This window comes from Anarhichas minor, unplaced genomic scaffold (assembly GCF_050575085.1).
Source record: "Anarhichas minor isolate MPS153535 unplaced genomic scaffold, ASM5057508v1 ptg000006l, whole genome shotgun sequence".
Lineage (NCBI taxonomy): Eukaryota > Metazoa > Chordata > Actinopteri > Perciformes > Anarhichadidae > Anarhichas > Anarhichas minor.
This window is the reverse complement of record NW_027466452.1, coordinates 1,933,661-2,005,749: the sequence shown is the minus strand read 5'-3', so window position 1 is coordinate 2,005,749 and position 72,089 is coordinate 1,933,661. Positions and strand designations below refer to the sequence as shown.

Below are 72,089 nucleotides of genomic sequence, written 5' to 3'. Positions count from 1 at the left end.
TGGGTGGTGGGAAGGGAATCATCCCATTCCTGTTACCCTGCATGACAACCTGTGAGGGAATGTGGAACAGAAGTTAGCCTTATGTAATTAACTCTAATACCGAGCACTCCGTCAATGTGTGTGTGAATTTTTACTAAGGGTCAAATGTTCTCTGAACCAGATTAAAGCATCAGGTCCCAAATTGTGATTCTTATTTAGCTTCATTGCATTACATAACATCTACATACTGCATGTACAATGTGTGCGGCAGCAGAACAACAAAGGTGTTCATTAGTGACTACATCCATATTAAACCTTTCACTGTGTGTGTTACAGACCGGGACGTTAAACGCACTACTATTCAGGCTGTTTAACAAAGATGCTAGTGCTGCTGCTGCATCGTGAAATGATCCACTATAAGGCCGGAAGTAAGGTGACTTTGCCTTTAAAATAAAAGCCCACTGACAAAATTCGCATTATTATTTCGTAAATATTTACTCACCCTATAAGTGCATTCTTTATTACCAATTATGTTTTGCTTTGTATTGATTTTCTGTGTTTTATATTTCCTCCTCCTGCCTCCAAAACTGCTAACGGTTTTAGTGTGAATGTCCTGAACGGAAGTCACATTTCGTTTAGGCTCACTGTGACGACAGGCAGATCCCACAACCAACTCTAAAAAAACGGTACCTATTATTTCACAAGCGTCGTCTTTTTTCTTCTCTAGATGGCACTATGTCACACCGGGGTTCAAACTACGAAGACTGGGAATGGCTTGTACTCACCACAGATGAAATATCGGTAAATTTGTCCTCGATTTCTTTGACGGTGCCGCTTGCAGTTGCCAGCCTGGACGCTGTTTGATGAGGGGCTCGTTTCCGTGACAACCGTAGTGTCTGTGTCACGTGATAATTGGACCTCTATGGCATGTGGTTAAATGTGGGGGCCATTACGGGGGCCCGAAGATTGCCATCAAAGCACATTTTAGTTTGTTTTCACTGTACGTCCATACTATTCAAAGTAACCCATTTGCTACAAGGCAATAATTACGTGATAACATGTAATGCACAAAATATGATTACTGAGCCATATCTGGTACAGCTGTAAACATGCCAACCTGTGTTAGTAATAATTACAACATAACTATACTACTGGATACACAAGCACGGTATTGGGTCCTAAAGCATCATTTTTTGGCATCCTGAAGAAGATTTCAAGCATATTTATTCATGTGTGGATCAAATCCTGTGCAGGGACACACACACACACATGCACACACTATGGATAGAACAGCCCGTTTTGGCGATTTTGTAAGAAATACAAACTAAATGCATTAAACAACACCTCTTATTACTGCATCAAATGTTAAATCCGTGTAATTATTACCGCTTACACCGCTAATGCATCAACGTAGCATCTAACTGTTGAATTCGACAACATGGAGGTGATTTATCTCATTTTTATACTGTTGGGACATTTTAATCTGCAAATAACCTAAAGATGTTTCTGAAGCTTTATAAAGCAACTTAGTGCAGTGTTTTTAATTGAATCTGCTTCTTTAAAGAATGTTGTAGAAATGTTCTGAAAAAAACCGATAAGGAAGATCACTTTAGAATTACTAAAAAGGTGACATGATTTAAAACGTAACAAATATACATAAAACAAGTTGATCAATTGTACAATATTTCCATCTGAAATGTATTGTAGTGGAATAATAAAGTAGCATTAAATGGAAATACTTAGTAACCTATACTCCAGAATTGTACTTAAGTACAGGGCTTGAGTAAATGTAGTTGCATTGCACCACAACTTGTGGTTACCACATTTACTCTCTCAAAGTCCTTACCAGTTAACTTTATTCCCAATAATTTTGCACGTGGAGAAAAAAGTCGTTAGCTCCTCTGCTCCAAAGTTTAACACAGTCATATTTGAAAATAGAGGTAGACTAATTGCACCACCTTGTGGTGTAACAGTCAAAAAATACTCCATTCAATTTACATTTCTTTCTTCTCTTTAATTTAACAATTTGTCAAAAAACATAACCACTACTATTATGTATTTATGTGTGCATTCCAAATTTCAAATCATTTCCAAATATCTTATAATCACTTTTACAACTAAGTAATACTTATTTTCTCTTTATAATATGAAGACTAACGATTTGCATTAATGCCAGTGAGTGAGATGTCAGTACTATCATTCTAAAAATGTTAGTATTGTATAATGTGTGAAATTAACATATCTGGTCAGTAACAAAGTGGCTGGGTTGTATCCATACCAGAAGGCCCTCAGTTTTGTAAAAAAAACGGATTAATAATTTAATAATACTGTTAGTAATGTACACTAATTTAAATTGCAAAAATGTCACATCAACAGTACCTGAACGCACCAGGTCATGTGTCGAAGTTGATGCTGTTGGGGCATGCTGGAAACTGGCGAGCAGCGCACTGACAGAGCACGAGGTCGAGATTAACCAAATCTTACACTTGTTCAACTGTCTTCAGACTGTGTTGTTTTATTAATATTTCACAGTAAGCAGTGTTAAATACCCTTTACGCCAGTTCATTTGGGTTTGAGACGACTGCCGAACTTGGGAAAGAAGAGAACACAGGTTATGCTAATGCTAATGTTTCATTACCTTTCGCTTGCTGGGCTAACATCAGTGATCACGATCTATGCTTTATTTGGACCTGTTAAAAGAAGCATTTGTGGACTTTGATTTGAACAAGAACCAGTGGCAGTATCATGGCTGTAATGGAAATAGAGCATCGTTTCTCTGAGAGCATGCTGTCATTTCATAATTCATATGATAACGTCTATTCGTTGAGATTTTTTAAGAGGTGGGTGTTGTTGCTGTTTTCTGCAACATAGAACAGCTTGCACTGAAAAAATATCTCCAATCTAAGCAGTATGTGATATTCTGTTCTCACGCGTGCACAGTCCATTTATGAAAATTTCTCATGAAAAATGTGAGTTGTACTTGTGATTGATAGTCACTGTATGAAACTGGACACTAGCGTACCCTGGCTGAACCTAGAGAGGGTTGGACGTTGTGGTGGAAATTAAAGCATTTCCTTGAGAGAAATCAAAAATATCTTTAAGCTTTCTGTCTTTTAAGTATTTATTACAAGATAAAGATATAGAAAAATTATAAAAAGCATACAAACAAATAAACAAAATCAAACAGATCTAACGAGCCCAAACAGCTCAAATGTGCACTAACAGAATAAACAGAATAAAACAGAGTAAAACAGAGTAAAACAAAGTCATAGGTTGCTAATCAGCTGATAGCATTGAGAGCGTCTCCTTCACCCTGGAGGATCAAGGGAGACTCTGACTTCTCCACAAAGAAGCGAGCCTTAAGAACACGACTGAGTGCCGCCTTTTCCACATCAGCAGGAAGCTGCATGTCAATCAAACTTCAGTCAGTCAGTCAGTCTCCTGTTGTCTGAGGGATGTTTACACAAAATCAAGTAATCATCTGTCTCCTATAAGGCTCCCCACTTGGGAAGAAACTCTTACTTTGGTTCTCAGAAGACACAGGAAACCCCTGCTCTGTTGCCCATAGGTCACGCTGTAACTTATAATGACGGGATGAGGGTGGTGGACGAAACCGTCACGGTATGTAGGTTGTTTAAAGAGAAAGACATACGACAACAACAGTACATCGGGCATGTCCACAAATATGAAGCGCCACCAGTGGTGGGCTGTCAGGGCCAGCTAAGACTTCTCTGCTGGCCTAAACAGAATCACAAAGTTATAGCTATTTTATAATTTAATACTTTTTCACAAATACACTACATTATATATTATCATTTTTTCCCCCCATTAGCTTATTTTCTCATTGCACAGCTCCTGTGTTCCTCTGTTGCTCTGCTTCCAGCACAACTTGTTTTAAGGAGAGCTTTCATCCAATCAGATTCAGCCCCTATGTCTCTATGTAAGGAGAGAGGCCCGATGCCCACTAGAGAGCCTTTGCAGTTTAAGTAAATGGGGACGTTATTGTTGATTGTCATAGTCTTCAACCAATCAGATTTTTAGTTTGACATGTTGGGCGTATTCTTTGACGTGCCAGTGCTACCGAGGTAGCCTCCTAAGTACGTCAGCATTAACGTGCGCCGTGATTGGTCAGTGGGCCAGCATGACTTTTGTCAAACAGAAAGCTAGCTAGCAGATGTTAGTATTTAGTAAGAGTTCAGGTTGAAACATATGTAAGAGAAGTTATGACATTTTTAGCGTTTTGCTTGGTGTAGATTCTTTTTTTTTACCTAGCTTTGCTTTTTTAACACTCAATGGCTGAAGGAGGAGAAATGGATTTGGGAGTTACTGACTTTGTTAACAAAGAAAGGATGGACTTTGTCTTTAAGTGAAGGCAGCTTTTGGTAAGTCAACTGCTTTTGTTTTTTTACATCTGCAGTAGCGTTTCCTCTGTGTTCATTTGTCTGTCGTGTCGTTTTTATGAATAATATGAATGGCTCGTGCTCTAGCGCTGCAGTGTTGCTGGGTTGATTTGTCATGCTTGACATTTTATGTTGTCATATAAATATATGTGACTGGTTCTTGTGAGTTTGTTCTTGTCATTGTGTTAATTACATTGATTCTGACTTGTCCATTAATGACGAAGCATCCCGTCATCGCGGGGTTAGGTTTGAACATTTGATTCTCTGTTTGAATCAGTAGGGAACAGCTAACTGCTGTTGTTTCCCCTAAGCCTTTACTTGAAGAGTTGATCAACTTTTATTGTGTAAACAGTGTCACAGCTCTTTTGTCAATCAGTTGTATTTTTAATATCGTGGACTAAGCTAGTTTAGCTTAGCCTCCCTGAAGACACGTGGGGTGCCTCAGCTGTTTTTTGTTATTGTTCCGGGTTCAAAAGGTCACACAGCCCGTTGACTCCTACGTGAGTGCAGTCCACCGAAAACATTATATTTCCCACAATTTAAGCTTCTGCATTTTCCAAATGCACTAGTATTATTCAAACATATTGTTCGGTTCGTAAGCCTCGTACCGAACGGTTTAATACGAATACGTGTATTATTACACCAATAGAAACAAATAACCGTAGCTCAGTAGGACAGCACAGAAGGCCCAGGTATAAAATGCACGGCCCGCCACTGAGCGCCACCATCCCGGTCTGTCAGAGACGGGGGACACTCCGGTGTGGAAAACAAAAGGATTTCAAAATCTGGTTAAAGTGCTTGAGCCATGCTCAAGCACCCACTTCAGTATGAAGATCCTTCCTCTATGAAGAGCAAAAGACTGACTGCTCACTTCATCACGGAGGAGCTGCAGACACGCCCCCTCAGTGAGAGTCACACAGACAGGAGCTGTAGACACGCCCCCTCTGGGAGAGTCACACAGACACACCTGGTGCAGGTGCTGACAGAAGCAGTAGAGTGGAAGCTAGACACGCCCAATAGTAATATCCCAGTCACCACAGAAAGGTCTACCCTCTCCCCAGACAATGGAGATATTCTCATCTTTTTAAAAACCATGTAAAGTTGTAGACCATTTCACAGTAATGTAAACATTATTGCAGTGTATTTGAATGACTTAACCTGACAGGAAGTAAACATAGACCCAAGCCCAAGTTGTTGCCGAGCAGTTCAGTTCAGTTGAAACAGTGGAAGCTAGCTCACTGGCTGTTTCTTTCTTTCAATATTGATCAAAGGACGAGGGTATCAACATACCTCATGTTGCACTTAAACTTAACAGAATTGAGTATTCTTTTTTTTTTTTCAGTTGCTGTTACACTGAACAAAAATCACAACAAAACATCCTTAATGACAAAAATAAAAATTAACATAAAAGTAAAAGGGGGTCACCATTCACTCTTTACAACCTTTGATCTGTTCTTTTCAGACCAGCTGAGAACACGACCCATCTTTCCTCTTGTATACAGTCCATTTTCCCCAGCGTTGATCATGGATCCCTGCTTTAATCCTTAGATAATGAGTCAATTTTTCCATGGAGTATATTTCCTCTTCAATGTCCAGCCACTGTCCCGGACTTGGAGGGTCACTTTTCAACCAGCTCCTTGTAATGGCCTTTTTACATGCGAGTGTCAGGATTTTGAAGAGATATATGTCCTTTTGAATTATGTCGCCAGGTATCAATCCCAGGTACACAAACCGGGGGTCTCTGGGAATCTTGTAGCTTAGAATCTCCTCCAGAGTCTGAATAACTCTGTCCCAGAATGTTTGTATTTTTATACATGTCCAAAAAATATGTGAGTGATTGGCATTCATCTGCCCACACTGTCTCCAGCATTGCTGCTCTTTACCCAATTGTTTATGTTTTATGTGCGGTGTAATAAAAAAGCGGATTAACTTCTTCCAACCGAAGTCCCTCCATCTTTTAGAGCTAGTGGAAGTTTGTTGCGTTCTACACATGGAATGCCAATCACTCTTCGACAGTTTAATGTTCAGTTCTACTTCCCATTTCAATTTTACGTATAGTGAATTTCTTCTGTTTAGTTTTTGTAAACTACTGTACAGTTTGGAAACCAACTTTGAGGGGGTTTGTTTGTATGCACCTGTCAACACTTCAATCACTTCATTACCTTCTGCTGAAATTACTTTTTTTAATTTCTGTATCATAGAAATGTCTTAGCTGTAAATATCTGAACAGGTCCCCATTTTCTAAATTAAATTCTCCTTTGAGTTTTTCAAAAGTTTTTTAAGTTTTTCCCTCTATGAGTGTACATACAGCTGTTATTCATTTTTCTCTCCACCATACAATTGTATTATCTATCTGTCCAGGTCTAAACCTGGGGGTCTGAGAAGGCCAAATCAGAAGTTTACTGTCTCCTTCCAATTTGTATTTTTTGACTATCTCATTCCAATTTTTCAGTGATTCTTCTAAAATGGAATTTAGATATATACAGCTAGCAGCCCTGACCCAGCCAGGAAAAGGATTTGTGCGAACAGTATTCCTGGCTGACAGCGTCGGAGAAGCGTTGCAAATTGTATGGCTAAGAATGCGTTTTATTTGCAACTGAGTGTCTTGGTGTTTGGAGCTACGCTACGCTAACCTGAGTTGCCTGACCAAAGCAGCAACAAGACACCAAAGCACGACAGGACACTTACAAGCTACGGTGCTTTTGAAACATTTTGGAGAGACTCGAGTGGATCTACAACTCAACTCACAGGTTCGCAGGAGGACCTCTGACTGGAACTGAACCGCACCGATGCTCTGTACAACCGCGGTATTAAACTCTTTGTAATCAAAGAAAGGAGGATGGACTTTGTCTTTAAGTGAACAGCAGCTTTGGTAAGTGAACTGCTTTTGTTTTTTTACATCTACAGTAGCGTTACTACTGTGTTAATTTTTCTATCGTGTCGTTTTTATGATATGGTTAATATCGTTCCCTCTGATGTAAATAATATTTGAATGGTGCTCTTTAGTGTGCGGCGGAATGCGTGTGTTAGTGCTGCAGTTTTGCTGGAATGTGCAGAGGCCTGTTGAATCGTGTTATTTGGGTTTTATGTTATTCTACATCAGGGGTCACCAACCTTTTTCAAACTGAGAGCTACTTCAAGGGTACTGAGTAGTACGAAGGGCTACTTGTTTGATACAAACTTCCTGAATAACAAAGTTGCACAGATCACCTTCTAATAATAATGAATATATGTGAAGAGACTGATCACATGTCAGTTAATTATTCCTCACACTAATTATTAACAATGATTGTGTACTTTGTTCAAAATCGCACTTGTTATATTTTTGTAAAAATGATCACTTCTAAAAAATTTTAGGAAATCATTCTGTCATATCTTCACATCATGACTCATTTGTACTAACCACTACCTTCGTAACATGTTTGAACAAATCATGAACTCTGTCCCATGTTTATACAAATGATCAGTTATGTAAGATAAAAAAATCAACTCTTTCACATGTTTAAATGAATCCTATTACATTAGTACTAATCACCACATTTTGGGAAATCTGGGTCAACTTTGCATTGCGCAATGAAGCCTGCATGCCGGCCTGTAGTCTGTAGTCACCAGCTTTTTTTTGGGTACCTTTTTCTCCACGAAGAAACTAGTAAAAAGTCTCGTCTATAGCCGAGGGGGGGATCCAACCCTCCTAGGCAGGCGAGCGTCTTTGGGCGCCTGCGTTCAAGCCTCTAGTCTGGGCCTTTTCGATCGTACTGCGTTGCCTCGCCTCTACCCCCGCCACCCACGAGTTGTTGCCCCGCGGCCTGTTCCGAGGACTGACGGACCTGACGACGGTGTGCGATCGCGGCGGCGGCGGCGCATCCAGTGCCACACCATTCGGAACCTGAAAACCTAGTGCGGTGCGGCAGCCTCTTCCTTTTAAAATCTACATGAATGCAAGCGTTTTTGATTAAAAAAAGAACAGAAACTACAATTTTTAGACGGAGCTCCATGGGGACTAGTGCTATTTTTAGAACATGCCTTGCGGGCGACTCACATGGTCTCTGCGGGCGACCAGGTGCCCGCGGGCACCGTGTTGGCTACCTCTGTTCTACATGCTTTGTTGTCATATCAATATATGTGACTGGTTCTTGTGAGTTTGTTCTTGTCATTGTGTTAATTACTTTGATTTTGACTATATGCATTGTCCGTTAATGACGAAGCATCAGACATGGGCAGTATTTTATTACTTGTATTTGCAATACATATTTCAAATACTTTTGAGTATTTTGTAATTTGTATTTGATAGGGCCTATAAAAAATCTAACGTAATTTGTAACAAAATACTTTAGAATGGAGTAATTTTGTATTTAAAATACTCAAAATACTTTCTCCACGGATCAAAAAACAGTTCACGAGTTCAGTCTTCAGATCTTCAAGTTCAACGGATTGTCTGTCAAATATTTTATCTGAGTGTGACAGATGTCAACTAGCTTGATGTATAATTTATGTCTGGGTCTGGCTACATAGCCTATTGTATATACATGGTGATGGTTATAATATCAAGCTAGCGATCGATGCTAACATGCTAATGACGCTAGCATGCTGTCTAGGCTAGTGCATAGCCAGTGTTTAGCAAGTTAACCTATCAGTCGAGTAGCTAGCTATATAGGAAGAGGGAGATTGGAGCTTGTATGTTCATGATAACCTTATCAAGAGACGTGTGACCATCTAATCTTGCACTGTATTACAAGTTATGCTGTATCTTCTCAATGTGAATGTCATAATGCCATATCAATTAGGCTACTGGCAGATAATAATAGTTCACAGTTAGCCAGGCTATGACAGTAGATGTCCATTTGTTCAAAAAAAAAACATTAAATATCCAATATATTTTATATATTTTATTTAAAAGGTATATTATGAAAGTATTCTTAGTTTCATTATTTCATACATTCTACAGTTGGCCAGGTGGACATGTCTCAGCAAGATGATGTTCAAGAAGGACCATCAACAAGCACAGATGTGCTTAGTTACACTGACATTCTGTGACTGTGACCTTTTTGTGGGCTTCACCAGAGCTTTGTGTACATTATATAGCCCAAACCTGAATGCTCTGCTATACCAAATTGTGAGAAAACGGAAAATCCAGAAAAAAGTATTTCCTATATTTTAAATACAAAATACATGTCACAAAGCAATGTCACCTGAAACTGGCTTTACTCAACACCCGCTCACTCTACAATAAAAGCCTCATTCTGAATGAATTGATAACGAACAGTAACCTTGATTTCCTCTGCCTCACTGAAACATGGCATAAACCACTGGACTATTTCTCAGTAAACCTCGTCCTGAGGGGCGGGGAGGTGGTGTTGCTGCTGTTTACAGGAAGTACATTAAAACAACCACCATTCCCATTCCTGCCATTCATTCTTTTGAACATCTTGCCTTCAAACTCTCTGGTCCCACTCCTTTGGTTACTGCTGTAATCTACCGTCCCCACAAGCCAATCCCCTCCTTTCTCTCTGACTTTTCTGATTTTCTGACCCAGCTATGGACCATCTCACCTTCCGTTCTCCTCCTAGGTGAGTTTAACATCCATATTGACAACACTGACTATAAATCTGCCACATAATTCCTGGAACTGCTACAATGCTTCAACTTCACACAACACATCAACTTCCCCACTCAGAGCCGAGGTCACATCCTGGATTTGGTCTGCTCCACTGGTCTCACAATACCTCAACTCTCCACCCCCAACCTCAACATCTCTGGCTATTACCATGGACATCATTCACACACTCAGCTCCCTGGTACACTCCTGAACTCCACCATATGAAATCCCGTAAGCGCCAGCTTGAAAGACTCGTCAGGAAAACAGGTTTAACAGTCCATCTCCAAGCCCACTCTGACTACCTTCAACAATACAAAGACGCTCTCATCTCACCTACTACTCACACCTCATAGACTATGGCTCCTCTAACACAAAGGCTCTCTTCTCTACAATAAACAAGCTTCTCAAACCCACGGACAACACATCCTTCACATTGAACAAATATAACTCTTTCCTTTTATTTTTCCAAACAAAAATTGACACCATTTACAGCAACCTGAACACCTCCCCCACCCTTTCCAACTGTTCTCTCCTGGCTTAAATCATATCTTACAAACAGACAACAGTTCATCAGTATCAACAACTGCACCTCCTCCACTGCCCCTCTGTCTCAAGGCGTCCCCCAGGGTTCGGTGCTTGGTCCTCTTCTGTTCATCCTCTACTTGCTCCCTCTTGGTAACATCATACGTCAACATGGTTAATAACCACTTAATAAACTTTGATCCACACCTTCATCACCTCCAGAATTGACTACTGCAAGAGTATTCTCTATGGCACATCATCCAAAATCCTAAATAAACTCCAGTATATCCAGAACTCTGCTGCTCGCCTGCTCACCAGCACCCGCTCCTGGGATCACATCACCCCTGTTCTCCAAAATCTCCACTGGCTCCCCATCCAACAACGAATCCAATACAAAGTCCTTCTCCTCACTCATAAAGCCCTCCACAATCAGGCACCCTCCTACCTCACCGACCTGCTCCACCACCACACTCCATCCCGTTGGCTCCGCTCCTCTGATGCCAACCTCCTGTCCCTTCCACTCAGGACCAAGCACCGGACATGGGGCGACAGAGCCTTCTCCATAGCTGCCCCCTCCCTCTGGAACTCCCTCCCCAAACACATCCGAGACTGCACTGAGCTTTCCATATTCATATCACAAATCAAAACCCACCTAATCAGAACTGTTTTTAATGTGTGACCGATATTATGTTTTAAAATTTTTAGTGTATAGCTTTCTTTTATATGATGATTTTAATGTAAAGTGTCTTTGAGAATTATGAAAAGCGCTCAATAAATAAAATGTATTATTATTATTATTATTATTATTATGTATTTAATAAAATATCCATTGTGTGTCACCATAGCGTGTGTTAGAAACGTACTCATGTTACCAGGACCTAGTTGTTGACATGTGTGGTCAGATAGGTTTGTTTTTGGATTACTATATTTGTAAGGCTTATTGGTTTGTATTTGTTCAGGCATTGGCTGAGTCTAGTACACACACCTTTTTGCTCACCAGTAAGAAATATTTTATCGAAGAAAAATATTACCTAATGTATATTTTTATCTTTCATTCTTAATAGGTTTTAATGATGCTTCTTTGAGTCATATTTATTTTTCTACCAACATTTAAATATTAAACATGTGTTTCCCCTTGGCATTATTTGAAATGACTGCTGACAACAACATTGAAAATGTGTTTCTTTTTTTCATTCGTGACAGAATCTGCAATTTCAGGTGCAACCAAGATCCAAGAAACAAAGATCAATTGCTGAGACTATAACAGTACAAGGTCCAGGATATTCCCATCGCTCTCAACCGATTGGCCCGAGGCAGGACACCGACACAAGTGATCATGATGCTGATAAAGTCTGACTCCTACTTTCAAATGACTGATCTGACCAGTGCACTTCCTAATGACTCCCCACAAACACAGACTCAGCACATATGTTAGGAAACGATTCCTGATGTTCCAGAAGTAGACAAGCAAGATATAGTTGTTTACTTTGTTAAAAGAGACATGTTGGCATCCACAACAATAACATTTGTATATTATGTATATTATTATAAAAATGTATATAAAACCATAATATTCAAGTTGTGCACAACTTGTATCAAAACAGATGTGTAGTTTTGAAAGGTGCAGTGGAAGTCAACAAAGTCCTTTTGACTTGATTCCTGGGATTGTGCAGCAGTTTTTATAAACTTTTTTTGAAACTTTGCAATAGCTTTACTTGAAATGAGCGTGTCAGATGCTTTCATTGCGTTCGGGCCCTCCAGGAATACCTGGAGGAGGACGTGACTGGGAAGACAGGATTTTAGCGCACATTTCGTAGCCCGTCCCGACCTCCACCCAGACCTAGAGAAGTGAGTGGTAAGAAAGTGGATGGACGGAAGCGACACCAACTGCCACTGTTCAATTTTAAATGTGTAGCTATCCACGTAATCATCATGTATACAAATTTGAGGAAGGTCACTGTGGAAATGGCTAATAGGATACCAAAATGTAAAACTGGCAACTGGATAGTTATATCCCCAGTACATAATCTCTTACTTGTGTCTACTCTGCCGTCATTAGTCCATAACACTGAGCCTGGTATCACACCTAATCATATTAGACAACATTATATTACAGTGACGATGGAGATGACTGTGAAGATAAAGCTTATTCCCTCATCTCTCTCTCCACCCTTTTCTAAACTTGTGTTCCCCTTCCTCCTGTCCATCTATATGTGGACACGCTACTCAGTGAAAGCCTCGATTGACAGAAGAAAACAAATAGAAACAACTGGCAAAGGTTGAATAAAAGAACAAGCTGTAAGAAACCGAGAGACACCGGTTCTCACTCAAAGACGCAAAGGTAAGAATTTCTGGCTGTTTTAGTGACATACAATGCAGATATACCATGTCTATGTCTAATCATCTTCTGAGTTCTGAAGCTACAGGTTTAGTTTCTCCACACTAACATGCAAGTGTTAGAGATTTGAGCTTTATTTTATACACAAATTCAAATTGTATTAAATGTGCATTTAGCAAGCAGCACAATATAGTGTTACATCCATTTGAATATGCTTACATAAGCATTGCTTTAGTCCAGGGATTCCCAAAGTGTGGTGCGCGCACCCCCAGGGGTGCGCGAGCTGCCTCTAGGGGGTGCGCGAGAGGAAAAATGTAATGGTGGTCTAATGGTGCAGTCCTGTCTCCTAAAAATTACGTTCCCCCAAAACTAAAATGCATTCTCAATTACGTTTGACCATAAACGTATTTTCTCCCTGATTACGTTTGTGTTTGACGTATTACAAATGCGTTTCTCATCAACATATCTTTGCCATACTCTAGTCTTTATTATTTTTCTGTGATCTGCCTCGCCTCTACCCCCGCCACCCACAAGTTGTTGACCCGCGGCCTGTTCCGAGGGCTGACAGACCTGACGATGGGGTGCCTCACGGCGGGGGCGGCTGGAGACCTCGCGTCCGGCGCCAACAGGTGAGCGCCCGCCACTCGGAACCATAAAACCAAGTCCCGGATTTCACCCCGGGGACATTCTGGAGGTATTGTGGCCGGGTGATGTGCCTCGTTGCTGGGGAGGTATGAGCCGAGAGTGGCGGGGTGTTATGGAGGTATATTTTATTTATTTGTATCCATCTAACCCTAACCATAACTTCCACTAGGAAGCCACGTCCCCACCCAAACCTAACCCTTAAGAGAGTCACGGTTACTCCCGGATTTTACACGCGGGCCTTTGTGGAGGTATTGTAGCCGCCTAATGTTCCTCGTTGCTCGGCCTGGATGAGCGCGTTTCTGCTGGAGACAGGCGGGGTGTTTTGGTGGTATCTCGGCCGACAACTCGGTGTTGTTCCCGTGCGTGGATGAGCGCATTTCTGCCGGAGACAGGCGGCGTGTTGTGGTAGTATTCTGACCGCGTAATAGGGAGAAGGAGAGGCGGTGGTGGAGAGGGAAAAAAATGTTAGTGTTAAAATGTTGATTAAAAACGTATTTGTAATAAGTCAATGTAATAAGTCAAACACAATTTTTAGGAGACAGGGTTGCATGCATGCCTGGTGCAGTGAGGTTCTGGCTAACAGCTGTCTGAAGCCCTCTTATTTACGTCGCCACCTGAACACCAAGCATGCCAGTGCAAGTCAAACGTCCCTTACATTTTTATATCGAAATTGGAGGAGTTACAAAACAGCCAAAAACAACTGCAGTCTCATTCATGTCTTGGGTCTACAAAAAACGCACTACGGGCTTCTGGTCACAGAATAGCAAGAAAGGGGCTACCTCACACAATCGCCGAAGACGTGTGCTTGCCAGCTGCCAAAGAGATGGTGGAATGTATGACTGGAGAGAGAGAGAAGCAAACAAGTTGGACATGATCCCGGTGTCCAACAACACTGTCGCGCAGCATCGATGTTTTGTCCGAAGACATCCTGGCTACATTAATCGGTCGCGTGAAGAAGAGTGAGTTCTACTCTCTGCAAGTAGACGAGTCTACAGATGTGGCCAATCTGGCCAATCTTCTGGTGTACGTCCGTTACCTTTTCGAAGGCACGGTGCAGGAAGTTTATTTGTCTTTTTTGTGTTTTTTATCTCGTAAAAACAAACGCTACGCGCGAGCAAACTGTTCTCTCATTGGTCCGATTTTTATGCGGCTATAAATAGGCTCTGTTGCTTTTTTTTTTAAGGTGATTTTTAAGGGGATTGGGGGTGCGTGAACCCGGTCGGGATGTAGAAGGGGGTGCGTGGCCTAAAAAGTTTGGGAACCGCTGCTTTAGTCAAATCATTTGTTCATGCATATGCATATATTATGAAGTGTTTTGGTTTTCAAGTCATGTTATGCTATTTTTACAGCTGTGTTAAAGTCCACTGGCTGAACTGCATTTGAATTAATGAAAAACCAAACATGCAAGAAATGTATTGCTTTGATGACATGAAGGAGTTGCTGCCTCAGACTAAAGGGCATTATCAGTTTTACCACTGACGCAGTGTTGATCAGGACCCTGTTGTCATCGAGCTGTATCAGCACGACGGCTTTCATGTGGCCTCTACCAGTGTATCCAGGGTAGATGTGCCCCATGAATGTATTCCTCGATACTCAGAGCATCAGTACACACTCGGCATCTAATCGCAACATAGTAACTGCTGTTGGTTTATTTGATATTTAAAGGAAGCGTTCATGTCACCTTTCAGTTACTTTGACAGAAAAAAGAAAAGAGAGGTCAAGTGTTTGACATTACAGAATTACATTTTACAATTCCTTGAATTCCAGCATAATCACTGATTAAAGGGATAGTTTGGATTATTTGAAGTGGGGTTATATTAGGTACTTATCCAGTCAGTGTATGGAGTAACAGACAGGAGTACCAGCACGGGAGCAAAGCAACGTGCTGCAGTGGACGAGGGCAGCAGCTAAACGTGTTCTAGACACCTAAATAAAAGATAAGATAATCCTTTATTAGTCCCACAGCGGGGAAATTAGCAGGATTACAGCAGCAAAGTAGATGCAACAAGAGACATCCGTTAAAAACAAAACAAGTGTAATAAATGAGTTATCAAACAGTGAATATAATAAATAACTAAACCATAAAAAACAACAAAAACTAAGATATGATAAAAATCAAACTGAGTTGTTGGGTTTACATTATTGCATATATGAAGTAGGAAATATGAAGTGTTGGTATTGCACAGTGGTGTACATTGATATTGATATTGCACATGAATGAATAAATGAATGGGTAATTTGCCAGTTATTTTGGTGTTTGACCCACCCTAATACTACCTGACCGCTGTCTACTGTGCATAAAACACTGACTATAAATGATTACTACATACAACCCAAAATCAAATAATCCTAACTATCCTTTATAGATTATTAAGTAATATTCTTTCCTTTTTTTCTCTAAAAATTGAGTCTCTCAGCAGAGATTCATCTTACATTTTTAGGATCGCAACAATAGAATAATACTTTATTTGGGTTTCAAAAAGGTGAACAGAATGACAGGTTTAGCTAGCAGATAATCTCATATCACGCACACACATGCTATGGTGTCCTAGGCATGTGTACACGTCAGACTCCCGGTAATCTCAACGTAATCTGATTCGTAAACCTCAGCCCGGCTCACAGTAAGTGGTCGTGATAACAGTGTGTCCAACATTTACACATGGATGTGGCAAAGTGTTGGATACTGCTGTTATGTTCACACGAAGACAGCATTTTTTCACCCCAATAACAATGTGTATTCCTTGGTGTATTTTGCTGTCTGAATTAGTTCTTAGTCCAGCTCAACTTTTATTTTGCAAAGTTATACCAGGGACACATACATGATCCATAAATCATATATGCATCAATGCAGTTGAGCGAGAACAATGGATCAATATACAGTCAGGTTATGCAGTTTGTGTGTTCTCTGTATTGCAGACTGCTAGCAGGATGTCTGGCTCTACCCAGGAAGAGGAGGACTTGCCTGCCAACCACACAGGTCAGAGGCACAAATCAGGAAGATGCAGTGGACATAAATTGCTTAAATCACTCTGCATAGTGTAGCTCTGGGAAATCATCAGATGTACAAATCTGACTCAAAACCAATGAATTCTGTCTCTATAAAAAGTATTACTGAGGCATCACCCGACGTGCACTTAATGGTGCGACTAATTTCAATGCAGTTTCAACCGTACGTTGTATTTAAGTATGTCTTCGTGAAGTCATGTCTTCGTATCTGCAGGTCCAAAAGGTGTAATTAATGACTGGAGAAGGTTTAAGTTGGACAGCGTGGATCAGACTGTCCCCCAAAGCAAGAGAGAGCTGCTCAGACAAATGTCCAATCCACGGGAGGACGACAAGGAGAGACTCAACAGAAAGGTGGACGGAAAGACTCACCGAACCTTACGCACATAAACACGCCATCGACCTGTTTTAGAGTTAATCAGAGGATGACAAGCGACTCGGCCACAATTGCACAGATATTTGCCAACAAAAACAAAAAGATATGTACAGAGGAACACAATAAAAATCTGGGACATTCACGCACTTACAGGAAGATAGACACGATCAAACAAAAACATACAGTACACACAACAACAATCTACTGTATGTCGCGTTGGACACAAACGTCTGCCAAGAGAATACATTGAAAGATAACAAAAAAGAAAAGAAGTAACACGTTTTTCCTCCACCTCCAGATGAGCGTTCAGGAGTATGAAATGATCCAAGAAGAGGACGAACGCGGCCTGAAACGCTACAGAAAACATTGCATGCAGGAAATGCACGAGCGCCTGAGCTGCGGCCCCACGTTTGAAGAAGTGTACGAGCTTGAAACCGGAGATGCCTTCCTGGAAGTCATAGAGAAGGAACACCGGCTGACCCTAGTGGTAGTCCACATCTACCAGCACGGTGTCAAAGGTTTCTTTGTTTAAGTCTTAGCTCATTGACTCACGATACCACTCCTATACAGAATAGTCTCATTGCTTCAACCCAAACTCCAGAAATGTCCAGTGAGATGGTTCACTACAGTGCTATCAGCTAATCGTTGTGCTTGTTCCGTTTGTCCTGTCAGGCTGTGAACATCTGAACTCCTGTCTGGATTGTCTGGCTTCAGAGTACTCAAGCATTAAATTCTGTCGTATTGATGCCGTGGCAACAGGCGCTGCTGAGCGCTTCTCGCCTGAGGTTAGTAAACCAAGAGCAAAGCAAACTAGAAAATGCATTTCCTGCTGAAAATGCGTTGGAATGCTGAAAGCTGAAATGAATCTCAAAATGAAATGAATCTCAAAAACATTGCTGTAAACAGTGATTTTGAACAAAGCCCCTTTTAACAAAAAGCGGGAGTCTGAGTGCCAATATGGATACCGTGAGAAAGATAAGACTCTGCCGAACGCGGTAATGTGTTTTTTATGTTTGTGGTGTTAAAAATGTGAGCTGCAGAGCAATATACAAAACTGGTACCGTCTGCTTTCTTTGAGAAATGAGTGGTCAGATTTAACATGGAGTCTAATGGAGCAGTTTGTTGGAGTTCATGTCGCTCTGCGGCTCCTTGAGCCAAATGTGTAAGTCTGTGGGATTCCACAGTCATTTGTCTACGACAAGGACAAGATTAGCTACTTCTACATCCAGAAATTATGCATGAAGAGTGAAGATTGTGGACACAGTGGCAAAACACAAATCTTTTTTTCACAAGAATCTCAAGCTGCTCTTCACTCTAGCGGTGACATCACGCACTCTAAGCTGCGCAATACACACCCATTATAAAGTCAGAAAAGGACTGAAAAAATCATAAAAGTTAAATTGCTGCAGTTCAAAAAGTGTAAAAGATATCAAAAAGCTGAATCATGTGGCAATAGATCAGGGTTTTCTAAACATTTTAAAGTTTAAATGGTGTCTGTAGCTGAACGTATGAGGAAGTAGAAGGATTTGAAAGTTGAAGAAGTTTAAGAGGATTTGAAAAATGTCTCCATAGACATCCCATTGAAAATAAAAATTGCAAAAAGCTTAATAATTTAAAAAGTTTAAAGATTATAAATATGAAGAGATATAGCACCCATGAGCTGAAAGAGCTGAACATTTTGATAGTTGAACGGTTTCTGTAGCTTAAAAAATGAAGAAGAAGAGTTTCAAAAAATGTACGGAAGAAATAGTTGAGTGAAGTTGAATAAAGATTCGAAGAACAATAGTTGGAATGCTTAACAGCATTCCAACAATAAAGATTCGAAGAACAATAGTTGGAATGCTTAACAGCATTCCAACAATAACTAGAAAATGCATTTCCTGCTGAAAATGCGTTGGAATGCTGAAAGCTGAAATGAATCTCAAAAACATTGCTGAAAATAGATATCCAATTTAAAAAAAATTGCAAAAAGCTTAATAATTCAAAAAGTTGAAAGATTACAAATATGAAGTCATATGTAGCTGAAAGTATGAGGAAGAAGAAGGCTTTGAAAGTTGAAGAAGTTTAACAGGATTTGAAGATTTTCTCCATAGAGATCCCATTCAAAAGAAAATTGCAAATAGCTTAATATTTCAAAGAATTTAAAGATTACAAATATGAAAATTCATATCACCCCTCTCCTGAAAGAGCTGAACATTTTGATATTCAAATGGTTTCTGTGGCTTAAAAAATGTCATCAGTGGTGATATTTGTAGTAGTAGAAGTTGTAGTAGAAGTATTATTAGTAGAAGTATTAGTAGCATTAGAATAAGTACTAGTAGTAGCAGTAGTGATATTTGTAGTAGTAGTAGAAGTTGTAGTTGTAGTAGAAGTATTATTCGTAGTAGAATTATTAGTAATTAGAAGTAGTAGAAGAAGTAGTATCAGTAGTCATAGTAATAGCTGTAGTATTGGTCGTAGTATTTAATATAACAGTAGTAGAAGTAGTAATGGCAGTAGAAGAAGTAGCAGTAGTAGTAGTAGTACTAGTAGCAGTCGTACTAATAGCTGTAGTAGTATTACTACTTTTAGTAGCATGAATAGCAGTAGTAGTAGTAGTAGCAGTTGTAGTATAAGTAATAGCAGTGGTGGTAGTAATAATATTGATGGTAGCAGTAATAGTAGAAGTAGTAGTAGTAGCAGTAGTAGTAATACTATATTAGCAGCAGCAGTAGTAGTTGTCGCAGTATTAGTAAGAGCATTCATTTTTTTAACAAAAAAGCCTAATTTTGAGCTTGTTTAAATACAGTTAAACCATGGGGCTTTTATTTTGAAAGGGTGGGGCTGGGTGGGGGGTGGGGGGGGGGTGAGGGGGAGAGGAGACATAATCATAATGTTTGACACACAAACAGAGGTTATTAAATGCCAGGCTTCATCACAAGCATTTCAGTTAGAATTCACTCTTTGGGGGTTGTATTTTGAAATGGGGTGTGTGTGTGTGTGTGTGTGGGGGGGGGGGGGGGTCCTCTAAAAGTCTCCAAGACCTGAATAACTGTATGAGAGAGAGACACACACACAGAGAGAGAGAGAGACACACACAGAGAGAGAGGGGGAGGAGTGTATGTGCATGTGCCAGTGCCTCTCTGTGTTTATCAACATCACTAATTAGCTTAATCATGAACACCTGTGTCCTTTCAGCCTTTTCATGGAGATAAAACAGAGAAACACCTCTCAAACAAATCCTCAAAACTCCCATAACCGTAGCTCCTATTGCTCCGATATTAATAAATGAGAGGAAGGATGAGTTGAAGAACAGATCCTGTAAAAATTGTGTCTGTAGTGTAAAAAATGTGGCTGAACTGGCGATTTAGAAATGGGGTACCGTGTTCTGTGGAAGATGTTTTTGAAGCAAAATTTAACATTGGTCTCTATGGAGCAGAAAGTTGGTTTTCCTCTCAATTACAGGCTTCTGTGTCAAATGTGTAAATCTGTGGGATTCCACAGTCATTTGTCTACGACAAGGACAAGATTAGCTACTTCTACATCCAGAAATTATGCATGAAGAGTGAAGATTGTGGACACAGTGGCAAAAGACAAATGTTTTTTTCACAAGAATCTCAAGCTGCTCTTCACTCTAGCGGTGACATCACGCACTCTAAGCTGCGCAATACACACCCATTATAAAAGCAGAAAAGGGCTGAAAAAATCATAAAAGTTAAACTGCTGCAGTTCAAAAAGTATAAAAGATATCAAAAAGCTGAATAATGCGGCAATAGATCAGGGTTTTCTCAACATTTTAAAGTTTAAATGGTGTCTGTAGCTGAAAGTATGAGGAAGTAGAAGGATTTGAAAGTTGAAGAGGATTTGAACATTTTCTCCATAGAAACCCATTCAAAAAAAAAATTGCAAAAAGCTTAATAATTCATAAAGTATAAAGGTTAGAAATATGAAAAGTCATAGCACCCCTCTGCTGAAAGAGCTGAACATTTTGATAGTTGAACGGTTTCTGTAGCTTAAAATATGAAGGAGCAGAAGAGTTTCAAAAAGCGTACGGAAGAAATATAAAATAAAGAAGAATAAAGAAACAGGATAACAATAGTTGGAATGCTTAACAGCATTCCAACAACTAGAAAATGCATTTCCTGCTGAAAATGCGTTGGAATGCTGAAAGCTGAAATGAATCTCAAAAACATTGCTGAAAATAGATATCCAATTTAAAAAAAATTGCAAAAAGCTTAATAATTCAAAAAGTTGAAAGATTACAAATATGAAGTCATATGTAGCTGAAAGTATGAGAAGAAGAAGGCTTTGAAAGTTGAAGAAGTTTAACAGGATTTGAAGATTTTCTCCATAGAGATCCCATTCAAAAGAAAATTGCAAATAGCTTAATAATTCAAAGAATTTAAAGATTACAAATATGAAAAGTCATATCGCCCCTCTCCTGAAAGAGCTGAACATTTTGATATTCGAATGGTTTCTGTGGCTTAAAAAATGTCAGCAGTAGTGATATTTGTAGTAGTAGTACTAGAAGTTGTAGTTGTAGTAGAAGTATCATTAGTAGTAGAAGTATTAGTATTTAGAAGAAGTAGTAGTAGTAATAGCTGTAGTAGTGGTCGTAGTATATAATATAACAGTAGTAGTAGTAGTATTAGTAATGGCAGTATTTGAAAAAGTCAAATTTTGAGCTTAATGTTTACATACAGTTAATCCATGGGGCTTTTATTTTGAAAGGGTGGGGCTGGGTGGGGGGGAGAGGAGACATAATCATAATGTTTGACACATAAACAGAGGTTATTAAATGACAGGCTTCATCACAAGCATTCCAGTTAGAATTCACTCTGTGGGGCTTTTATTTTGAAATGGGGTGTGGGGGGGGATGGACTTATAATGTTAGATAAACACAAGCAGGTTATTAAATGTCAGGCTTCATCATAAGCATTTCAGTTAGAATTCATTCTGTGGGGCTTTTATTTTAAAATGGAGTGGGGGGAGGGGAGTCCTGTAAAAAGCTGTAAGACCTGAATGACTGTATGAGAGATACACACAGAGAGAGAGAGACATACAGAGATAGAGGGAGAGAGACATACAGAGAGAGAGAGAGAGAGAGAGGAGTGCGTGTGTGTGTGTCTGTGAGTCTGTGTGTTTATCAACATCACTAATGAGCTTAATCAGAAACACCTGTGTCCTTGCAGCCTTTTCATGGAGATTAAACAGGGAAACACCTCTCAAACAAATCCTCAACACTCCCATAACCGTAGCTCCTATTGCTCCGATATTAATAACTGAGAGGAAGGATGAGTTGAAGAACAGATCCTGTAAAAATTGTGTCTGTAGTGTAAAAAATGTGGCTGAACTGGCGATTTAGAAATGGGGTACCGTGTTCTGTGGAAGATGTTTTTGAAGCAAAATTTAACATTGGTCTCTATGGAGCAGAAAGTTGGTTTTCCTCTCAATTACAGGCTTCTGTGTCAAATGTGTAAATCTGTGGGATTCCACAGTCATTTGTCTACGACAAGGACAAGATTAGCTACTTCTACATCCAGAAATTATGCATGAAGAGTGAAGATTGTGGACACAGTGGCAAAAGACAAATGTTTTTTTCACAAGAATCTCAAGCTGCTCTTCACTCTAGCGGTGACATCACGCACTCTAAGCTGCGCAATACACACCCATTATAAAAGCAGAAAAGGGCTGAAAAAATCATAAAAGTTAAACTGCTGCAGTTCAAAAAGTATAAAAGATATCAAAAAGCTGAATAATGCGGCAATAGATCAGGGTTTTCTCAACATTTTAAAGTTTAAATGGTGTCTGTAGCTGAAAGTATGAGGAAGTAGAAGGATTTGAAAGTTGAAGAGGATTTGAACATTTTCTCCATAGAAACCCATTCAAAAAAAAAATTGCAAAAAGCTTAATAATTCATAAAGTATAAAGGTTAGAAATATGAAAAGTCATAGCACCCCTCTGCTGAAAGAGCTGAACATTTTGATAGTTGAACGGTTTCTGTAGCTTAAAATATGAAGGAGCAGAAGAGTTTCAAAAAGCGTACGGAAGAAATATAAAATAAAGAAGAACTAGAAAATGCATTTCCTGCTGAAAATGCGTTGGAATGCTGAAAGCTGAAATGAATCTCAAAAACATTGCTGAAAATAGCTATCCAATTTAAAAAAAATTGCAAAAAGCTTAATAATTCAAAAAGTTGAAAGATTACAAATATGAAGTCATATGTAGCTGAAAGTATGAGAAGAAGGCTTTGAAAGTTGAAGAAGTTTAACAGGATTTGAAGATTTTCTCCATAGAGATCCCATTCAAAAGAAAATTGCAAATAGCTTAATATTTCAAAGAATTTAAAGATTACAAATATGAAAATTCATATCACCCCTCTCCCGAAAGAGCTGAATATTTTGATTTTTGAACGGTTTCTGTGGCTTAAAAAATGTCAACAGTAGTGATATTTGTAGTAGTACTAGAAGTTGTAGTTGTAGTAGAAGTATTATTAGTAGTAGAAGTATTACTGGCATTAGAATAAGTACTAGTTAACGTTTAAATACAGTTAATCCATGAGGCTTTTATTTTGAAAGGGTGGGACTGGGTGGGGGAGAGGGGGAGGAGACAGAATCAGAAAGTATGAAACACACATACAGAGGTTATTAAATGACAGGCTTCATCACAAGCATTCCAGTTAGAATTCACTCTGTGGGGTTTTTATTTTGAAATGGGGTGTGGGGGGGGGGGGGGGGATGGACTTATAATGTTAGATAAACACAAGCAGGTTATTAAATGTCAGGCTTCATCATAAGCATTTCAGTTAGAATTCATTCTGTGGGGCTTTTATTTTAAAATGGAGTGGGGGGAGGGGAGTCCTGTAAAAAGCTGTAAGACCTGAATGACTATGAGAGACACTCACAGAGAGAGAGACATACAGAGATAGAGGGAGAGAGACATACAGAGAGAGAGAGAGAGAGAGAGAGAGAGAGAGAGAGAGAGAGGAGTGCGTGTGTCTGTGAGTCTGTGTGTTTATCAACATCACTAATGAGCTTAATCAGAAACACCTGTGTCCTTGCAGCCTTTTCATGGAGATTAAACAGGGAAACACCTCTCAAACAAATCCTCAAAACTCCCATAACCGTAGCTCCTATTGCTCCGATATTAATAAATGAGAGGAAGGATGAGTTGAAGAACAGATCCTGTAAAAATTGTGTCTGTAGTGTAAAAAATGTGGCTGAACTGGCGATTTAGAAATGGGGTACCGTGTTCTGTGGAAGATGTTTTTGAAGCAAAATTTAACATTGGTCTCTATGGAGCAGAAAGTTGGTTTTCCTCTCAATTACAGGCTTCTGTGTCAAATGTGTAAATCTGTGGGATTCCACAGTCATTTGTCTACGACAAGGACAAGATTAGCTACTTCTACATCCAGAAATTATGCATGAAGAGTGAAGATTGTGGACACAGTGGCAAAAGACAAATGTTTTTTTCACAAGAATCTCAAGCTGCTCTTCACTCTAGCGGTGACATCACGCACTCTAAGCTGCGCAATACACACCCATTATAAAAGCAGAAAAGGGCTGAAAAAATCATAAAAGTTAAACTGCTGCAGTTCAAAAAGTATAAAAGATATCAAAAAGCTGAATAATGCGGCAATAGATCAGGGTTTTCTCAACATTTTAAAGTTTAAATGGTGTCTGTAGCTGAAAGTATGAGGAAGTAGAAGGATTTGAAAGTTGAAGAAGTTTAAGAGGATTTGAAAAATGTCTCCATAGACATCCCATTGAAAATAAAAATTGCAAAAAGCTTAATAATTTAAAAAGTTTAAAGATTATAAATATGAAGAGATATAGCACCCATGAGCTGAAAGAGCTGAACATTTTGATAGTTGAACGGTTTCTGTAGCTTAAAAAATGAAGAAGAAGAGTTTCAAAAAATGTACGGAAGAAATAGTTGAGTGAAGTTGAATAAAGATTCGAAGAACAATAGTTGGAATGCTTAACAGCATTCCAACAATAAAGATTCGAAGAACAATAGTTGGAATGCTTAACAGCATTCCAACAATAACTAGAAAATGCATTTCCTGCTGAAAATGCGTTGGAATGCTGAAAGCTGAAATGAATCTCAAAAACATTGCTGAAAATAGATATCCAATTTAAAAAAAATTGCAAAAAGCTTAATAATTCAAAAAGTTGAAAGATTACAAATATGAAGTCATATGTAGCTGAAAGTATGAGGAAGAAGAAGGCTTTGAAAGTTGAAGAAGTTTAACAGGATTTGAAGATTTTCTCCATAGAGATCCCATTCAAAAGAAAATTGCAAATAGCTTAATATTTCAAAGAATTTAAAGATTACAAATATGAAAATTCATATCACCCCTCTCCTGAAAGAGCTGAACATTTTGATATTCATATGGTTTCTGTGGCTTAAAAAATGTCATCAGTGGTGATATTTGTAGTAGTAGAAGTTGTAGTAGAAGTATTATTAGTAGAAGTATTAGTAGCATTAGAATAAGTACTAGTAGTAGCAGTAGTGATATTTGTAGTAGTAGTAGAAGTTGTAGTTGTAGTAGAAGTATTATTCGTAGTAGAATTATTAGTAATTAGAAGTAGTAGAAGAAGTAGTATCAGTAGTCATAGTAATAGCTGTAGTATTGGTCGTAGTATTTAATATAACAGTAGTAGAAGTAGTAATGGCAGTAGAAGAAGTAGCAGTAGTAGTAGTAGTACTAGTAGCAGTCGTACTAATAGCTGTAGTAGTATTACTACTTTTAGTAGCATGAATAGCAGTAGTAGTAGTAGTAGCAGTTGTAGTATAAGTAATAGCAGTGGTGGTAGTAATAATATTGATGGTAGCAGTAATAGTAGAAGTAGTAGTAGTAGCAGTAGTAGTAATACTATATTAGCAGCAGCAGTAGTAGTTGTCGCAGTATTAGTAAGAGCATTCATTTTTTTAACAAAAAAGCCTAATTTTGAGCTTGTTTAAATACAGTTAAACCATGGGGCTTTTATTTTGAAAGGGTGGGGCTGGGTGGGGGGTGGGGGGGGGTGAGGGGGAGAGGAGACATAATCATAATGTTTGACACACAAACAGAGGTTATTAAATGCCAGGCTTCATCACAAGCATTTCAGTTAGAATTCACTCTTTGGGGGTTGTATTTTGAAATGGGGTGTGTGTGTGTGTGTGTGTGGGGGGGGGGGGGGGGTCCTCTAAAAGTCTCCAAGACCTGAATAACTGTATGAGAGAGAGACACACACACAGAGAGAGAGAGAGACACACACAGAGAGAGAGGGGGAGGAGTGTATGTGCATGTGCCAGTGCCTCTCTGTGTTTATCAACATCACTAATTAGCTTAATCATGAACACCTGTGTCCTTTCAGCCTTTTCATGGAGATAAAACAGAGAAACACCTCTCAAACAAATCCTCAAAACTCCCATAACCGTAGCTCCTATTGCTCCGATATTAATAAATGAGAGGAAGGATGAGTTGAAGAACAGATCCTGTAAAAATTGTGTCTGTAGTGTAAAAAATGTGGCTGAACTGGCGATTTAGAAATGGGGTACCGTGTTCTGTGGAAGATGTTTTTGAAGCAAAATTTAACATTGGTCTCTATGGAGCAGAAAGTTGGTTTTCCTCTCAATTACAGGCTTCTGTGTCAAATGTGTAAATCTGTGGGATTCCACAGTCATTTGTCTACGACAAGGACAAGATTAGCTACTTCTACATCCAGAAATTATGCATGAAGAGTGAAGATTGTGGACACAGTGGCAAAAGACAAATGTTTTTTTCACAAGAATCTCAAGCTGCTCTTCACTCTAGCGGTGACATCACGCACTCTAAGCTGCGCAATACACACCCATTATAAAAGCAGAAAAGGGCTGAAAAAATCATAAAAGTTAAACTGCTGCAGTTCAAAAAGTATAAAAGATATCAAAAAGCTGAATAATGCGGCAATAGATCAGGGTTTTCTCAACATTTTAAAGTTTAAATGGTGTCTGTAGCTGAAAGTATGAGGAAGTAGAAGGATTTGAAAGTTGAAGAGGATTTGAACATTTTCTCCATAGAAACCCATTCAAAAAAAAAATTGCAAAAAGCTTAATAATTCATAAAGTATAAAGGTTAGAAATATGAAAAGTCATAGCACCCCTCTGCTGAAAGAGCTGAACATTTTGATAGTTGAACGGTTTCTGTAGCTTAAAATATGAAGGAGCAGAAGAGTTTCAAAAAGCGTACGGAAGAAATATAAAATAAAGAAGAATAAAGAAACAGGATAACAATAGTTGGAATGCTTAACAGCATTCCAACAACTAGAAAATGCATTTCCTGCTGAAAATGCGTTGGAATGCTGAAAGCTGAAATGAATCTCAAAAACATTGCTGAAAATAGATATCCAATTTAAAAAAAATTGCAAAAAGCTTAATAATTCAAAAAGTTGAAAGATTACAAATATGAAGTCATATGTAGCTGAAAGTATGAGAAGAAGAAGGCTTTGAAAGTTGAAGAAGTTTAACAGGATTTGAAGATTTTCTCCATAGAGATCCCATTCAAAAGAAAATTGCAAATAGCTTAATAATTCAAAGAATTTAAAGATTACAAATATGAAAAGTCATATCGCCCCTCTCCTGAAAGAGCTGAACATTTTGATATTCGAATGGTTTCTGTGGCTTAAAAAATGTCAGCAGTAGTGATATTTGTAGTAGTAGTACTAGAAGTTGTAGTTGTAGTAGAAGTATCATTAGTAGTAGAAGTATTAGTATTTAGAAGAAGTAGTAGTAGTAATAGCTGTAGTAGTGGTCGTAGTATATAATATAACAGTAGTAGTAGTAGTATTAGTAATGGCAGTATTTGAAAAAGTCAAATTTTGAGCTTAATGTTTACATACAGTTAATCCATGGGGCTTTTATTTTGAAAGGGTGGGGCTGGGTGGGGGGGAGAGGAGACATAATCATAATGTTTGACACATAAACAGAGGTTATTAAATGACAGGCTTCATCACAAGCATTCCAGTTAGAATTCACTCTGTGGGGCTTTTATTTTGAAATGGGGTGTGGGGGGGGATGGACTTATAATGTTAGATAAACACAAGCAGGTTATTAAATGTCAGGCTTCATCATAAGCATTTCAGTTAGAATTCATTCTGTGGGGCTTTTATTTTAAAATGGAGTGGGGGGAGGGGAGTCCTGTAAAAAGCTGTAAGACCTGAATGACTGTATGAGAGATACACACAGAGAGAGAGAGACATACAGAGATAGAGGGAGAGAGACATACAGAGAGAGAGAGAGAGAGAGAGGAGTGCGTGTGTGTGTGTCTGTGAGTCGGTGTGTTTATCAACATCACTAATGAGCTTAATCAGAAACACCTGTGTCCTTGCAGCCTTTTCATGGAGATTAAACAGGGAAACACCTCTCAAACAAATCCTCAACACTCCCATAACCGTAGCTCCTATTGCTCCGATATTAATAACTGAGAGGAAGGATGAGTTGAAGAACAGATCCTGTAAAAATTGTGTCTGTAGTGTAAAAAATGTGGCTGAACTGGCGATTTAGAAATGGGGTACCGTGTTCTGTGGAAGATGTTTTTGAAGCAAAATTTAACATTGGTCTCTATGGAGCAGAAAGTTGGTTTTCCTCTCAATTACAGGCTTCTGTGTCAAATGTGTAAATCTGTGGGATTCCACAGTCATTTGTCTACGACAAGGACAAGATTAGCTACTTCTACATCCAGAAATTATGCATGAAGAGTGAAGATTGTGGACACAGTGGCAAAAGACAAATGTTTTTTTCACAAGAATCTCAAGCTGCTCTTCACTCTAGCGGTGACATCACGCACTCTAAGCTGCGCAATACACACCCATTATAAAAGCAGAAAAGGGCTGAAAAAATCATAAAAGTTAAACTGCTGCAGTTCAAAAAGTATAAAAGATATCAAAAAGCTGAATAATGCGGCAATAGATCAGGGTTTTCTCAACATTTTAAAGTTTAAATGGTGTCTGTAGCTGAAAGTATGAGGAAGTAGAAGGATTTGAAAGTTGAAGAGGATTTGAACATTTTCTCCATAGAAACCCATTCAAAAAAAAAATTGCAAAAAGCTTAATAATTCATAAAGTATAAAGGTTAGAAATATGAAAAGTCATAGCACCCCTCTGCTGAAAGAGCTGAACATTTTGATAGTTGAACGGTTTCTGTAGCTTAAAATATGAAGGAGCAGAAGAGTTTCAAAAAGCGTACGGAAGAAATATAAAATAAAGAAGAACTAGAAAATGCATTTCCTGCTGAAAATGCGTTGGAATGCTGAAAGCTGAAATGAATCTCAAAAACATTGCTGAAAATAGCTATCCAATTTAAAAAAAATTGCAAAAAGCTTAATAATTCAAAAAGTTGAAAGATTACAAATATGAAGTCATATGTAGCTGAAAGTATGAGAAGAAGGCTTTGAAAGTTGAAGAAGTTTAACAGGATTTGAAGATTTTCTCCATAGAGATCCCATTCAAAAGAAAATTGCAAATAGCTTAATATTTCAAAGAATTTAAAGATTACAAATATGAAAATTCATATCACCCCTCTCCCGAAAGAGCTGAATATTTTGATTTTTGAACGGTTTCTGTGGCTTAAAAAATGTCAACAGTAGTGATATTTGTAGTAGTACTAGAAGTTGTAGTTGTAGTAGAAGTATTATTAGTAGTAGAAGTATTACTGGCATTAGAATAAGTACTAGTTAACGTTTAAATACAGTTAATCCATGAGGCTTTTATTTTGAAAGGGTGGGACTGGGTGGGGGAGAGGGGGAGGAGACAGAATCAGAAAGTATAAAACACACATACAGAGGTTATTAAATGACAGGCTTCATCACAAGCATTCCAGTTAGAATTCACTCTGTGGGGTTTTTATTTTGAAATGGGGTGTGGGGGGGGGGGGGGGGATGGACTTATAATGTTAGATAAACACAAGCAGGTTATTAAATGTCAGGCTTCATCATAAGCATTTCAGTTAGAATTCATTCTGTGGGGCTTTTATTTTAAAATGGAGTGGGGGGAGGGGAGTCCTGTAAAAAGCTGTAAGACCTGAATGACTGTATGAGAGATACACACAGAGAGAGAGAGACATACAGAGATAGAGGGAGAGAGACATACAGAGAGAGAGAGAGAGAGAGAGAGAGGAGTGCGTGTGTGTGTGTCTGTGAGTCGGTGTGTTTATCAACATCACTAATGAGCTTAATCAGAAACACCTGTGTCCTTGCAGCCTTTTCATGGAGATTAAACAGGGAAACACCTCTCAAACAAATCCTCAACACTCCCATAACCGTAGCTCCTATTGCTCCGATATTAATAACTGAGAGGAAGGATGAGTTGAAGAACAGATCCTGTAAAAATTGTGTCTGTAGTGTAAAAAATGTGGCTGAACTGGCGATTTAGAAATGGGGTACCGTGTTCTGTGGAAGATGTTTTTGAAGCAAAATTTAACATTGGTCTCTATGGAGCAGAAAGTTGGTTTTCCTCTCAATTACAGGCTTCTGTGTCAAATGTGTAAATCTGTGGGATTCCACAGTCATTTGTCTACGACAAGGACAAGATTAGCTACTTCTACATCCAGAAATTATGCATGAAGAGTGAAGATTGTGGACACAGTGGCAAAAGACAAATGTTTTTTTCACAAGAATCTCAAGCTGCTCTTCACTCTAGCGGTGACATCACGCACTCTAAGCTGCGCAATACACACCCATTATAAAAGCAGAAAAGGGCTGAAAAAATCATAAAAGTTAAACTGCTGCAGTTCAAAAAGTATAAAAGATATCAAAAAGCTGAATAATGCGGCAATAGATCAGGGTTTTCTCAACATTTTAAAGTTTAAATGGTGTCTGTAGCTGAAAGTATGAGGAAGTAGAAGGATTTGAAAGTTGAAGAGGATTTGAACATTTTCTCCATAGAAACCCATTCAAAAAAAAAATTGCAAAAAGCTTAATAATTCATAAAGTATAAAGGTTAGAAATATGAAAAGTCATAGCACCCCTCTGCTGAAAGAGCTGAACATTTTGATAGTTGAACGGTTTCTGTAGCTTAAAATATGAAGGAGCAGAAGAGTTTCAAAAAGCGTACGGAAGAAATATAAAATAAAGAAGAACTAGAAAATGCATTTCCTGCTGAAAATGCGTTGGAATGCTGAAAGCTGAAATGAATCTCAAAAACATTGCTGAAAATAGCTATCCAATTTAAAAAAAATTGCAAAAAGCTTAATAATTCAAAAAGTTGAAAGATTACAAATATGAAGTCATATGTAGCTGAAAGTATGAGAAGGCTTTGAAAGTTGAAGAAGTTTAACAGGATTTGAAGATTTTCTCCATAGAGATCCCATTCAAAAGAAAATTGCAAATAGCTTAATATTTCAAAGAATTTAAAGATTACAAATATGAAAATTCATATCACCCCTCTCCCGAAAGAGCTGAATATTTTGATTTTTGAACGGTTTCTGTGGCTTAAAAAATGTCAACAGTAGTGATATTTGTAGTAGTACTAGAAGTTGTAGTTGTAGTAGAAGTATTATTAGTAGTAGAAGTATTACTGGCATTAGAATAAGTACTAGTTAACGTTTAAATACAGTTAATCCATGAGGCTTTTATTTTGAAAGGGTGGGACTGGGTGGGGGAGAGGGGGAGGAGACAGAATCAGAAAGTATGAAACACACATACAGAGGTTATTAAATGACAGGCTTCATCACAAGCATTCCAGTTAGAATTCACTCTGTGGGGTTTTTATTTTGAAATGGGGTGTGGGGGGGGGGGGGGGGATGGACTTATAATGTTAGATAAACACAAGCAGGTTATTAAATGTCAGGCTTCATCATAAGCATTTCAGTTAGAATTCATTCTGTGGGGCTTTTATTTTAAAATGGAGTGGGGGGAGGGGAGTCCTGTAAAAAGCTGTAAGACCTGAATGACTATGAGAGACACTCACAGAGAGAGAGACATACAGAGATAGAGGGAGAGAGACATACAGAGAGAGAGAGAGAGAGAGAGAGAGAGAGAGAGAGAGAGAGAGTGCGTGTGTCTGTGAGTCTGTGTGTTTATCAACATCACTAATGAGCTTAATCAGAAACACCTGTGTCCTTGCAGCCTTTTCATGGAGATTAAACAGGGAAACACCTCTCAAACAAATCCTCAAAACTCCCATAACCGTAGCTCCTATTGCTCCGATATTAATAAATGAGAGGAAGGATGAGTTGAAGAACAGATCCTGTAAAAATTGTGTCTGTAGTGTAAAAAATGTGGCTGAACTGGCGATTTAGAAATGGGGTACCGTGTTCTGTGGAAGATGTTTTTGAAGCAAAATTTAACATTGGTCTCTATGGAGCAGAAAGTTGGTTTTCCTCTCAATTACAGGCTTCTGTGTCAAATGTGTAAATCTGTGGGATTCCACAGTCATTTGTCTACGACAAGGACAAGATTAGCTACTTCTACATCCAGAAATTATGCATGAAGAGTGAAGATTGTGGACACAGTGGCAAAAGACAAATGTTTTTTTCACAAGAATCTCAAGCTGCTCTTCACTCTAGCGGTGACATCACGCACTCTAAGCTGCGCAATACACACCCATTATAAAAGCAGAAAAGGGCTGAAAAAATCATAAAAGTTAAACTGCTGCAGTTCAAAAAGTATAAAAGATATCAAAAAGCTGAATAATGCGTCAATAGATCAGGATCTTCTCAACATTTTAAAGTTTAAATGGTGTCTGTAGCTGAAAGTATGAGGAAGTAGAAGGATTTGAAAGTTGAAGAGGATTTGAACATTTTCTCCATAGAAACCCATTCAAAAAAAAAATTGCAAAAAGCTTAATAATTCATAAAGTTTAAAGGTTAGACATATGAAAAGTCATAGCACCCCTCTGCTGAAAGAGCTGAACATTTTGATAGTTGAACGGTTTCTGTAGCTTAAAATATGAAGGAGCAGAAGAGTTTCAAAAAGCGTACGGAAGAAATATAAAAAAAATAAAATAAAGAAGAACTAGAAAATGCATTTCCTGCTGAAAATGCGTTGGAATGCTGAAAGCTGAAATGAATCTCAAAAACATTGCTGAAAATAGATATCCAATTTAAAAAAAATTGCAAAAAGCTTAATAATTCAAAAAGTTGAAAGATTATAAATATGAAGTCATATGTAGCTGAAAGTATGAAGAAGGCTTTGAAAGTTGAAGAAGTTTAACAGGATTTGAAGATTTTCTCCATAGAGATCCCATTCAAAAGAAAATTGCAAATAGCTTAATATTTCAAAGAATTTAAAGATTACAAATATGAAGTCATATGTAGCTGAAAGTATGAGAAGAAGAAGGCTTTGAAAGTTGAAGAAGTTTAACAGGATTTGAAGATTTTCTCCATAGAGATCCCATTCAAAAGAAAATTGCAAATAGCTTAATATTTCAAAAAGTTAAAAGATTACAAATATGAAAAGTCATATCACCCCTCTCCTGAAAGAGCTGAACATTTTGATATTCGAACGGTTTCTGTGGCTTAAAAAATGTCAGCAGTAGTGATATTTGTAGTAGTAGTACTAGAAGTTGTAGTTGTAGTAGAAGTATTATTAGTAGTAGAAGTATTAGTAGCATTATAATAAGTAGTAGCAGTAGTGATATTTGTAGTAGTAGTACTAGAAGTTGTAGTTGTAGTAGAAGTATCATTAGTAGTAGAAGTATTAGTATTTAGAAGAAGTAGTAGAAGTAGTAGTAGTAATAGCTGTAGTAGTGGTCGAGATGGACTCATATTGTTAGATTAACACAAACAGGTTATTAAATGACAGGCTTCATCATAAGCATTTCAGTTAGAATTCATTCTGTGGGGCTTTGATTTTAAAATGGGGTGTGTGTGTGGGGGGGGGGATCCTCTAAAGATCTCTAAGAACCTGAATGACTGTATGAGAGAGAGACACAGAGAGAGAGACACAGAGAGAGAGACACACACACAGAGAGAGAGAGACACAGAGAGAGAGAGAGAGAGAGGAGTGTGTGTGTCTGAGTCTGTGTGTTTATCAACATCACTAATGAGCTTGATCAGAAACACCTGTGTCCTTGCAGCCTTTTCATGGAGATTAAACAGGGAAACACCTCTCAAATAAATCCTCAAAACTCCCATAACCGTAGCTCCTATTGCTCCGATATTAATAAATGAGAGCAAGGATGAGTTGAAGAACAGATCCTGTAAAAATTGTGTCTGTAGTTTAACAAATGTGGCTGAACTGGCGATTTAGAAATGGGGTACCGTGTTCTGTGGAAGATGTTTTTGAAGCAAAATTTAACATTGGTCTCTATGGAGCAGAAAGTTGGTTTTCCTCTCAATTACAGGCTTCTGTGTCAAATGTGTAAATCTGTGGGATTCCACAGTCATTTGTCTACGACAAGGACAAGATTAGCTACTTCTACATCCAGAAATTATGCATGAAGAGTGAAGATTGTGGACACAGTGGCAAAAGACAAATGTTTTTTTCACAAGAATCTCAAGCTGCTCTTCACTCTAGCGGTGACATCACGCACTCTAAACTGCGCAATACACACCCATTATAAAAGCAGAAAAGGGCTGAAAAAATCATAAAAGTTAAACTGCTGCAGTTCAAAAAGTATAAAAGATATCAAAGAGCTGAATAATGCGGCAATAGATCAGGGTTTTCTCAACATTTTAAAGTTGAAATGGTGTCTGTAGCTGAAAGTATGAGGAAGTAGAAGGATTTGAAAGTTGAAGAGGATTTGAACATTTTCTCCATAGAAACCCATTCAAAAAAAAAATTGCAAAAAGCTTAATAATTCATAAAGTTTAAAGGTTAGAAATATGAAAAGACATAGCACCCCTCTGCTGAAAGAGCTGAACATTTTGATAGTTGAACGGTTTCTGTAGCTTAAAAAATGTGGAAGGAGATAAGTAGCAAAAAACGTACGGAAGAAATAGAAGAAGTTGAAGAAGTTGAAGAAAGAGAAACAGGATAACAACTAGAAAATGCATTTCCTGCTGAAAATGCGTTGGAATGCTGAAAGCTGAAATGAATCTCAAAAACATTGCTGAAAATAGATATCCAATTTAAAAACAATTGCAAAAAGCTTAATAATTCAAACAGTTGAAAGATTATCAATATGAAGTCATATGTAGCTGAAAGTATAAGAAGAAGAAGGCTTTGAAAGTTGAAGAAGTTTAACAGGATTTGAAGATTTTCTCCATAGAGATCCCATTCAAAAGAAAATTGCAAATAGCTTAATATTTCAAAGAATTTAATGATTACAAATATGAAAATTCATATCACCCCTCTCCTGAAAGAGCTGAATATTTTGATATTCGAACGGTTTCTGTGGCTTAAAAAATGTCAACAGTAGTGATATTTGTAGTAGAACTAGACGTTGTAGTTGTAGCAGAAGTATTATTAGTAGTAGAAGTATTACTGGCATTAGAATAAGTACTAGTAGCAGCAGTAGTAGTAATTGTCGCAGTATTAGTAAGAGCATTCATTATTTCAACAAAAAAGCCTAATTTTGAGCGTAACGTTTAAATACAATTAATCCAAAGGGCTTTTATTTTGAAAGGGTGGGGCTGGGTGGGGGAGAGAGGAGGAGACAGAATCAGAAAGTATGAAACACACATACAGAGGTTATTAAATGACAGGCTTCATCACAAGCATTCCAGTTAGAATTCACTCTGTGGGGCTTTTATTTTGAAATGGGGTGTGGGGGGGGGGGGGGGGGGGGGGGTGGACTTATAATGTTAGATAAACACAAGAAGGTTATTAAATGTCAGGCTTCATCATAAGCATTTCAGTTAGAATTCATTCTGTGGGGCTTTTATTTTAAAATGGAGTGGGGGGAGGGGAGTCCTGTAAAAAGCTGTAAGACCTGAATGACTGTATGAGAGATACACAGAGAGAGAGAGACATACAGAGAGAGAGAGAGAGAGAGAGAGAGAGGAGCGCATGTGTGTCTGTGAGTCTGTGTGTTTATCAACATCACTAATGAGCTTAATCAGAAACACCTGTGTCCTTGCAGCCTTTTCATGGAGATTAAACAGGGAAACACCTCTCAAACAAATCCTCAAAACTCCCATAACCGTAGCTCCTATTGCTCCGATATTAATAAATGAGAGGAAGGATGAGTTGAAGAACAGATCCTGTAAAAATTGTGTCTGTAGTGTAACAAATGTGGCTGAACTGGCGATTTAGAAATGGGGTACCGTGTTCTGTGGAAGATGTTTTTGAAGCAAAATTTAACATTGGTCTCTATGGAGCAGAAAGTTGGTTTTCCTCTCAATTACAGGCTTCTGTGTCAAATGTGTAAATCTGTGGGATTCCACAGTCATTTGTCTACGACAAGGACAAGATTAGCTACTTCTACATCCAGAAATTATGCATGAAGAGTGAAGATTGTGGACACAGTGGCAAAAGACAAATGTTTTTTTCACAAGAATCTCAAGCTGCTCTTCACTCTAGCGGTGACATCACGCACTCTAAGCTGCGCAATACACACCCATTATAAAAGCAGAAAAGGGCTGAAAAAATCATAAAAGTTAAACTGCTGCAGTTCAAAAAGTATAAAAGATATCAAAAAGCTGAATAATGCGGCAATAGATCAGGGTTTTCTCAACATTTTAAAGTTTAAATGGTGTCTGTAGCTGAAAGTATGAGGAAGTAGAAGGATTTGAAAGTTGAAGAGGATTTGAACATTTTCTCCATAGAAACCCATTCAAAATAAAAATTGCAAAAAGCTTAATAATTCATAAAGTTTAAAGGTTAGAAATATGAAAAGTCATAGCACCCCTCTGCTGAAAGAGCTGAACATTTTGATAGTTGAACGGTTTCTGTAGCTTAAAATATGAAGGAGCAGAAGAGTTTCAAAAAGCGTACGGAAGAAATATAAAACTAGAAAATGCATTTCCTGCTGAAAATGCGTTGGAATGCTGAAAGCTGAAATGAATCTCAAAAACATTGCTGAAAATAGATATCCAATTTAAAAAAAATTGCTAAAAGCTTAGTAATTCAAAAAGTTGAAAGATTACAAATATGAAGTCATATGTAGCTGAAAGTATGAGAAGAAGAAGGCTTTGAAAGTTGAAGAAGTTTAACAGGATTTGAAGATTTTCTCCATAGAGATCCCATTCAAAAGAAAATTGCAAATAGCTTAATATTTCAAAAAGTTAAAAGATTACAATTATGAAAAGTCAAAGCACCCCTCTCCTGAAAGAGCTGAACATTTTGATATTCGAACGGTTTCTGTGGCTTAAAAAATGTCAGCAGTAGTGATATTTGTAGTATTAGTAGTACTAGAAGTTGTAGTTGTAGTAGAAGTATTATTAGTAGTAGAAGTATTAGTAGCATTATAATAAGTAGTAGCAGTAGTGATATTTGTAATAGTAGTAGTAGAAGTATCATTGGTAGTAGAAGTATTAGTATTTAGAAGAAGTAGTAGAAGTAGTAGTAGTAATAGCTGTAGTAGTGGTCGTAGTATATAATATAACAGTAGTAGTAGTAGTAATAGTAATGGCAGTATTTGAAAAAGTCTCATTTTGAGCTTAATGTTTACATACAGTTAATCCATGGGGCTTTTATTTTGAAAGGGTTGGGGCTGGGTGGGGGGGAGAGGAGACATAATCATAATGTTTGACACATAAACAGAGGTTATTAAATGACAGGCTTCATCACAAGCATTTCAGTTATATTTCACTCTGTGGGGCTTTTATTTTGAAATGGGGTGTGGGGGGGGGGGGAAGAGATGGACTCATGATGTTAGATAAACACAAACAGGTTATTAAATGTCAGGCTTCATCATAAGCATTTCAGTTAGAATTCATTCTGTGGGGCTTTTATTTTAAAATGGGGTGTGTGTGTGGGGGGGGGGGATCCTCTAAAGATCTCTAAGAACCTGAATGACTGTATGAGAGAGAGACACAGAGAGAGAGACACACACACAGAGAGATAGAGAGAGAGGAGTGTGTGTGTGTCTGTGAGTCTGTGTGTTTATCAACATCACTAATGAGCTTCATCAGAAACACCTGTGTCCTTGCAGCCTTTTCATGGAAATTAAACAGGGAAACACCTCTCAAACAAATCCTCAAAACTCCCATAACCGTAGCTCCTATTGCTCCGCTATTAATAAATGAGAGGAAGGATGAGTTGAAGAACAGATCCTGTAAAAATTGTGTCTGTAGTGTAAAAAATGTGGCTGAACTGGCGATTTAGAAATGGGGTCCCGTGTTCTGTGGAAGATGTTTTTGAAGCAAAATTTAACATTGGTCTCTATGGAGCAGAAAGTTGGTTTTCCTCTCAATTACAGGCTTCTGTGCCAAATGTGTAAATCTGTGGGATTCCACAGTCATTTGTCTACGACAAGGACAAGATTAGCTACTTCTACATCCAGAAATTATGCATGAAGAGTGAAGATTGTGGACACAGTGGCAAAAGACAAATGTTTTTTTCACAAGAATCTCAAGCTGCTCTTCACTCTAGCGGTGACATCACGCACTCTAAGCTGCGCAATACACACCCATTATAAAAGCAGAAAAGGGCTGAAAAAATCATAAAAGTTAAACTGCTGCAGTTCAAAAAGTATAAAAGATATCAAAAAGCTGAATAATGCAGCAATAGATCAGGGTTTTCTCAACATTTGAAAGTTAAAATGGTGTCTGTAGCTGAAAGTATGAGGAAGTAGAAGGATTTGAAAGTTGAAGAGGATTTGAACATTTTCTCCATAGAAACCCATTCAAAAAAAAAATTGCAAAAAGCTTAATAATTCATAAAGTTTAAAGGTTAGAAATATGAAAAGTCATAGCACCCCTCTGCTGAAAGAGCTGAACATTTTGATAGTTGAACGGTTTCTGTAGCTTAAAATATGAAGGAGCAGAAGAGTTTCAAAAAGCGTACGGAAGAAATATAATTATAAAAAAAATAAAATAAGGAAGAATAAAGAAACAGGATAACAATAGTTGGAATGCTTAACAGCATTCCAACAATAAAGATTTGAAGAACAATAGTTGGAATGCTTAACAGCATTCCAACAATAAGAAGAAGTATAAAGATTTGAAGAACAATAGTTGGAATGCTTAACAGCATTCCAACAACTAGAAAATGCATTTCCTGCTGAAAATGCGTTGGAATGCTGAAAGCTGAAATGAATCTCAAAAGCATTGCTGAAAATAGATATCCAATTTAAAAAAAATTGCAAAAAGCTTAATTCAAAAAGTTGAAAGATTACAAATATGAAGTCATATGTAGCTGAAAGTATGAGAAGAAGAAGGCTTTGAAAGTTGAAGTTTAACATGATTTGAAGATTTTCTCCATAGAGATCCCATTCAAAAGAAAATTGCAAATAGCTTAATATTTCAAAGAATTTAAAGATTACAAATATGAAAATTCATATCACCCCTCTCCTGAAAGAGCTGAGTATTTTGATATTCGAACGGTTTCGTAACGTTTAAATACAGTTAATCCATAGGGCTTTTATTTTGAAAGGGTGGGGCTGGGTGGGGGAGAGAGGAGGAGACAGAATCAGAAAGTATGAAACACACATACAGAGGTTATTAAATGACAGGCTTCATCATAAGCATTTCAGTTAGAATTCATTCTGTGGGGCTTTTATTTTAAAATGGAGTGGGGGGAGGGCAGTCCTGTAAAAAGCTGTAAGACCTGAATGACTGTATGAGAGACACACACAGAGAGAGAGACATACAGAGATAGAGGGAGAGAGACATACAGAGAGAGAGAGAGAGAGAGATAGAGGAGCACGTGTGTCTGTGAGTCTGTGTTTATCAACATCACTAATTAGCTTGATCAGAAACACCTGTGTCCTTGCAGCCTTTTCATGGAGATAAAACAGGGAAACACCTCTCAAACAAATCCTCGAAACTCCTATAACCGTAGCTCCTATTGCTCCGATATTAATAAATGAGAGGAAGGATGAGTTGAAGAACAGATCCTGTAAAAATTGTGTCTGTAGTGTAAAAAATGTGGCTGAACTGGCGATGTAGAAATGGGGTACCGTGTTCTGTGGAAGATGTTTTTGAAGCAAAATTTAACATTGGTCTCTATGGAGCAGAAAGTTGGTTTTCCTCTCAATTACTGGCTTCTGTGCCAAATGTGTAAATCTGTGGGATTCCACAGTCATTTGTCTACGACAAGGACAAGATTAGCTACTTCTACATCCAGAAATTATGCATGAAGAGTGAAGATTGTGGACACAGTGGCAAAATACAAATGTTTTTTTCACAAGAATCTCAAGCTGCTCTTCACTCTAGCGGTGACATCACGCACTCTAAGCTGCGCAATACACACCCATTATAAAGTCAGAAAAGGAGTGAAAAAATCATAAAAGTTAAAATGGGACAGTTCAAAAAGTATAAAATATATCAAAAAGCTGAATAATGCGGCAATAGATCAGGGTTTTCTCAACATTTGAAAGTTTAAATGGTGTCTGTAGCTGAAAGTATGAGGAAGTAGAAGGATTTGAAAGTTGAAGAAGATTTGAACATTTTCTCCATTGAAACCCATTCAAAAATAAAATTGCAAAAAGCTTAATAATTCATAAAGTTTAAAGGTTAGAAATATGAAAAGTCATAGCACACGTGTCCTTAATGAGCTGAACATTTTGATAGTTAAACGGTTTCTGTAGCTTAAAAAATGTGGAAGGAGTTAAGTAGCAAAATACGGGCGGAAGAAATATAAGAAGTTTAACTAGAAAATGCATTTCCTGCTGAAAATGCGTTGGAATGCTGAAAGCTGAAATTAATTGTTAAAAAATTGCTGAAAATTAAGAAATGGGAGACTACCTATCTGAAAAATGTTGAAGCTCGAAAGCATTTAAACTGCACCGCTGAAAACCCTTCTAGTTGAAATGTCTAACTATGGTGTCTGTAGCTGAAAGTATGAGAAGAAGAAGGCTTTGAAAGTTGAAGAAGTTTAACAGGATTTGAAGATTTTCTCCATAGAGATCCCATTAAAATAAAATTGCAAATAGCTTAATATTTCAAAAAGTTAAAAGATTACAAATATGAAAAGTCATATCACCCCTCTCCTAAAAAGCTGAACATTTTCATATTCGAATGGTTTCTGTGGCTTAAAAAATGTCAGCAGTAGTGATATTTGTAGAAGTAGTACTAGAAGTTGTAGTTGTAGTAGAAGTATTATTAGTATTATAATAAGTAGTAGCAGTAGTGATATTTGTAATAGTAGTAGTATAAGTTGTAGTTGTAGTAGAAGTATCATTAGTAGTAGAAGTATTAGTATTTAGAAGAAGTAGTAGAAGTAGTAGTAGTAATAGCTGTAGTAGTGGTCGTAGTATATAATATAACAGTAGTAGTAGTAGTAATAGTAATGGCAGTATTTGAAAAAGTCTAATTTTGAGCTTAATGTTTACATACAGTTAATCCATGGGGCTTTTATTTTGAAAGGGTGGGGTTGGGTGGGGGGGAGAGGAGACATAATCATAATGTTTGACACATAAACAGAGGTTATTAAATGACAGGCTTCATCACAAGCATTTCAGTTATATTTCACTCTGTGGGGCTTTTATTTTGAAATGGGGTGTGGGGGGGGAGAAGGGGAGAGGAGATGGACTCATATTGTTAGATTAACACAAACAGGTTATTAAATGACAGGCTTCATCACAAGCATTTCAGTTAGAATTCACTCTGTGGGGTTTTTATTTTGAAATGGGGTGGGGGGGGGGAGAAGAGATGGACTCATAATGTTAGATAAACACAAACAGGTTATTAAATGTCAGGCTTCATCATAAGCATTTCAGTTAGAATTCATTCTGTGGGGCTTTTATTTTAAAATGGGGTGTGTGTGTGTGTGTGGGGGGGGGGGGGATCCTCTAAAGATCTCTAAGAACCTGAATGACTGTATGAGAGACACACAGAGGGAGAGAGACATACAGAGATAGAGGGAGAGAGACATACAGAGAGAGAGAGAGAGAGAGAGAGAGAGAGAGGGAGAGAGACATACAGAGAGAGAGAGGTGTGTGTGTCTGTGAGTCTGTGTTTATCAACATCACTAATGAGCTTAATCAGAAACACCTGTGTCCTTGCAGCCTTTTCATGGAGATTAAACAGGGAAACACCTCTCAAACAAATCCTCAAAACTCCCATAACCGTAGCTCCTATTGCTCCGATATTAATAAATGAGAGGAAGGATGAGTTGAAGAACAGATCCTGTAAAAATTGTGTCTGTAGTGTAAAAAATGTGGCTGAACTGGCGATTTAGAAATGGGGTACCGTGTTCTGTGGAAGATGTTTTTGAAGCAAAATTTAACATTGGTCTCTATGGAGCAGAAAGTTGGTTTTCCTCTCAATTACAGGCTTCTGTGTCAAATGTGTAAATCTGTGGGATTCCATAGTCATTTGTCTACGACAAGGACAAGATTAGCTACTTCTACATCCAGAAATGATGCATGAAGAGTGAAGATTGTGGACACAGTGGCAAAAGACAAATCTTTTTTTCACAAGAATCTCAAGCTGCTCTTCACTCTAGCGGTGACATCACGCACTCTAAGCTGCGCAATACACACCCATTATAAAAGCAGAAAAGGGGTGAAAAAATCATAAAAGTTAAAATGGGACAGTTCAAAAAGTATAAAATATATCAAAAAGCTGAATAATGCGGCAATAGATCAGGGTTTTCTCAACATTTGAAAGTTTAAATGGTGTCTGTAGCTGAAAGTATGAGGAAGTAGAAGGATTTGAAAGTTGAAGAGGATTTGAACATTTTCTCCATAGAAACCCATTCAAAAAAAAATTGCAAAAAGCTTAATAATTCATAAAGTTTAAAGGTTAGAAATATGAAAAGTCATAGCACCCCTCTGCTGAAAGAGCTGAACATTTTGATAGTTGAACGGTTTCTGTAGCTTAAAATATGAAGGAGCAGAAGAGTTTCAAAAAGCGTACGGAAGAAATATAAAAATAAGAAGAAGTATAAAGATTCGAAGAACAATAGTTGGAATGCTTAACAGCATTCCAACAACTAGAAAATGCATTTCCTGCTGAAAATGCATTGGAATGCTAAAAGCTGAAATGAATCTCAAAAACATTGCTGAAAATAGCTATCCAATTTAAAAAAAATTGCAAAAAGCTTAATAATTCAAAAAGTTGAAAGATTACAAATATGAAGTCATATGTAGCTGAAAGTATGAGAAGAAGAAGGCTTTGAAAGTTGAAGAAGTTTAACAGGATTTGAAGATTTTCTCCATAGAGATCCCATTCAAAAGAAAACTGCAAATAGCTTAATAATTCAAAGAATTTAAAGATTACAAATATGAAAAGTCATATCACCCCTCTCCTGAAAGAGCTCAACATTTTGATATTCGAATGGTTTCTGTGGCTTAAAAAATGTCAGCAGTAGTGATATTTGTAGTAGTAGTACTAGAAGTTGTAGTTGTAGTAGAAGTATTATTAGTAGTAGAAGTATTAGTAGCATTATAATAAGTAGTAGCAGCAGTGATATTTGTAATAGTAGTAGTAGAAGTTGTAGTTGTAGTAGAAGTATCATTAGTAGTAGAAGTATTAGTATTTAGAAGAAGTAGTAGAAGTAGTAGTAGTAAATAATATAATAGTAGTAGTAGTAGTAATAGTAATGGCAGTATTTGAAAAAGTCTAATTTTGAGCTTAATGTTTACATACAGTTCATCCATGGGGCTTTTATTTTGAAAGGGTGGGGCTGGGTGGGGGGAAGAGAGGAGACATAATCATAATGTTTGACACATAAACAGAGGTTATTAAATGACAGGCTTCATCACAAGCATTTCAGTTAGAATTCACTCTGTGGGGCTTTTATTTTGAAATGGGGTGTGGGGGGGGGGAAGAGATGGACTCATAATGTTAGATAAACATAAACAGGTTATTAAATGTCAGGCTTCATCATAAGCATTTCAGTTAGAAATCATTCTGTGGGGCTTTTATTTTAAAATGGGGTGTGTGTGGGGGGGGGGGGGGGGGATCCTCTAAAGATCTCTAAGAACCTGAATGACTGTATGAGAGAGAGACACAGAGAGAGAGACATACAGAGATAGAGGGAGAGAGACATACAGAGAGAGAGAGAGGAGTGTGTGTGTGTGTGAGTCTGTGTGTTTATCAACATCACCAATGAGCTTAATCAGAAACACCTGTGTCCTTGCAGCCTTTTCATGGAGATTAAACAGGGAAACACCTCTCAAACAAATCCTCAAAACTCCCATAACCGTAGCTCCTATTGCTCCGATATTAATAAATGAGAGGAAGGATGAGTTGAAGAACAGATCCTGTAAAAATTGTGTCTGTAGTGTAAAAAATGTGGCTGAACTGGCGATTTAGAAATGGGGTACCGTGTTCTGTGGAAGATGTTTTTGAAGCAAAATTTAACATTGGTCTCTATGGAGCAGAAAGTTGGTTTTCCTCTCAATTACAGGCTTCTGTGTCAAATGTGTAAATCTGTGGGATTCCACAGTCATTTGTCTACGACAAGGACAAGATTAGCTACTTCTACATCCAGAAATTATGCATGAAGAGTGAAGATTGTGGACACAGTGGCAAAACACAAATCTTTCTTTCACAAGAATCTCAAGCTGCTCTTCACTCTAGCGGTGACATCACGCACTCTAAGCTGCGCAATACACACCCATTATAAAAGCAGAAAAGGGCTGAAAAAATCATAAAAGTTAAACTGCTGCAGTTCAAAAAGTATAAAAGATATCAAAAAGCTGAATAATGCGTCAATAGATCAGGATCTTCTCAACATTTTAAAGTTTAAATGGTGTCTGTAGCTGAAAGTATGAGGAAGTAGAAGGATTTGAAAGTTGAAGAGGATTTGAACATTTTCTCCATAGAAACCCATTCAAAAAAAAAATTGCAAAAAGCTTAATAATTCATAAAGTTTAAAGGTTAGAAATATGAAAAGTCATAGCACCCCTCTGCTGAAAGAGCTGAACATTTTGATAGTTGAACGGTTTCTGTAGCTTAAAATATGAAGGAGCAGAAGAGTTTCAAAAAGTGTACGGAAGAAATATAATTATAAAAAGAACTAGAAAATGCATTTCCTGCTGAAAATGCGTTGGAATGCTGAAAGCTGAAATGAATCTCAAAAGCATTGCTGAAAATAGATATCCAATTTAAAAAAGAATTGCAAAAAGCTTAATAATTCAAAAAGTTGAAAGATTATAAATATGAAGTCATATGTAGCTGAAAGTATGAGAAGAAGAAGGCTTTGAAAGTTGAAGAAGTTTAACAGGATTTGAAGATTTTCTCCATAGAGATCCCATTCAAAAGAAAATTGCAAATAGCTTAATATTTCAAAGAATTTAAAGATTACAAATATGAAGTCATATGTAGCTGAAAGTATGAGAAGAAGAAGGCTTTGAAAGTTGAAGAAGTTTAACAGGATTTGAAGATTTTCTCCATAGAGATTCCATTCAAAAGAAAATTGCAAATAGCTTAATATTTCAAAAAGTTAAAAGATTACAAATATGAAAAGTCAAAGCACCCCTCTCCTGAAAGAGCTGAACATTTTGATATTCGAACGGTTTCTGTGGCTTAAAAAATGTCAGCAGTAGTGATATTTGTAGTATTAGTAGTACTAGAAGTTGTAGTTGTAGTAGAAGTATCATTAGTAGTAGAAATATTAGTATTTAGAAGAAGTAGTAGTATCGGTAGTAGTAGTAATAGCTGTAGTAGTGGTCGTAGTATTTAATATAACAGTAGTAGTATAAGTAGTAGTAGTAGTAATGGCAGTATTTGAAGTAGCAGTAATAGCAGTAGTAGTAGTACTAGTAGCAGTCATACTAATAGCTGTAGTAGTATTAGTACTGGTAGTAGCATAAGTAATAGTAGTAGTGGTAATAATAGAAGTAGTGGTAGTAATAATATTGATGGTAGCAGTAATAGCAGTAGTAATCGTAGCAACAGCAAAAGTTGTAGTAGAAGTAGTAGTAGTAGCAGTAGTAGTAGTAATACTAGAAATATTAGCAGCAATAGTAGCAGTTGTCGCAGTATTAGTAAGAGCATTCATTACTTTAAAAAAAGCCAAATTTTCAGCTTAATGTTTAAATAGTTAATCCATGAGGCTTTTATTTTGAAAGGGTGGGGCTGGGTGGGGGAGAGAAGGGGAGAGGAGACATAATCATAATGTTTGACACATAAACAGAGGTTATTAAATGACAGGCTTCATCACAAGCATTTCAGTTATATTTCACTCTGTGGGGCTTTTATTTTGAAATGGGGTGTGGGGGGGAGAAGGGGAGAGGAGATGGACTCATATTGTTAGATTAACACAAACAGGTTATTAAATGACAGGCTTCATCACAAGCATTTCAGTTAGAATTCATTCTGTGGGGCTTTTATTTTGAAATGGGGTGTGGGGGGGGGGAGAAGGGGAGAGGAGATGGACTCATAATGTTAGATAAACATAAACAGGTTATTAAATGTCAGGCTTCATCATAAGCATTTCAGTTAGAATTCATTCTGTGGGGCTTTTATTTTGAAATGGGGTGTGGGGGGGGAGAAGGGGAGAGGAGATGGACTCATAATGTTAGATAAACATAAACAGGTTATTAAATGTCAGGCTTCATCATAAGCATTTCAGTTACAATTCACTCTGTGGGGCTTTTATTTTGAAATGGGGTGTGGGGGGGGGGGGGGGGATGGACTTATAATGTTAGATAAACACAAGCAGGTTATTAAATGTCAGGCTTCATCATAAGCATTTCAGTTAGAATTCATTCTGTGGGGCTTTTATTTTAAAATGGAGTGGGGGGAGGGGAGTCCTGTAAAAAGCTGTAAGACCTGAATGACTGTATGAGAGACATACAGAGAGAGAGAGAGAGAGAGGAGTGCGTGTGTCTGTGAGTCTGTGTGAGTCATAGCATAAATGTCATTAAAGAGCTGAACATTTTGATAGTTGAACGGTTTCTGTAGCTTAAAATATGAAGGAGCAGAAGAGGTGGGACGGAAGAAATATAACAATAATAAAAAGAAGAACTAGAAAATGCATTTCCTGCTGAAAATGCGTTGGAATGCTGAAAGCTGAAATGAATCTCAAAAACATTGCTGAAAATAGATATCCAATTTAAAAAAAATTGCAAAAAGCTTAATAATTCAAAAAGTTGAAAGATTACAAATATGAAGTCATATGTAGCTGAAAGTATGAGAATAAGGCTTTGAAAGTTGAAGAAGTTTAACAGGATTTGAAGATTTTCTCCACAGAGATCCCATTCAAATGAAAATTGCAAACAGCTTAATATTTCAAAAAGTTAAAAGATTACAAATATGAAAAGTCAAAGCACCCCTCTCCTGAAAGAGCTGAACATTTTGATATTCGAACGGTTTCTGTGGCTTAAAAAATGTCAGCAGTAGTGATATTTGTAGTAGAAGTTGTAGTTGTAGTAGAAGTATCATTAGTAGTAGAAGTATTAGTATTTAGAAGAAGTAGTAGAAGTAGTAGTAGTAATAGCTGTAGTAGTGGTCGTAGTATATAATATAACAGTAGTAGTAGTAGTAATAGTAATGTCAGTATTTGAAAAAGTCTAATTTTGAGCTTAATGTTTACATACAGTTAATCCATGGGGCTTTTATTTTGAAAGGGTGGGGCTGGGTGGGGGGTAGAGGAGACATAATCATAATGTTTGACACACAAACAGAGGTTATTAAATGCCAGGCTTCATCACAAGCATTTCAGTTAGAATTCACTCTTCGGGGGTTGTATTTTGAAATGGGGTGTGTGTGTGTGTGTGTGTGGGGGGGGGGGGGGGGGGGTCCTCTAAAAGTCTCCAAGACCTGAATAACTGTATGAGAGAGAGACACACAGAGAGAGAGACAGACAGAGAGAGCCTGCGTGCGTGTAACTGGTTGCCATGGTGAGGACGCACCTGTTGGAGAGTCTGTGTTTATCAACATCACTAATGAGCTTAATCAGAAACACCTGTGTCCTAGCAGCCTTTTCATGGAGATTAAACAGGGAAACACCTCTCAAACAAATCCGCAAAACTCCCATAACCGTAGCTCCTATTGCTCCGATATTAATAAATGAGAGGAAGGATGAGTTGAAGAACATATCCTGTAAAAATGATGTCTGTAGTGTAAAAAATGTGGCTGAACTGGCGATCTAGAAATGGGGTACCGTGTTCTGTGGAAGATGTTTTTGAAGCAAAATTTAACATTGGTCTCTATGGAGCAGAAAGTTGGGTTTCCACTCAATTACAGGCTTCTGTGCCAAATGTGTAAATCTGTGGGATTCCACAGTCATTTGTCTACGACAAGGACAATATTAGCTACGTTTAAATCCAGAAATTATGCATGAAGAGTGAAGATTGTGGACACAGTGGCAAAACACAAATCATTTTTTCACAAGAATCTCAAGCTGCTCTTCACTCTAGCGGTGACATCACGCACTCTAAACTGCGCAATACACACCCATTATAAAGTCAGGAAAGGAGTGAGAAAATCATAAAAGTTAAAATGGGACAGTTCAAAAAGTATAAAAGATATCAAAAAGCTGAATAATGCGTCAATAGATCAGGATCTTCTCAACATTTTAAAGTTTAAATGGTGTCTGTAGCTGAAAGTATGAGGAAGTAGAAGGATTTGAAAGTTGAAGAGGATTTGAACATTTTCTCCATTGAAACCCATTCAAAAAAAAAATTGCAAAAAGCTTAATAATTCAAAAAGTTTAAAGATTATGAATATGAAAAGTCATAGCACACATGAGCTGAAAGAGCTGAACATTTTGATATTTGAACGGTTTCTGTAGCTTAAAAAATGTGGAAGGAGATAGGTAGCAAAATACGTACGGAAGAAATAGTTGAAGAACTAGAAAATGCATTTCCTGCTGAAAATGCGTTGGAATGCTGAAAGCTGAAATTAATCTCAAAAACATTGCTGAAAATAGATATCCAATTTTAAAAAAATTGCAAAAAGCTTAATAATTCAAAAAGTTGAAAGATTACAAATATGAAGTCATATGTATCTGAAAGTATGAGGAAGAAGAAGGCTTTGAAAGTTGAAGAAGTTTAACAGGATTTGAAGATTTTCTCCATAAAGATCCCATTCAAACGAAAATTGCAAATAGCTTAATATTTCAAAGAATTTAAAGATTACAAATATGAAAAGTCATATCACCCCTCTCCTGAAAGAGCTGAACATTTTGATATTCAAATGGTTTCTGTGGCTTAAAAAATTTCATCAGTGGTGATATTTGTAGTAGTAGAAGTTGTAGTAGAAGTATTATTAGTAGAAGTATTAGTAGCATTAGAATAAGTACTAGTAGTAGCAGTGGTGATATTTGTAGTAGTAGTAGTAGAAGTTGTAGTAGAAGTATTATTAGTAGTAGAATTATTAGTAATTAGAAGTAGTAGAAGAAGTAGTATCAGTAGTCATAGTAATAGCTGTAGTATTGGTCGTAGTATTTAATATAACAGTAGTAGAAGTAGTAATGGCAGTAGAAGAAGTAGCAGTAGTAGTAGTACTAGTAGCAGTCGTACTAATAGCTGTAGTAGTATTACTACTTTTAGTAGCATGAATAGCAGTAGTAGTAGTAGTAGCAGTTGTAGTATAAGTAATAGCAGTGGTGGTAGTAATAATATTGATGGTAGCAGTAATAGTAGAAGTAGTAGTAGTAGCAGTAGTAGTAATACTATATTAGCAGCAGCAGTAGTAGTTGTCGCAGTATTAGTAAGAGCATTCATTTTTTTAACAAAAAAGCCTAATTTTGAGCTTGTTTAAATACAGTTAAACCATGGGGCTTTTATTTTGAAAGGGTGGGGCTGGGTGGGGGGGTGAGGGGGAGAGGAGACATAATCATAATGTTTGACACACATAAACAGGTTATTAAATGCCAGGCTTCATCACAAGCATTTCAGTTAGAATTCACTCTTTGGGGGTTGTATTTTGAAATGGGGTGTGTGTGTGTGGGGGGGGGGGGTCCTCTAAAAGTCTCCAAGACCTGAATAACTGTATGAGAGAGAGACACACACAGAGAGAGAGGGGGAGGAGTGTATGTGCCAGTGCCTCTCTGTGTTTATCAACATCACTAATTAGCTTAATCATGAACACCTGTGTCCTTTCAGCCTTTTCATGGAGATAAAACAGGGAAACACTTCTCAAACAAATCCTCAAAACTCCCATAACCGTAGCTCCTATTGCTCCGATATTAATAAATGAGAGGAAGGATGAGTTGAAGAACAGATCCTGTAAAAATTGTGTCTGTAGTGTAAAAAATGTGGCTGAACTGGCAATCTAGAAATGGGGGTACCGTGTTCTGTGGAAGATGTTTTTGAAGCAAAATTTAACATTGGTCTCTATGGAGCAGAAAGTTGGTTTTCCTCTCAATTACAGGCTTCTGTGTCAAATGTGTAAATCTGTGGGATTCCACAGTCATTTGTCTACGACAAGGACAAGATTAGCTACTTCTACATCCAGAAATTATGCATGAAGAGTGAAGATTGTGGACACAGTGGCAAAAGACAAATGTTTTTTTCACAAGAATCTCAAGCTGCTCTTCACTCTAGCGGTGACATCACGCACTCTAAGCTGCGCAATACACACCCATTATAAAGTCAGAAAAGGGCTGAAAAAATCATAAAAGTTAAACTGCTGCAGTTCAAAAAGTATAAAAGATATCAAAAAGCTGAATAATGCGGCAATAGATCAGGGTTTTCTCAACATTTTAAAGTTTAAATGGTGTCTGCAGCTGAAAGTATGAGGAAGTAGAAGGATTTGAAAGTTGAAGAGGATTTGAACATTTTCTCCATAGGAACCCATTCAAAAAAAAAATTGCAAAAAGCTTAATAATTCATAAAGTTTAAAGGTTAGAAATATGAAAAGTCATAGCACCCCTCTGCTGAAAGAGCTGAACATTTTGATAGTTGAACGGTTTCTGTAGCTTAAAATATGAAAGAGCAGAAGAGTTTCAAAAAGCGTACGGAAGAAATATAAAATAAAGAAGAACTAGAAAATGCATTTCCTGCTGAAAATGCGTTGGAATGCTGAAAGCTGAAATGAATCTCAAAAACATTGCTGAAAATAGATATCCAATTTAAAAAAAATTGCAAAAAGCTTAATAATTCAAAAAGTTGAAAGATTACAAATATGAAGTCATATGTAGCTGAAAGTATGAGAAGAAGGCTTTGAAAGTTGAAGAAGTTTAACAGGATTTGAAGATTTTCTCCATAGAGATCCCATTCAAAAGAAAATTGCAAATAGCTTAATAATTCAAAGAATTTAAAGATTACAAATATGAAAAGTCATATCACCCCTCTCCTGAAAGAGCTGAACATTTTGATATTCGAATGGTTTCTGTGGCTTAAAAAATGTCAGCAGTAGTGATATTTGTAGAAGTAGTACTAGAAGTTGTAGTTGTAGTAGAAGTATTATTAGTAGTGGAAGTATTGGTAGCATTATAATAAGTAGTAGCAGTAGTGATATTTGTAATAGTAGTCGTAGAAGTTGTAGTTGTAGTAGAAGTATCATTAGTAGTAGAAGTATTAGTATTTAGAAGAAGTAGTAGAAGTAGTAGTAGTAATAGCTGTAGTAGTGGTCGTAGTATATAATATAACAGTAGTAGTAGTAATAGTAATGGCAGTATTTGAAAAAGTCTAATTTTGAGCTTAATGTTTACATACAGTTAATCCATGGGGCTTTTATTTTGAAAGGGTGGGGCTGGGTGGGGGAGAGAGGAGGAGGAGACAGAATCAGAAAGTATGAAACACACATACAGAGGTTATTAAATGACAGGCTTCATCACAAGCATTCCAGTTAGAATTCACTCTGTGGGGCTTTTATTTTAAAATGGAGTGGGGGGAGGGGAGTCCTGTAAAAAGCTGTAAGACCTGAATGACTGTATGAGAGATACAGAGAGAGAGACATACAGAGATAGAGGGAGAGAGACATACAGAGAGAGAGAGAGAGAGAGGAGTGTGCGTGTGTCTGAGTCTGTGTGTTTATCAACATCACTAATGAGCTTCATCAGAAACACCTGTGTCCTTGCAGCCTTTTCATGGAGATTAAACAGGGAAACACCTCTCAAACAAATCCTCAAAACTCCCATAACCGTAGCTCCTATTGCTCCGATATTAATAAATGAGAGGAAGGATGAGTTGAAGAACAGATCCTGTAAAAATTGTGTCTGTAGTGTAAAAAATGTGGCTGAACTGGCGATTTAGAAATGGGGTACCGTGTTCTGTGGAAGATGTTTTTGAAGCAAAATTTAACATTGGTCTCTATGGAGCAGAAAGTTGGTTTTCCTCTCAATTACAGGCTTCTGTGCCAAATGTGTAAATCTGTGGGATTCCACAGTCATTTGTCTACGACAAGGACAAGATTAGCTACTTCTACATCCAGAAATTATGCATGAAGAGTGAAGATTGTGGACACAGTGGCAAAAGACAAATGTTTTTTTCACAAGAATCTCAAGCTGCTCTTCACTCTAGCGGTGACATCACGCACTCTAAGCTGCGCAATACACACCCATTATAAAAGCAGAAAAGGGCTGAAAAAATCATAAAAGTTAAACTGCTGCAGTTCAAAAAGTATAAAAGATATCAAAAAGCTGAATAATGCGTCAATAGATCAGGATCTTCTCAACATTTTAAAGTTTAAATGGTGTCTGTAGCTGAAAGTATGAGGAAGTAGAAGGATTTGAAAGTTGAAGAGGATTTGAACATTTTCTCCATAGAAACCCATTCAAAAAAAAAATTGCAAAAAGCTTAATAATTCATAAAGTTTAAAGGTTAGACATATGAAAAGTCATAGCACCCCTCTGCTGAAAGAGCTGAACATTTTGATAGTTGAACGGTTTCTGTAGCTTAAAATATGAAGGAGCAGAAGAGTTTCAAAAAGCGTACGGAAGAAATATAATTATAAAAATAAAAATAAAAATAAAATAAAGAAGAACTAGAAAATGCATTTCCTGCTGAAAATGCGTTGGAATGCTGAAAGCTGAAATGAATCTCAAAAACATTGCTGAAAATAGATATCCAATTTAAAAAAAATTGCTAAAAGCTTAATAATTCAAAAAGTTGAAAGATTACAAATATGAAGTCATATGTAGCTGAAAGTATGAGAAGAAGAAGGCTTTGAAAGTTGAAGAAGTTTAACAGGATTTGAAGATTTTCTCCATAGAGATCCCATTCAAAAGAAAATTGCAAATAGCTTAATATTTCAAAAAGTTAAAAGATTACAATTATGAAAAGTCAAAGCACCCCTCTCCTGAAAGAGCTGAACATTTTGATATTCGAACGGTTTCTGTGGCTTAAAAAATGTCAGCAGTAGTGATATTTGTAGTATTAGTAGTACTAGAAGTTGTAGTTGTAGTAGAAGTATTATTAGTAGTAGAAGTATTAGTAGCATTATAATAAGTAGTAGCAGTAGTGATATTTGTAATAGTAGTAGTAGAAGTTGTAGTTGTAGTAGAAGTATCATTGGTAGTAGAAGTATTAGTATTTAGAAGAAGTAGTAGAAGTAGTAGTAGTAATAGCTGTAGTAGTGGTCGTAGTATATAATATAACAGTAGTAGTAGTAGTAATAGTAATGGCAGTATTTGAAAAAGTCTCATTTTGAGCTTAATGTTTACATACAGTTAATCCATGGGGCTTTTATTTTGAAAGGGTTGGGGCTGGGTGGGGGGGAGAGGAGACATAATCATAATGTTTGACACATAAACAGAGGTTATTAAATGACAGGCTTCATCACAAGCATTTCAGTTATATTTCACTCTGTGGGGCTTTTATTTTGAAATGGGGTGTGGGGGGGGGGGGAAGAGATGGACTCATGATGTTAGATAAACACAAACAGGTTATTAAATGTCAGGCTTCATCATAAGCATTTCAGTTAGAATTCATTCTGTGGGGCTTTTATTTTAAAATGGGGTGTGTGTGTGGGGGGGGGGGATCCTCTAAAGATCTCTAAGAACCTGAATGACTGTATGAGAGAGAGACACAGAGAGAGAGACACACACACAGAGAGATAGAGAGAGAGGAGTGTGTGTGTGTCTGTGAGTCTGTGTGTTTATCAACATCACTAATGAGCTTCATCAGAAACACCTGTGTCCTTGCAGCCTTTTCATGGAAATTAAACAGGGAAACACCTCTCAAACAAATCCTCAAAACTCCCATAACCGTAGCTCCTATTGCTCCGCTATTAATAAATGAGAGGAAGGATGAGTTGAAGAACAGATCCTGTAAAAATTGTGTCTGTAGTGTAAAAAATGTGGCTGAACTGGCGATTTAGAAATGGGGTCCCGTGTTCTGTGGAAGATGTTTTTGAAGCAAAATTTAACATTGGTCTCTATGGAGCAGAAAGTTGGTTTTCCTCTCAATTACAGGCTTCTGTGCCAAATGTGTAAATCTGTGGGATTCCACAGTCATTTGTCTACGACAAGGACAAGATTAGCTACTTCTACATCCAGAAATTATGCATGAAGAGTGAAGATTGTGGACACAGTGGCAAAAGACAAATGTTTTTTTCACAAGAATCTCAAGCTGCTCTTCACTCTAGCGGTGACATCACGCACTCTAAGCTGCGCAATACACACCCATTATAAAAGCAGAAAAGGGCTGAAAAAATCATAAAAGTTAAACTGCTGCAGTTCAAAAAGTATAAAAGATATCAAAAAGCTGAATAATGCAGCAATAGATCAGGGTTTTCTCAACATTTGAAAGTTAAAATGGTGTCTGTAGCTGAAAGTATGAGGAAGTAGAAGGATTTGAAAGTTGAAGAGGATTTGAACATTTTCTCCATAGAAACCCATTCAAAAAAAAAATTGCAAAAAGCTTAATAATTCATAAAGTTTAAAGGTTAGAAATATGAAAAGTCATAGCACCCCTCTGCTGAAAGAGCTGAACATTTTGATAGTTGAACGGTTTCTGTAGCTTAAAATATGAAGGAGCAGAAGAGTTTCAAAAAGCGTACGGAAGAAATATAATTATAAAAAAAATAAAATAAGGAAGAATAAAGAAACAGGATAACAATAGTTGGAATGCTTAACAGCATTCCAACAATAAAGAAACAGGATAACAATAGTTGGAATGCTTAACAGCATTCCAACAACTAGAAAATGCATTTCCTGCTGAAAATGCGTTGGAATGCTGAAAGCTGAAATGAATCTCAAAAACATTGCTGAAAATAGATATCCAATTAAAAAAAAATTGCAAAAAGCTTAATAATTCAAAAAGTTCAAAGATTACAAATATGAAGTCATATGTAGCTGAAAGTATGAGAAGAAGGCTTTGAAAGTTGAAGAAGTTTAACAGGATTTGAAGATTTTCTACATAGAGATCCCATTCAAAAAAAATTGCAAATAGCTCAATAATTCAAAGAATTTAAAGATTACAAATATGAAAAGTCAAAGCACCCCTCTCCTGAAAGAGCTGAACATTTTGATATTCGAATGGTTTCTGTGGCTTAAAAAATGTCAACAGTAGTGATATTTGTAGTAGTACTAGAAGTTGTAGTTGTAGTAGAAGTATTAGTAGTAGTAGAAGTATTACTGGCATTAGAATAAGTACTAGTAGTAGCAGTAGTGATATGTGTAGGAGTAGTATTAGTAGAAGTTGTAGTTGTAGTAGAAGTATCATTAGTAGTAGAAGTATTAGTAATTAGAAGAAGTAGTAGAAGTAGTAGTATCAGTAGTCATAGTAATAGCTGTAGTAGTGGTCGTAGTATTTAATATAACTAGTATTTGTAGTAATAGTAAATGCAGTATTTGAAGTAGCAGTAATAGCAGTAGTAGTAGTACTAGTAGCAGTCGTACTAATAGCTGTAGTAGTATTCGTACTGGTAGTAGCAGCAATAGCAGTAGTAGTAGTAGCAGTTGTAGTATAAGTAATAGTAGTAGTGGTAGTAATAATATTGATGGTAGCAGTAATAGCAGTAGTAGTAATAGTAGCAACAGCAAAAGTTGAAGTAGTAGTAGGAGCAGTAGTAATACTATAAATATTAGCAGCAGTAGTAGTAGTTGTCACAGTATTAGTAAGAGCATTCATTATGCTTAACAGCATTCCAACAATAAATGAGGTCAACACACGTCTCTCATTCGTAGCTGTGCTGGTGACTGAAGTCTCTGTCCTACTGGAGAGCAATCAATGTTTAGTTCCTTTATAGTTTATGTGTGTGGACTTCACAATAGTTGTGTAGAACAAAATAAGCATTCATAAGAAAAGGAAAGTCCTCCGTTTTGTGTCCATCCTCCTCAAAGCCGCTAACCGTGACTTCAGACGTCCACTCCGTATGGCTGGTAACCCGCTGGACACGCCGCCAAAATAAAAAATGTTTTAATAGTTTGTCAACTAAAATGTGTGTCACATCCTATTACGTCACTGTCAAGCGCCTTTCCCTGCAGGTGGCTAATTATGATTTGCAGACCTCCGCCCTCGGTAAACTATTGTAAACTATTGTGTTGAGCATGTTAAGAGATCTCTAGGAAGCAGTGTTCCTGTGTATGTGTTTGGTGCTTTTATTCTGGAGGATGAGACGGAAAGTGAAAAAGAGGTTCTGGTGAAGTGTGGGAGAAGTGAATAAAGTTGCTGCCGTCTTGCCGCAGATTACGGAGCCCCGTGTTTATTTTTTTATTATTATCATAAATTATAGGCGCAACATTAACGCTCGGCTACACTATCAATGGATAAATCCAAAAAAAGAAAAGTCATGGAGGAAAATAGAGAGTTTAATTCTGTGTATTCATTTACTTTTACTGCCAATGATGCTGGTTTACCCGTATGCTTGAAATGTTGTAATGTTGAAAGACACTTCCAGAACAAGCACACAGGTAAAATAGCAAAAAAATGTCAAGAATTGTCTTTATTCTTGTTCTATAATTTCATAAATACAACAAACTATAGTTTTGTATATATAATATAACTATATATGAAACTTTATAAGCCGTGATATCAAATAGCTTTTGCAGCTCCAGACAAATTTTATTTGGTGAAAAATAGGGCAAAATGGCTCTTTGGGTAGTGAAGGTTGTGTTGAACTTCATGTAACATTTTATTTCACTCTTCAAATGTTGCAGTGTTATGTGAATATCTGATTTTTAAACAAACAAGTATAACCCGTAGCTGTGGTGTTATAATGAGGTTATTAGAAGATGGTTCAACTGTAGTAGGACAGCACTGAAGGCCCAGGTATGAAACACACGGCCCGCCACTGTTACTAAGATTACCGTCATCATTGTTGGAATGCTGTTAAGCATTCCAACTATTGTTCTTCAAATCTTTATACTTCTTTATATTATTGTTGGAATGCTGTTAAGCATTCCAACTATTGTTCTTCGAATCTTTATTCTTCTTTTTATTGTTGGAATGCTGTTAAGCATTCCAACTATTGTTATCCTGTTTCTCTTTATTGTTGGAATGCTTTTAAGCATTCCAACTATTGTTCTTCGAATCTTTATTCAACTTCTTCAACTTCTATTTCTTCCGTACGTATTTTGCTACTTAACTCCTTCCACATTTTTTAAGCTACAGAAACCGTTCAAATATCAAAATGTTCAGCTCATTCAGCTCATGTGTGCTATATCTTTTCATATTTCTAACATTTAAACTTTTTGAATTATTAAGCTTTATGCACATTTTTTATGGAGAACATCTTCAAATTCTCTTAAACTTTAAAATCCTTCTACTTCCTCATACTTTCAGCTACAGACACCATTTTAACTTTCAAATGTTGAGAAAACCCTGAACTATTGCCGCATAATTCAGCTTTTTTTCACTCCTTTTCTGACTTTATAATGGGTGTGTATTGCGCAGCTTAGAGTGCGTGATGTCACCGCTAGAGTGAAGAGCAGCTTGAGATTCTTGTGAAAAAAACATTTGTATTTTGCCACTGTGTCCACAATCTTCACTCTTCATGCATAATTTCTGGATGTAGAAGTAGCTAATCTTGTCCTTGTCATAGACAAATGACTGTGGAATCCCACAGATTTACACATTTGGCACAGAAGCCTGTAATTGAGAGGAAAACCAACTTTCTGCTCCATAGAGACCAATGTTAAATTTTGCTTCAAAAACATCTTCCACAGAACACGGTACCCCATTTCTAAATCGCCAGTTCAGCCACATTTTTTACACTACAGACACAATTTTTACAGGATCTGTTCTTCAACTCATCCTTCCTCTCATTTATTAATATCGGAGCAATAGGAGCTACGGTTATGGGAGTTTTGAGGATTTGTTTGAGAGGTGTTTCCCTGTTTAATCTCCATGTAAAGGCTGCAAGGACACAGGTGTTTCTGATGAAGCTAATTAGTGATGTTGATAAACACAGAGAGGCACTGGCACAAGCAGATACACTCCTCCCCCTCTCTCTGTGTGTGTGTGTGTGTGTGTGTGTGTGTGTGTGTGTCTCTCTGTGTGTGTGTCTCTCATACAGTCATTCAAGGTCTTAGAGATTTTAAGAGGACCCCCCCCACACACACACACACACCCCATTTTAAAAAGAGTGAATTCTAACTGAAATGCTTGTGATGAAGCCTGTCATTTAATAACCTGTTTATGTTTATCTAACATTATGATTCTGCATCCTCTCCCCCCCCCCCCCCCCCCCCCGCCCACACTCAATTTCAAAATAAAAGCCCCAAAGAGTGAATTCTAACTGAAATGCTTGTGGTGAAGCCCGTCATTTAATAAACTGTTTGTGTCAAACATTACGATTATGTCTCCTCTCCCCCTCTCTCCCCCACCCAGCCCCACCCTTTCAAAATAAAAGCCTCATAGATTAACTATACGTTAAACTCAAAATTAGGCTTTTTTGTTGAAATAATGAATGCTCTTACTAATACTGTGACAACTACTACTACTGCTGCTAATATTTATAGTATTACTACTGCTCCTACTACTACTACTACTTCAACTTTTGCTGTTGCTACTATTACTACTACTGCTACTGCTATTACTGCTACCATCAATATTATTACTACCACTACTACTATTACTTATACTACAACTGCTACTACTACTACTGCTATTGCTGCTACTACCAGTACTAATACTACTACAGCTATTAGTACGACTGCTACTAGTACTACTACTACTGCTATTACTGCTACTTCAAATACTGCATTTACTATTACTACAAATACTACTGCTACTACTGTTATATTAAATACTACGACCACTACGACAGCTATTACTATGACTACTGATACTACTACTTCTACTACTTCTTCTAATTACTAATACTTCTACTACTAATGATACTTCTACTACAACTACAACTTCTACTAATACTACTCCTACACATATCACTACTGCTACTACTAGTACTTATTCTAATGCCAGTAATACTTCTACTACTAATAATACTTCTACTACAACTACTAGTACTACTACAAATATCACTACTGTTGACATTTTTTAAGCCACAGAAACCGTTCGAATATCAAAATATTCAGCTCTTTCAGGAGAGGGGTGATATGAATTTTCATATTTGTAATCATTAAATTCTTTGAAATATTAAGCTATTTGCAATTTTCTTTTGAATGGGATCTCTATGGAGAAAATCTTCAAATCCTGTTAAACTTCTTCAACTTTCAAAGCCTTCTTCTCATACTTTCAGCTACATATGACTTCATATTTGTAATCTTTCAACTTTTTGAATTATTAAGCTTTTTGCAATTTTTTTTAAATTGGATATCTATTTTCAGCAATGTTTTTGAGATTCATTTCAGCTTTCAGCATTCCAACGCATTTTCAGCAGGAAATGCATTTTCTAGTTGTTGGAATGCTGTTAAGCATTCCAACTATTGTTATCCTGTTTCTCTTTATTCAACTTCACTCAACTATTTCTTCCGTACGTTTTTTGCTACTTATCTCCTTCCACATTTTTTAAGCTACAGAAACCGTTCAACTATCAAAATGTTCAGCTCTTTCAGCAGAGGGGTGCTATGACTTTTCATATTTCTAACCTTTAAACTTCATGAATTATTAAGCTTTTTGCAATTTATTTTTTGAATGGGTTTCTATGGAGAAAATGTTCAAATCCTCTTCAACTTTCAAATCCTTCTACTTCCTTATACTTTCAGCTACAGACACCATTTAAACTTTAAAATGTTGAGAAAACCCTGATCTATTGCCGCATTATTCAGCTTTTTGATATATTTTATACTTTTTGAACTGCAGCAGTTTAACTTTTATGATTTTTTCAGCCCTTTTCTGCTTTTATAATGGGTGTGTATTGCGCAGCTTAGAGTGCGTGATGTCACCGCTAGAGTGAAGAGCAGTTTGAGATTCTTGTGAAAAAAACATTTGTGTTTCCCTGTTTAATCTCCATGAAAAGGCTGCAAGGACACAGGTGTTTCTGATTAAGCTCATTAGTGATGTTGATAAACACAGACTCACAGACTCACAGACACACTCCTCTCTCTCTCTCTCTCTCTCTCTGTATGTCTCTCTCCCTCTATCTCTGTATGTCTCTCTCCCTCTATCTCTGTATGTCTCTCTCTCTCTGTGTGTGTCTCTCATACAGTCATTCAGGTCTGACAGCTTTTTACAGGACTCCCCTCCCCCCACTCCATTTTAAAATGAAAGCCCCACAGAGTGAATTCTAACTGAAATGCTTATGATGAAGCCTGACATTTAATAACCTCTGTATGTGTTTCATACTTTCTGATTCTGTCTCCTCCTCCTCTCTCCCCCACCCAGCCCCACCCTTTCAAAATAAAAGCCCTATGGATTAACTGTATTTAAACATTAACTAGTACTTATTCTAATGCCAGTAACACTTCTACTACTAATAATACTTCTACTACAACTACAACTTCTAGTACTACTACAAATATCACTACTGTTGACATTTTTTAAGCCACAGAAACCGTTCGAAAATCAAAATATTCAGCTCTTTTCATATTTGTAATCATTAAATTCTTTGAAATATTAAGCTATTTGCAATTTTCTTTTGAATGGGATCTCTATGGAGAAAATCTTCAAATCCTGTTAAACTTCTTCAACTTTCAAAGCCTTCTTCTCATACTTTCAGCTACATATGACTTCATATTTGTAATCTTTCAACTTTTTGAATTATTAAGCTTTTTGCAATTTTTTAAAAATTGGATATCTATTTTCAGCAATGTTTTTGAGATTCATTTCAGCTTTCAGCATTCCAACGCATTTTCAGCAGGAAATGCATTTTCTAGTTGTTGGAATGCTGTTAAGCATTCCAACTATTGTTATCCTGTTTCTTTATTGTTGGAATGCTGTTAAGCATTCCAACTATTGTTCTTCGAATCTTTATTCAACTTCTTCAACTTCTTCTATTTCTTCCGTACGTTTTTTGCTACTTAACTCCTTCCACATTTTTTAAGCTACAGAAACCGTTCAAATATCAAAATGTTCAGCTCATTCAGCTCATGTGTGCTATGACATTTCATATTTCTAACCTTTAAACTTTTTGAATTATTAAGCTTTTTGCAATTTTTTTAAAATTGGATATCTATTTTCAGCAATGTTTTTGAGATTCATTTCAGCTTTCAGCATTCCAACGCATTTTCAGCAGGAAATGCATTTTCTAGTTGATCCATAATCTAGTAAACTGTTATTTGTAAGTGTTCATTTTAAAGTAAATGTAATGTGAGAGAGAGAGAGCAAAACCCGCAGCTTTGTAACTAAGTCTGAAAAATAAAACTTCTAAAACTTTACAGGAAATTAGTCTGTTTGAGTTTACAGAGGAATATTTTACAGGAAGCTCTTAAGTCATTCTTAAAGACTACTTTATATGAAGGCAAATCACTGTCAAAATCCGAGAGCGCAAATGAGATCCATGCGCGTGCGAAAATCAAACAGCCGCGCACGTATTTTACTTTGACGAGCGCTTTTACATCACTCTACGAGCAAAATTCCGTCTCACGCGAGCAAAAGTCGCTCGCGAAGCTTAAACCTGCTGGCTCGCGAGTCTTTTTCCTGCTTGCTCGCGAGTAGTTTTTCTTTTTGACAGTAAGTGGGCGGGCCCAGTCTCCATTGTATCTCTACATCTAATTGGTTACAATCCTCGTCTTGGATAAACCGGATATCACTCTGACGCAGACGCTAGGTCTGATAGAGGTGGTTTTCAATCCGCCACTAACTACTCCACTACATCTCAGAATGTTCTACATTTGTCTGACAGGTTTTGTAAACTTTTCAGACTGTAGAGGCTGATGAAATACAAATTATGTTAATAGCGTTGTTAAATACAATAATTAAAAATGTGTTAAAGTCAAGTTGCTCAGATTGGTTTAAATTCACTCCATCATTCTATTACAGACAATGTGTGTTTGATCGTCAAACCTCTTGTGACAAACAGCTCAAAGAAACTCTTTGATCTTAATTGATTAAAACATGATGTGATCATATTTAATCATACTGTTGTGTTTACAGAAGAGATATAATATAGTTGTATATAATATGAGCAACAATTTGGACCTGCTCAAAGATCTGGAGCCAAGATTAGGGACCACTGTTTGTATATTAACTGTTAAATCACTGACAAGTAATTAGTAGATGAAAAAGTATTCAGATCCTCACTGCAGTAAACGTACTAATACCATACTGATGAAACAATAACCCACTACGAGTAAAATACCTGCATTCAAAACCTTAGTCAACGTTATTATCAGCAAAATGTACTTTAAGTGCAGAAAGTAAAAGTACCCGTGCAGTAAAATGTACATTATTTGCCCCTGACCTGTAATCTGAAAATCTCCCCCTAGCGTCTGCGTCAGAGTGATATCCGGTCTATCCCAAAACGAGGATTGTAACCAATTAGATGTAGAGATACAATGGAGACTGGGTCCGCCCACTTACTGTCAAAAAGAAAAACGACTCGCGAGCAAGCAGGTTTAAGCTTCGCGAGCGACTTTTGCTCGCACAAGAGTGAATTCTCCTCGCGCGAGACGGAATTTTGCTCGCGATGTGATGTAAAAGCGCTCGTCAAAGTAAAATACGTGCGCGGCTGTTTGATGGATCTCATTTGCGCTCTCGGATTTTGACAGTGATTTGCCTTCATAACTTGATTACTCTTTCGTATTTTTTTAACCAAGCAACCAATCTACTTCCTGTTTACACCGGCACCATCATGCCCAATGTACGTGAATAGTCACATGATATTCGTTTTCAGGTGTTTTATTCTGGATGGAGATCATTTCGAAAACAATGCTGAAACGCCGTGTGGACGGAGATCGTTTTTGTTTGTTAAAACTCCATTTTAACACGAAAACGTAGTAGTGTGGATGTAGACTCAGGGAGCCGCAACAGAGGGGCTGAAGAGCCGCATGTGGCTCCGGAGCCGCGGGTTGCCGACCACTGACCAAGACGCTCGGTCGCAAATAAAACGTATTCCCTGCCATAAAATGTGCAACGCTTCTCTGACGCTGTCAACCAGGAATACCGTTCGTACAAATCCTTTTCCTGGCTGGGTCAGGGCTGCTAGCTGTGGGGTTGGCCGACCTTTTCTTACGATGTCCAGTTTTTCTGGAAATGTCCTTCTCCAGAAAGGCGTTGCCAGTAACTCCGCCATGTAGCCATCAAATATATTTTATATTTAAGACCCTTTTGCAGGATTCTAGGGGAGAGTCAACCAGTAAAAAGTCAACACTTTGTTTCACTAAGTTATTGTTAATTATCTAGCTGCCTGCACCCAATAAAATCTGCCACTAACAGCTGACATTTCAGTCTAAAATTTAAAAAGCCTGCTTCTGTCTTCTTCCTTGTGAAGTTAAGGATAGGGCCCAATGATTTCCACAATCCGCAAAAAAAGGCCGGAATCGCGGAAATTGATAATGAAATAGAATCCACTGTAAATATTGTGGAATTTGCCAAAATGCAATTTATGAAAACCAAGATTTTCCCGACCGTTTAAGTGTTTTTTCACAGCACTTGACCCAAATGGACAAAAAAACCTGTATTCTGCTATGTTTCATCAGAGAGTAATGTCGAAGAGGCACTCTTAGACGGCCAGCATAGTTCACGCGACATGACTTTAGTCTGGATTTTTTCACTCGACGATTTTTTGGAGCTTCCCAACAAAAGCCCCAGATCAGAGGGAAACCGGCGATTGCTCGGTGCTTGCCGTTCAAAGATGGGAGCCGAGATGCTCAAGCTGAGAACAGAAGACACGTGTTAAGCGGAAACTTTGGGGAGGGGTCGTCTGTTAGTCTCCAAAAAAACTGGGGGAAATTGACGCTAACATCTAAATTTAGGACTTTATTTTACAAAAGGACGGGATGTTTCTATTTATGTTTTGAAGCACTTTCTTTTCTCAAATATAATCGGGCAATGTTCTGTTTCATCAAATTCATTCATATTCATTCGTTTTTAATATTTTGTTATGAATTGTTGAAATTGTATTCATCCACTACATGATAAGACACCTTTTCTAATGACAAAATGTGCTTCAATCGTGGAACAAATCATAACTGAAAACAAAGAATTTGGGGAAATAATAATAATTTAAAAAAAAGATTTCATAGGCACCTAATAAAGGACCCATTGTTTCAGGAGATTACAATGATTATCAAGTGTTGCATCTCACACTGTTATCATTGTAAACTAAGTAATGCTGGAATGGAAAGATTTGCAGACATAGACAGCAAGAACTAATTAACTGACTTTTCAGTTTCACTTAGAGGCTGTAAAAACAAAATAACAAATTGTTGATTCAGCATTTGTAATGGTATAACTGAAACCGGACTAGCATTGAATTAAACACCTTGCTATTAAATAAAAAACATGAAATATGATTGTGATGAGATGCTGACTACTGACTATATTAAAACCAGTCTCACTGTCCCTATTAACTGAACTCAGAGACAGCCTGCAGCTAACTTTATGTTCCTGTTCATCTCCCTCCAGGTTCTTCCTGCTCTGCTGGTCTACAAAGCTGGTGAGTTACTGGGTAATTTCCTGGCTGTTACCAAACACTTCAATGAAGACTTCTTCGCGACGGATGTGGAGGGTTTTCTCAACGAATATGGCCTGCTATCCGAGAAGGAGTTCACAGCGTGTGCTGATGATGAGGCCGAGGGAGGGGACGTGGAATAGTGAGAGGGGAAGGAGAAAATGATGATCGTTGAGAGAAGGGGGAGAAATGGTTTACATGTGGAGGAGAGTGGATGAAGGCAGAGGGAGAGGAAACAGGAAGAAGCAGTGTAAGAGTTAAGAAAGTCTTTACATTGCATGTGTAGATAAACACACAATAGTAAACATTCACCAGCACACACAGGATGCTGAGTGCATATAGAAGCAGTTAGGTGCAAACCATTTGGTGTGAGGAAGTCTGCAGAAATACTGCTTTGCAGTCATATCACAGCTCTCCAATAAAAGCTGATATCACCAAAGTGCTGTCTGTGTCTGTCTGTGTTACATTGTACATTGGACTGATCTCTCTGGCAGTATTTCTGTGGCAATATATTACACTATATTTATGTGGGCGCAATATGGGCCATACATTGTAAAAAAATGTCTGTACATTTAAAGTGAAAAACTGTCAAATCACTACAGTAAGAGACCGTTAATTCCAAATAGGTTAAATTCAGTTTCTATGACAGTGAAACACCGTAAATATATACAGTACTGTGCAAAAGTTTTAGGCAGTTGTGAAAAAATGCTGTAAACTAAGAATGCTTTTGAAAAATATGAATAATAATTGTTTATTTTTATCAATTTACAAAATGCAAAGTGAGCGAACAAAAGAAAAATCAAATCAATATTTGGTGTTAATACCCTTTGCCTTCAAACCAGCATCAATTCCTATAGGTACACTTGCACAAAGTCAGGGATTTTGTAGGATTATAGTCAGGTGTATGATCAACCAATTATACCAAACAGGTGCTAATGATCATCAATTTCACATGTAGGTTGAAACACAGTCAGTAACTGAAACAGAAACAGCTGTGTAGGAGGCTTAAAACTGGGTGAGGAACAGCCAATCTCTGCTACCAAGGTGAGGTTGTGGAAGACGGTTTCATGTCACAGGTCATACACCATGGCAAGACTGAGCACAGCAACAAGACACAAGGAAGTTATACTGCATCAGCAAGGTCTCTCAGACAAAGATTTCAAAGCAGACTGGGGTTTCAAGATGTGCTGTTCAAGCTCTTTTGAAGAAGCACAAAGAAACGGGCAACGTTGAGGATCGTAAACGCAGTGGTCGGCCAAGGAAAGTTAGTGCAGCATATGAAAAATACATCAAGCTTATTTCCCTTCGAAATCAGGAGATGTCCAGCAGTGCCATCAGCTCAGAACTGGCAGAAACCAGTGGGACCCAGGTACACCCATCTACTGTCCGGAGAAGTCTGGCCAGAGGTGGTTTTCGTGGAAGAGTTGCAGCCAAAAAGCCATACCTCCGACATGGAAACAAGGCCAAGCGACTCAACTATGCACGAAAACATAGGAACTGGGGTGCAGAAAAATGGCAGCAGGTGCTCTGGACTGATGAGTCAAAATTTGAAATATTTCGCTGTAGAAGAAGGCAGTTTGTTCGCCAAAGGGCTGGAGAGCGGTACAATAATGAGTGTCTGCAGGCAACAGTGAAGCATGGTGGAGGTTCCTTGCAAGTTTGGGGCTGCATTTCTGCAAATGGAGTTGGAGATTTGGTGAGGATTAATGGTGTCCTCAATGCTGAGAAATACAGGCAGATACTTATCCATCATGCAATACCATCAGGGAGGCGTATGATTGGCACCAAATTTATTCTGCAGCAGGACAACAACCCCAAACATACAGCCAATGTCATTAAGAACTATCTTTAGCGTAAAGAAGAACAAGAAGTCCTGAAAGTGATGGTATGGCCCCCGCAGAGCCCTGATCTCAACATCAGTGAGTCTGTCTGGGATTACATGAAGAGACAGAAGGATTTGAGGAAGCCTACATCCACAGGAGATCTGTGGTTAGTTCTCCAAGATGTTTGGAACAACCTACCAGCCGAGTTCCTTCAAAAACTGTGCAAGTGTACCTAGAAGAATTGATGCTGTTTTGAAGGCAAAGGGTTGTCACACCAAATATTGATTTGATTTAGATTTCTCTTCTGTTCATTCACTGCATTTTGTTAATTGATGAAAATAAACTGTTAACACTTCCATTTTTCAAAGCATTCTTAGTTTACAGCATTTTTTCACACCTGCCTAAAACTTTTGCACAGTATTGTACAGTATATCAGCCCAAACAATATTTTGTGCATTTATTTATTGTAAAAAATACATTTAGTCAGTTAATTGTACTAAATATTGTACTGATAACGGAAATACATCGTAATCCAGGGGTCACCAACTTTTTTGAAACGGAGAGCTACTTCAAGGGCACTGAGTAGTACGAAGGGCTACTTGTTTGATACAAACTTCCTGAATAACAAAGTTGCACAGATCACTTTTTAATAATAATAATATATGTGAAGAGACTGCCTGATCACATGTTAATTATTCCTCACAATAATTATTAACTGATTGTGTATTTTGTTCAAAATCACACCTGTTATATTTTTGTACAAATGATCACTTCTAACATTTTTTAGGAAATCATTAACTGTCATATCCTCACATCATGTCTCGTTTGTACTAACCACTACCTTTGTAACATTTTTGAACAAATCATGAACTCTGTCCCATGTTTATACAAATGATCAGTTATGTAAGATTGATATTCGAGGGATATCCGGACAATCTAAAGACGAGGATTGTAACCAATTAAATGTAGTTATACAATGGTGACTGGGTCCGCCCACTCAGTGTCAAAAAGAAAAACTACTCGCGAGTGAGCAGATGAAAGTTTTGAGAGCAGAAGAGCAGTGATGTAGTCCCGCGCTAGGGGACGCCCCTCGCGCGCAAAGCATAGTTTTCTCCTCGCAGGCTGCAATTTTGCTCGCACGAGCAGAGATACAGTATTCTGCGCGGAGTGATGTGAAAGCACTCGTCAAAATAATATACACGCGCTGCTGTTTAATTTGCACGCGCTGGACCTCTACAGACCTGGTACTCTGGTCCCCTTCACTGAAGACTGTGTACATCATAGAGCTCACAGTCCCATGGGAGAACGCACTTGAAGAGGCCTATGAACGTAAGAAGCTACGCTATGCAGAGCTTGCAGCAGAAGCAAAGCAGCGCGGCTGGAACACAAAAAACTGTCCAGTGGAAGTGGGATGCAGAGGATTTGTGGCTTCTTCGACCATCAGACTGCTGAAAGAGCTGGGAAGCCACGGTCAGGCTCTGCGGCAGACCATCAAGGCAATCTTAGAGGCGGCTGAAAGAAGCAGCCAGTGGATTTGGATCAAGCGGAATGACCGGGCTCCAAATATGTCAGCATAACCCACTTGAGAATCCCCACCTGTTAACCATTCAAGCGTCTACCATTCTCAATGTTGTCAATTTCGAAGACAATTGGGCACGGCACACAAGCTGAGGGCTGATCATCCTGCAGCTGGCCGCCCTTGGGGAGGGTGTATAGTGTTGAAAGGTCGAAACACTCAATGACACAAGGGAACAATACTGATGTGTTCTGGGCCCAACTGTCCCAAAATTCTACAACCTAAACCAAACCAAGATACACCCCACACAAGCTGGAAAACCCCCACTTGTCGATCGTCAACCACTCAAAACAAGGTTAATTTCCTGGAAGTGCTCACCACCTTGGCACAAAGGACAGACAAACATCATGTCCTGTGTTTTTTAATAATAATAATGCATTTTATTTGTAAAGCACTTTTCATTCAGAAAATCTCAGAGTGCCACAGAGCCAGTACATAGTAAAAACATAGTTAAAACATAATTAAAACAAACTATAATAAAATAACTAGTAAACATAAGCATAATAAAAAACTGAATGAACAGAAACACAAAAGAAATAACTGACAGTGATTTAGCACAGGGTCAGAAACGCCTTCCTGAATAAAAAGGTTTTTAGGCCAGTCTTAAAAGAGACCAGTGTCTGTGTTGCCCTTAGGTGGTCAGGGAGACTGTTCCATAGGCGCGGCGCTGCCGAGCCAAAGGCCCGGTTGCCCATGGTGTGGAGCTTGGTGTTGGGGACCCGGAGGAGCGAGCTGTTTGATGATCTGAGGAGATCATGTGGAGATTTGGGGAGTAATGAGTTCTTGTAGGTAGGGAGGTGCATTTATGTGTGAGTAGTAGGACTTTGTAGTCAATCCGGAATGAGACAGGGAGCCAGTGTAGTGAGTGTAGAGTGGGTGTTATGTGCTCATACTTCCGGACTCTCATCAGGATCCTGGCAGCGCTGTTTTGGATGTATTGCAGCTTCTGGATGTTCTTGCCAGTGATCCCAGTGAAGAGTGAGTTACAGTAGTCCAGTCTTGAGGAGATAAAGGCGTGGATGAGCTTCTCTGCATCTGACAGGGTTAAAGTGGGGCGGAGTTTGGAGATGTTTTTGAGATGATAAAAGGAGGTTTTGCACAGGTGTTTTATATGGTCATTAAAGGTCAGGTATGGGTCAAACCTAACTCCTAGATTAGTGACTGTGGAGGAGAGGGGGATGACCTGACCGTCGAAGGTGAGATGAGTTATGGAGGATGACTGAACCCGGTGTGGAGTGCCAACAAGGGCTTCGGTTTTGCTACTGTTTAACTGGAGAAAATTGTTGCTCATCCACACCTTTATCTCCCCAAGACAGGCGGTGAGACATGACAATGGCTGCAGAAGGGCTTGGAGCAGCTTTGATGTAGAGCTGTGTATCCTCGGCATAACAATGGAAAGACATCCTATGTCTGCCGACGACACGACCGAGGGGGATCATGTAAGTAATGAAGAGGATGGGGCCGAGGGCCGACCGTTGCGGAACACCACAGGAGACAGGGAGCAGTCTGGACTTGCATCTTCCCAGTGAGACATATTCAGTTCTGCCTGAAAGGTAGGACTGAAACCACTTGAGTGCAGAGTCTGATAGTCCAATGGTGGTGTGGAGGCGCTCTAGGAGGATAGTGTGATCCACTGTGTCAAATAGCAGTCAGGTCCAGGAGGATGAGGAGTGAGGGTGAACCTGCATCGGCCGTCATCAGCAGGTCATTCGTCACCCTGAGTAAAGCTGTTTCAGTGCTGTGGGCTGAACGAAATCCTGACAGAAATTTTTCAAACAAGTTGTTGTGTTTGAGGTGGTCCTGAAGTTGAGAAGCAACTACCTTCTCTAACACTTTGGACAGGAAGGCGAGGTTGGAGATAGGCCTGTAGTTGGCTAGAGCCTCCGGGTCCAGGGTGGGATTCTTGAGAAGGGGACGGATGACAGCAACCTTGAGAGCAGGTGGGACACAGCCAGGCTGAAGGGAAAGGTTAACAACTTTGGTGATGAAAGGACTGAGAGTGGGGATATGTGATTTGAGCAGAGCAGTAGGAATGGGGTCCAGGGTACAGGATTTCATTTTTCTGAGGATTTCCTCAACATGGCTCTCCTGAACCTCAGCGAGATGTAGAGGAGACAGCACACTCGCAGACAAGGTGTTGGTGTCAGAGATGGAGAGCTGGACATCAGAGAGCGAATGTTGTTGACCTTGGATCTGAAAAAGTCAATGAAGCTGTTGCATTGCTCCTCTGTAGCCTCAGTTGAAGAGGATGGTTGTGGTTTCAGGAGATGGTTTATGGTTGAAAAAAGCTGTTTAGAGTTGCCAGGGTTTCTATTGATTAAGCTGGAATAGTACTGTGAGCGGGCATCTTTAAGGGAGTTGGAGTATGCCCTTTGATGCTCACGGAAAGCCTGTTTATGGACAGTGAGCCCAGAGTGTCTGCAGCGTCGTTCCAGAACACGCCCAGCTGTTTTTATTTCCGCAGCTCATGTGTGAACCATGGAGCGGAGCGTGAGAAATTGACCTCACGTGACTTGACAGGGGCATGGAGATCAAAAACACTGCTCAGGGATGTATTATAGAGTTCCACTAATTCATCCATTGATGCAGAGGCTGGACAGGTGATGAGCTGGAGATCCATGTGTAACGGACTTGGAATGGCATTGAAGGAGACAACTCAGAGGGTAGCTTTCCAGCATTATTCGCTGCAGAAGACAACATAAATCACAGTTTCTTCCTGGTCTCACTCTCTTTATGCATCCGCTCCCTCAACAGTACGAAACACCACTGTCTGGGCAAGTCGGGACTAACAGCGACATCAAATGGACAAAACAAACAACTACATGAGGTGGAATGATTAACAGAACCCGCGAAAATTATAACATTAAACAAAGGAAAATACATACCTGCAGAAGACAACATAAATCACAGTTTCTTCCTGGTCTCACTCTCTTTATGCATCCGCTCCTAAACATGCAAGACAACAGAATTCACACAAAGGAATGCTAAAGTATCTGCGTCGTTACGTTATATGACAGGGCCTGACGTAAAAGTAAATGGCGCCAAAAAGGCTAACTGAAACAGCCACTAAACTTATATTTTCCACAGTCAAAACGGCACGTAACAGCTTGATAAGGTCATCGCCTAAGCAGTTACTAAAGTACGTAGCGTAAACAGTTACATTCCCGAAGAAAACAACAAAACAGTGCAACAACATTATTCCACACAACTTACCCTCAACAGTACGAAACACCACTGTGAGGGCAAGTCGGGACTACGGGGGCTTTGGAGGTACAAAAGAGGCGAGACGCCGCTTCCGCAGGAAGCATTAACAAAATAAAATGCTAAATAAAAATAGCTCATAAAGATATAATTCACACATACTCAACAGAATAATAAAGTACATTTTTAACTCTGTTACACATGGTCATAGTGGCTGAGTCAATGCTTTTCCAGTTCCGGAAAGACATTTGACGCTTAGGTCTAATAGTAGGCAGCACAAAAGTCAAGGCCATTGAGACCACCTTGTGGTCGGACACACCGAGATCATAAACCTGTAGGTTACTGATGGAAGCAGAGTCATCGATAACCAGAAGGCCAGGCATTCCATAGAGGAAAGATCAGGCATTGGCAGAGGAGACAGTTTTAGTTCAGCCCGTTGCATGATGGCTAGTCCACCACCACGACCAGAGCTGTGGGCTTTCTCCATGTAGTTATAGCCAGGGGGGCATGCTTCATTAAGCACTGAGTAGTCCCCTAGTTTATGCCAGGTTTCTGTTTGGCACATGAATTCAAGCCCTTTGTCGTGGTCGTATATGACAGGGGTGTCCAAACTTTTTTCACTGAGGGCCACATACAGAAAAATATACCACGGGCTGGGCCACTCACTAGAGGTCCGATATATTGCCCCCTAGTGTGTTAAAGTGAGCAAAATCAATCAAATTTGGTTCTCAATGTGCTTTTGTTCATATTTAACAGAGAAATGTTTGCTCACACATGTTGAGCCGAACAGACTCATCATTCAAGAAGAAGGGAGTTGAGAACAGCGCGATGTCTTTCTCAATG

The 72,089-nt window shown here is 38.1% G+C and overlaps 2 protein-coding genes across 2 annotated transcripts in view; one reads left to right on the top strand and one right to left on the bottom strand.

The window, feature by feature from the left end:
* Nucleotides 1–826, bottom strand: part of rab36 (RAB36, member RAS oncogene family) — a 5,329-nt gene extending 4,503 nt beyond the window's left edge. The window contains exons 1-2 of the mRNA XM_076078146.1: nt 765–826; nt 1–49 (exon numbers count right to left, since the gene is read on the bottom strand). The exon at nt 1–49 is cut by the window's left edge and continues 35 nt beyond it. Of these exons, the coding sequence (XP_075934261.1) occupies nt 1–43 (43 nt within the window). The 5' untranslated portion in view covers nt 44–49; nt 765–826. The remainder of the gene's footprint in view (nt 50–764) is intronic.
* A 15,582-nt stretch (nt 827–16,408) lies between these two features.
* Nucleotides 16,409–64,789, top strand: LOC142933858 (phosducin-like). The gene is made up of 5 exons (XM_076078135.1): nt 16,409–16,457; nt 16,701–16,837; nt 17,158–17,377; nt 17,532–17,644; nt 64,601–64,789. The coding sequence occupies exons 1-5, from the start codon at nt 16,409–16,411 to the stop codon at nt 64,787–64,789; spliced, it is 708 nt and encodes a 235-aa protein (XP_075934250.1).
* The last annotated feature ends 7,300 nt before the right edge of the window (nt 64,790–72,089 follow it).

Excerpts from the sequence above, each read along its gene's own strand:
- LOC142933858 (XM_076078135.1), top strand. The coding sequence starts at position 16,409 with ATGTCTGGCTCTACCCAGGAAGAGGAGGACTTGCCTGCCAACCACACA. Across the intron at positions 16,458-16,700 it reads CTTGCCTGCCAACCACACAG|GTCCAAAAGGTGTAATTAAT; the intron begins GTCAGAGGCACA and ends TCGTATCTGCAG. Across the intron at positions 17,378-17,531 it reads CTACCAGCACGGTGTCAAAG|GCTGTGAACATCTGAACTCC; the intron begins GTTTCTTTGTTT and ends TTGTCCTGTCAG.